The sequence below is a fragment of the Solanum stenotomum genome, chromosome 5, assembly GCF_019186545.1.
Source record: "Solanum stenotomum isolate F172 chromosome 5, ASM1918654v1, whole genome shotgun sequence".
Taxonomy (NCBI): domain Eukaryota; kingdom Viridiplantae; phylum Streptophyta; class Magnoliopsida; order Solanales; family Solanaceae; genus Solanum; species Solanum stenotomum.
Window position 1 is genome coordinate 23,576,338 of NC_064286.1, and position 72,089 is coordinate 23,648,426.

Here is a 72,089-nt window from a genome sequence, read left to right on the forward strand (position 1 = left end):
GATGGCCACATGCAACCCTTCCAAGAAAAGTCTAGAAAATTTGGTTAAGGGTAGACCCATGCCAGGACCTACGGACCGTAGGTCAAACCACAGTCTGTGGTCCAGGGTTGTAGGTCAGACCCTTGAATTCCTTCCCTTTGAAGCCAAACGATGGTTGACCAGAACGGACCGTGGGTCAGTCCACGGACCGTCGGTGGCTTCGGCAGATTCTTAAGTTAGGGGTCATTTGGTCTTTTCCCTATGTGTTGGACCTTAAACTACGTCGTTTAACCCCTAAACTACGTCATTTAGGAAAACTTCACTTTCTTGATAATCTTATCGTGCGTAAGGTATGATCCAATTTTCTCGTTCTAATCCTTCATTATGCGTTTTAGATCATGGCTTCTTATAGAGCCTATGGAAGGAATCTGAATGTGCACAATGCTAACACAACTCCTCCAGCCCCAGATTAGGAAGTTTTGAATGTTGAGTTTCGAAACGCCATTTAGCTTTTTGCTCAGAGTATGACCAACTAGAACTACCAGCAGGTTCCAGTTCCTGCAAATTCTAGTGGTGGATCAGTGGCAGCCAGGGTTCGTGATTTTGTTAGGATGAATTCGCCTAAGTTGTTAGGGTCACTGATTGGTAAGGATCCCCAAAACATCATAGATGAGGTCAAGAAGATCTTTAGAGTGATGCAAAAGACTAGTAATGATAGGGTAGAGTTGGCATCCTATCAGCTTAAGGATGTAGCTCACATCTGGTATACTCTATGGGAAGAAAGCAGGGGTACAGATGTAGCTTCTATCACTTGGGAATGCTTTAGTGAAACTTTTCTTGACATGTTCTTCCCAAGAGAGTTGAGGGAGGCAAAAACTCAAGAGTTCATGAATTTTAGGCAAGGTAGCATGACAGTCCAAGAGTATGGACTCAAGTTCACTCAACTATCCACTCAACTATCCAGGTATGCTCCTCACATGGTTGCCGATTCCAGAGCTCAAATGAACAAGTTTCTATATGGGGTATCCCACTTAGTGAAAACGGAGTGTAGGAATGCTATGTTGCTAGAAAATATGAACATCTCTAGGTGATGACTCATGCTCAGTAGGTTAAGGGAGATAAGCTTAGGAAACAGGCTAAGGATAATAAGAAGGCTAGAAAAGGAAACTATGAGTATTCTCAACAGAAATTGGGTGGTGAAAATCGCTCGCAGTTTCAGCAAAAGTCTTCAGCTCCAGACCTTCATCAACTAGTGTTCCATCCTCCAAGTTCCGACAGGATCAGAAAGGTAGGGCATCAGGCTTTAAGTCTCAGGGGAGTATTTCAGGTACCAGAACCTACCCAACTTGTCCAAAGTGTGGTAAGAACCATCCGGGCGAGTGTCTTGCAGGAAATGAAGGATGCTTTAGGTGTGGTCAGTATAGTCACAGGTTGAGAGACTGTCCTTCTGCTAAATAGGGTCAAGGGGGAAATAATGGTAGAGCTCAATCTACGACTTCAGCAGCACCAGCAGGTTGAGTGACTCAACAAGGTAACTCATCTGGTGCAGATGGCGGACAGCGCCAAAACAGGTTGTATGTTCTTCAGGCTCGCCAGGATCACAAAGATTCTCCTGATGTAGTCACTGTTACATTACGAGTTTTTAACTTAGATGTTTATGCTTTGTTAGATCCACAAGCTACTCTTTCCTTTGTAACTCTTTATATAGCAGTCAACTTCAATGTTAGTCGAGAAACTCTCTCAGAACCCTTCTCAGTCTCTACTCTAGACGGTAAACAGTTATAGCTAGATGGGTATACAAATATTTCCCCGCCATAGTCTCTAAGAAACTCACCTCAGCAGTCTTGTAGAGTTAGAAATGGTAGATTTTGATATCATTCTAGTCATGGATTGGCTACATTCCTATTATGCGTCAATTGATTATAGAACTAGGATCATTCGTTTTCAGTTTCCAGACGAACCAATCTTAGAATGGAAGGGTAGTAGCTTGACGCCTATGGGTCGATTCATTTCTTACCTTTAGGCCAGAAAGATAATATCTAAAGGTTATCTCTATCATCTAGTTCAGGTTAAATATTCAAGCTTCGAAACCCCAACTCTTGAGTCAGTTCCTGTGGTTAATGAGTTTCCAGAAGTGTTTCCAGAAAATCTTCCCAGAGTTACTCCCGAAAGGGAAATCGACTTTGGAATTGATCTCCTTCCAGATACCCAGCCTATTTCTATTCCTCCTTACAAAATGGCTCCAGCTGAGCTTAAGGAATTGAAAGAGCAGTTGAAAGACCTTCTAGATAAGGGTTTCATCAAACTTAGTATTTCCCCATGGGGTGCACCAGTGTTGTTCGTGAAAAAGAAAGATGGTTCTCTCAGTATTTGCATTAACTATAGGTAGTTGAACAAAGTCACAATCAAGAATAAGTATCATATCCCCAGGATTGATGACTTGTTTGACCAACTTCAAGGTGCTAGTCATTTCTCAAAGATAGACCTCAGATCTAGTTATCATCAACTTAGAGTCAGAGATAGTGACATCCCAAAAACAGCCTTCAGAACTCGATATGGTCATTATGAATTCGTAGTTATGTCATTTGGACTAACCAATGCTCCTGCAGGTTTCATGGATTTGATGACAGAGTGTTCAAGCAGTATTTGAACTTGTTTGTTATCGTCTTTATTGATGATATCCTCATTTACACTAGGAATGACGAAGAACATGCGAATCATTTGAGGGTTTTCCTGCAAACTCTCAAGGATCGCAAATTATTAGCTATGTTTAGCAAATGTGAGTTTTGGTTGAAATATGTTGCTTTCTTTAGGCATATTGTATCTAGTGAAGGGATCCGAGTGGATTCCCAGAAAATAGAAGTAGTGAAACAATGGCCCAGACCTACCTCTCCTACAGATATCAGAAGTTTCTTGGGTCTAGCGGGTTATTACAGAAGGTTCGTGGAAGAATTTTCATCCATAGCCTCTCCATTGACTAAGTTGACTCAGAAAAAGGTTAAGTTTCAGTGGTCAGATGATTGTGAGAAAAGCTTCGCTGAACTAAAAACTAGGTTGACTACAACTCCTGTTTTGACTCTACCAAAGGGTTCAGATGGATATGTTATCTATTGTGATGCATCTAGAGTCGGTCTAGGTTGTGTGTAGATGTAGCGAGGTAAAGTTATAGCATATGCTTCTAGATAGCTTAAGGTGCATGAGAAGAACTATTTAACTCATGACCTCGAGCTTGCAACAGTGGTGTTCACACTTAAGATTTGGAGACATTACTAGTATGGTGTTCATTTAGATGTGTGCACAGACCATAAGAGCCTTCAGTAGGTGTTCACTTAGAAAGAGTTGAATCTTCGCTAGAGGATATAGCTTGAGTTTCTCAAGGATTATGATATGAGTGTGCATTACCATCCTGGTAAGGACAACATAGTAGCAGATGCTCTTAGTAGACTATAAATGGGTAGTGTAACACATGTTGAGGAAGAAAGAAAGGAACTAGCAAAGGATGTTCATAGACTTGCTCGCTTAGGAGTTCGTCTTATGAACATATCAAATGGTGGTGTAACAGTTCAAAATGGGGTAGAATCTTCATTGGTAGTGGAGGTTAAGGAAAAGCAAGACAGTGATCCGATATTGCTTCAACTAAAGGGTGCAGTCCATCAACAGAGAGTTGAGGTTTTCTCCAAGGGGGAGATGGTGTGCTTCGCTATCAGGGTCGATTATGTCTTCCTAATGTGGGTGAGTTGAGACAGCAGATTCTTGTAGAAGCCCATAATTCCAGATATGTTATTCATCCAGGCGCCACTAAGATGTACAGTGACCTGTGGGAAGTCTTTTGGTGGAATGGTATGAAAGGGGATATAGTGGATTTTGTGGCTAAGTGCCCAAATTGCCAGAACGTGAAGGTAGAACATCAGAAACCAAGAGGTATGACTCAAGAGATCAACATTCATACTTGGAAGTAGGAAGTGATCAACATGGACTTCATTATAGGTTTACCTCGTACTCGCAGACAAAATGACTCCATTTGGTTGATAGTTGATAGAGTTATTAAGTCTGCGCGCTTTTTGGCTGTTAAGACTACAAATTCGGTGGAGGACTACGCCAAGCTTTAAATTAATGAGATAGTCAGGTTGCATAGAGTTCCTGTGTCTATCATCTCAGATAGAGGTCCTCAGTTTACCTCTCATTTCTGAAAGTCATTTCTGAAAGATTGTGGTACTCGGGTTAATCTTAGCACAACATTTCATCCACAGATGGACGGTCAGGCAGAGCATACCATTCAGACCTTAGAGGACATGTTGAGAGCTTGTGTGATCGCTTTCAAGGGTAGTTGGTATGATCACCTTCCTCTTATAGAGTTCGCCTACAATAATAGTTACCATTCCAACATTCAGATGGCCCCTTATGAGGCATTGTATAGGTGTAGATGTAGATCTCCAGTTGGTTGGTTTGAAGTAGGTGAAGTTGCCTTGATAGGGCCAGATTCGGTTCATGATGCTATGGAGAAAGTGCAACTCATTATAGATAGACTTAAGACAGCCAGAGTCGCTAGAAGTCCTATGCAGATGTAAGGAGAAGGGAATTAGAGTTCCAAGTTGATGATTGGGTTTTCCTGAAAGTGTCACCTATAAAGGGGGTGATGAGATTTGGCAAGAAAGGGAAACTCAGTCCTAGATATGTAGGCCCTTACAATATTTTGAAAAGAGTTGGTAAAGTAGCATATGAGTTAGAGTTGCCATCATAACTAGCAGCAGTGCATCCAGTTTTTCACATTTCGTTGTTGAAGAAGTGTGTGGGTGATCCAACATCCATCGTACCTTTAGAAAGTATGGCTGTGAAGGATAGTCTCACTTATGAGGACGTGCCAGTTGAGATTCTTTATCGTCAGGTTCGAAGGTTGAGAAACAAAGAAGTCGCTTCAGTTAAGGTTTTGTGGAGGAGTCAGTCCGTAGAGGGAGCTACTTGGGAAGTAGAAGCTGCCATGAAGGCCAAGTATCATCATTTATTTCCTTCCGATCCTATTCCATCTTGAGGTAATATTTCCTCTTAATTTTTTCAGTCATTCATGCATAGTTTCAGTCTTAGTATCATGTTCCTTTAGTTTGTACTTGTATTTTCATCGTATTTGCCTGTTCTTGGAATTTAGTTCAGTCAATAATCAGCTTCCAGTATTTTAGTGGTAGGGTTATTGCAGCTTTTCCCCTCCATATTCAACTAGTTTAGTCTTTATTCGAGGATGAATGTTCCCAAGGGGGAGATAATGTAACACCCCATATCCGAAAATAGACCAAACCAACAGATTTTCAGAAGTTGCAGGTGCAACCCACGGTCCGTCCTGGTGGTACGTGAATGGCCACATGCAACCCTTCCCAGAAAAGTCCAGAAAATTTGGCTAAGGGTACACCCACGCCAGGACCTACGGACCGTAGGTCAGACCACGGTCCGTGGTCCAGGGCCGTAGGTCAAACCCTCAAATTCCAGCCCTCTGAAGCCAAACGACGGTTGACCAGAACGGACTATGGGTCAGTCAACGGACCGTCGGTCAGTCAGTCAGTGGTTTCGGCAGACTTTTAAGTCAAGGGTCGTTTGGTCTTTTCCCTATGCGTTGGACCCCTAAACTACGTAGTTTTGGTCATTTTTAGCATAGTAAACTAATTAGAACCCAACATAATCAATTATTCACCAAAAATCAAGCGAAACTTAGAGAAAAATAGAGGAGAAAGTCAAGCAGCCCTAGTTTAAGAACGCAGCGAGTTCTCGTCAGTTCCAACCCAAAATCAAAAGATTTCTTCGTGAATTTTGTCACCAGGTATGTGAGATTTCACTAGTGGGTTTCTTTCACCCATTAGGTCCCTAGATTTCAGTCAAAATCTTGATTCCCTTAATATTATCTAGACCTAGGGTTTCTTGAATGTTAGAAATTGTTGGGTTTTAACTGTTAGAATGATCAAAATCAGATTGTCATATTATTGCTTAGTTTCTTGTATGATATTCAGAACCCTAACTGTGTAGATTCGTTTAGTTCATGAATTACACATGCTAGGTCAATCTAAACAGAAATACATGCTTCAGTTTACGAATGTCACATTATCAGTTATAATTGTTGCATTCTCAGAGTTTGCATGTCAGTAATTGAGCTATCCAGTACTTCAGTATTTCAGTCATAATATTGTTTATATACATTCTAATTGGGAGTAGGCTTAGACCGAGTGGACTAGGGTTCAGAGTACCCGAATAGTTCCAGAAATATGTGCCCCCATAGGTTTATAAGTCCCCTCTGTAGGCATTACATTTTAGTGATCACGCCAGTTATGCCTCTATACCTCTAGCAGGGTATATTGGGTCCTCTCGATGGGACGTATACATCGAACTCCACATTTAGTTCATATGATTTTATGTCTGTTATTAGTAGCTCCCATAGTCAGATTATATTGCATTGACTATGTTACTAGTTACAACCAGATTTCAGTTTTAGCATATTATAAACTTGGTCATTGCATTAAGTTATTTCATGTTCAGTATTCTCAGTATAGTATCATGATTATCTCATATCATTGTTCAATTATATGTTTTGTTCAGTTATGTATATTGTTTAGCTTTACTCTATCATGCATGTTCAATACCCTTCAAGTACTGACGCATACTCTGTGTTACATCTTCTTGTGATGTAGGTTCAGGTCCTCAGTTCTCAGATCACGCATAGATCGGTTCTCGATCTTCAGCTCAGTAGCATCAGTGGTGAGTCCTCATTCTCCAAGCACGACAAACATGTTTCTTTTTTATTTTTAGTCTTTAACTTTTGCTAGATTTGGCAGGGGCATGTCTCAGCACTTCTAGTCAGTTAGAGGCTTATTTTCAGACATAGTTAGAATCAGCTTTAATATTTGAGATTAACCTTTCAGTTGTTGTTAAACTCTCAGCTTTTATATATTCAGATAGTTTATGGGTATTCCCCCATCATTTCAGTTTATCTTATGATTTAACTATCGCACAATATTTCCTTACTTCAGTTTATTTAGTATGCTTATGATATGCCAGCAGGGTTAGCTTGGGGTCACTCGTGATCCTAGGTCCCGTGTCTACGTCCTTGGGATAGCTTCGAGGTGTGACAACCACCATTTTTATTAATATCGATAACAATCCGTCCATCACAACAAATAAAGATTTTTGAACCAAGAATATTTTGGAATTAGTCGTGAATGACAATAATCACAGAAAAAAATTTGAGGGAGAGAGAAACGTTTGAAAAAAAAATTGATTTTTGAATTAAATTTAACTGATTGAGTAAAAAAAGGAAAATAAATTGACATGAAAAAAAATTAGAGGGAGAGAGAAACGTTTGAAAATAAAAGAAAATCTGATTTTTTAATTAATTTTAACTGATTGAGTAAAAAAAGAAAAACAAATATTCCTATTTTGTTTTGAATCCCTTAAATTTATGGCAATATTAATTATCCTTAATGTATTCAAATTAATGACTATAACTATATCCATTTTTTTCTTTTTATGATTTTAAAAAAAACGTTTTTACTATTATTTTAAAAATCCTTTTTTAAAAAATAAAATGTTACAATCTAAAATTTTTTATTGTTACAACTTGAAAGTTTTATTATACTATCATAACTTGAAAATATTAGTCTTATATATGTCATTTATAAAATTTTCACATACAAAAAATGTTACTACTGTGAAAAATACGGAAATACAACACCAAAAGAATATTATTACTCCAACTAAAAAAAAGTGATACCAGGGGTACTTATTTTTCTTTTTTTATTAATAGAATTAAATAGGAACCAAATCTTGGAGGATAAGAGACTATGAGAATAAAATTACGTAGAAATAATAAATAAAATTACGTAGAAATAATGAAATGTATTAAAACTTGAAACATGATCTTTTACGAATATGAAAATTAAGAAACATATTTTTAAAATATTTATAACTTTGAATATTATATAAATAATAATTTATAAATTTAATAAGTTCGATCAGGACCGCGGCCAAGTTAACTAGTAATGCCTTTTCGGATATTAATGTTGATACTTAAGAAACACCCATAATTCAATTTTCTCGCAACTTTGAGGTGAGTATTGAAAAAATAGGGGCCGGAGTGTAGTAAAAAAACGTCATCGTGCCACAGTCGATTTTCGTACAAGCTGGAATCTGCTCTCCGGAGGTAAAGAAAAATCGTACCAGGTATGGCCGATGGAAGCAAAGAAGGTCCAACATCACCTCAGGCAGCTGTGGCAGCCAACGCCCAACTATTCGGAGTTCTCTCCAGTCTTCTCCAGCAGGTATGCAACTTACATATTCTTATTTCAAATTTGGGCCTAATTCCTGATCTGCACATCTGGATATAGTGTTTTTTGGGATATGGGAGTTTTGGTCTGAAGTGGGCATATTTAATTAGCTGAATCATCAATCTTGATCTGACCCATTAAAAATGAAACAAAGAACAATGTCAATCAGCTTTGCTGTGATTTGTTCATTATTCATTAGCTTATTAAAAATCCATTGATTACTGGTAGCTGTGCCTAAGAGAAATGTGTATGTTTGGTTTGAGTGTCTATAATCAGATGGATCTATATGTTTCCGGGTGGTGAGGGGTATTACAGTATGGCCAAGAGGGCTAGTTAGCGCCATGAAGTACACAAAATACCTTCTCAAACAAAGCAGGTGAGTCGAACCCACTAGTGGGGCAATTGATGGTTCAAGCAGTGAAAGGCCTTGGAAGTTAGTTGTAAGGGATTGAAAGAAGATGGTTCCTTGAGGTTGGTGGTGTTTACCCAAAAATTCGTACAGTTGAATTTATATGTGAGGTTTAAAGGATACGTGGACCGAAATGATGATATATGTAAGTAAATAAAGTTGTAAATGATGAGATAAAGACAAATTGACTGAATGAAATATAATAGTATATAAATACAACTTGTGTTGGTCTGGTTCCAATGATATCTTCGATGGAGATATCCTCGGTCAAACTTCACGGTTATTGAGAGCTGATGATCCAATAATGATATTGACAAATATAGCTAACGAGAAATTAAAGTACTTAGAGAATTCAGCGTCTTTACAAGATGGTGATTCTACTGTAACGTCCGATGTTGCTTCTTGGATGGTTTCATAATGGCTATTGTTGGCCGGGCAGCTGACATTTCCTCTGGGTGTTCCAAGCTTGGTCGGGTTATATTTTTGCAAAATGAGCTGACTTTTTGTTCCCGGTGTAATACTGCTGCCCTTGTTTCTTTTCACATGTCACCATCTAATACGCCAAGCGTCATGTCTATTTTTACCCTATACAGGTAGTATCTTTGTGCTTTTCTTTAGTTAAAGCCCCTTTTATGCTAGGGAACAGAGAAGGCTCTTTAAGATTTCTTCATGTGCTAGTTTCTTTTCCTAATGTTTCTATAAGATCAGGGTGTAAGATAGTACAATTATCGAAGTCATTTCAGAAAACTGAAGTCAAAAAAATGTAATTTGTTGTTCCTCCATCTGCCCCTTATGTTTTAGCGGAACAACTACCATAAGAAAGGTTATAATTCTTTATCTTTTGAACAATAATAGCCTTATGCGTAGTGGTAAAATGCTGAGTAACTCTTCTGAAAATTCTTTGACATAATTATTAAGGAATAGAGAGTCTAGTGAATATCTTAACATATCTGTGATTTACAGGAGAAAGGGAAGTAGTGTGCCAAATCAAGCAGTTAGAGGGCACCTGATCCATTGTGGTGAAATTCTAGAATTTGCCAAACTAATTTTTAAGCTCAAATCAAGGTGGACACTGATCCATTGTGGTGAAATATTTCCCATTTAGACTCAAAAGCATCTCAGAAATGCTAGCTAATGCTTGTAGATATCGTTAGAGGGCACCTGACAGTATTCCGGTGCACTTTTTGACTTTTCTCTCTTTAACAAGTTAATAGGGACAGAGTCACCTAATACACGTTGCTAGTGGGAGGTGGTGGGTACCCCGTGGAATTAGTCGAGGTGCGCGCAATCTGGCCCGGACACCACAATTATATAAAAAATGAAGAAGTTAAAAAGGATCATTGGAAGCATTGTGTATAAAGTTCGTAATGATTATGTCATTTTTGATACTTGAATGAGCGATTAAGTGTATTTTGTATAATAACAGTATGTTGTAATTAAAACTCATCAAATAATTAAATATTGTATTCTTAATGAGTATGCCTTCATAATTAAGAATCTAGAGAATATGAAAAATTTTCCAGTTCATCAGCTCAAATTCTTACCTGAAGATCCTCTTGTTTGTTATCAATCACTAATTCAACAAAAAGTGTTTCTCTTTTCTTTTACAGCACATTCATTATCTTAAGAAACCTTAAGAACTTTTGCCCACTGGAAGGATGCCTTACACATTCGCCCAGCAAAACTTTGTTTCCTTTTCTTAAATGATTTTACTACTCTTATCGGTTCTGGTTGCTATTTCAACAGCACTGCATCTCCCATCCCTATGCGTCTTATCAATTGTGTAGTGCTGATGTCATGAATCCTTGTCAGCTAACATGTCGAATCAGCTCTCTATATTTTTCTTGTCATTAATTTATGTTTGCTAACTTGTCAAAATTAGCTGTCTATGTCAGTTAACCTTTAGGCCAATTTTCCCCAGTCAACAACATGTTATCCACAATCGATGAGCAAACTGGAAAATATAGAACCATGTTTGTCTTTGTCACTAATCTAGTTAAGCTGACTATGCATATCCTCAATTTCTCTATATTTATCTAGTCATTAATTTACTGTCTAGGTCATTAACCTTTAGGCCACAGCCCACAGGCTGTTTGGAAATAGCTCCGCCAGACATAGAAGAAAGGAGTGTAGGATTGGAAAGCAGTTTTCCCCAGTCAACACCATGTTATCCACAATCGTTGAGCTAACAGGTAAATATAGAATCATGTTTGTCTTTGTCATAAATCTAGTTAAGCTGACTATATGCATATCCTCAAACTCAGTCAAATCTGACTGATTCATCCATTGTTGTCGAATCCCTCCTGTTGACGAGACAAACCATCATTCCTTTTGTACTGGTGAATTAGCTACTAGCATATGGAAACTTTTTGGTGATCGCTTTGACATTCCTTGGGATCCTGGATCTATTGTAGGTTTCTTTGCTCGATGATGGTCTATGAAACTTTTTAATTCATTGCATCAACAAATTCTTAAAATTGCTCCTATTGTTATTTGTTGGGAACTATGGAAAGCGAGATGTGCGGCTAAGTATGGCTCTAAGAGAATTTCCTATGCTAGGTCGAAGCATCAAATTATTTTCCATCTTAGATGGTCGATAAACAAACTGGCTGGTGGCAGAGATTGGCCTTGGCAGTGGCCAGATCTATGTTCTACTATTTTGTCTCTTAGGCCTAAAATTGATAGCATTGTTGTTCTACGGAAAAAACCACAATGATTGGGTAAAAGTCAATACAGATGGCAGTTGCAACTCTGAAGGATCAATTGGTGTAGACGTTCTTATAAGGGATTCAACGGGCAATTTAATAGTACCCTTTGCAAAACATATTGGCAGAGGTACAAGCAATATAGCAGAGGCCAAAGCAGCCTATTTTGGAGCCAGATGATGTGTGGAAAATTGCTATCCGAACTTTATTTTAGGATGTGATTCCCAAATTACAGTCAATATGATCAAAGATAAATCTAAAATGCTCTGGAAATTGTGGGATACTATTATGGAGACTAGAAGAATTACTTTACAGGCCAATGCGATAGTTCGACATTGCTTCAGAAAGTCAAATCAAGTGGTGGATGCACTACCTAAATACTGTTTATATAACAAGGACATCTTATTTTTTATCCTAAAGATTTGCCAAAGGATGCAGCTGGCCCATACACCCTTGATGAGATTGGGATGCCCTCCATAAGACAGGCAAAGAAAGAATATATTTTGAGTCACTAGCTATGATCTGTCTTTCTTTAGTTTTTGCTGTACATGACCTGTTTTCAAGGTTGTATATTAATGCTTATTTCCGGAGGTTTAGGCTATCGTCCCCCTATGCTTGTTCTCTGTATAGATCTTGGATGAAATAAAAGGTTTGCGCCACCGAAGGCATAAAATTTACATAAAAAGAAAAAAAAAAATCTGACTGATTCGCAGTGGTGTCATGGTCAAGTCAGTCTCCATTACAAGCCCAGTCAATCTTATTTTCTGCTACACTTTACAAATATGATTTGCAAACTTGAGTTGTTTCACCACCTTGTGTTTGTGGGGTTTGTTGAAGTGCAGAGGATCATTAAGTATATTGTAGATTATTCTTGATGATAATAACATTATCAAATGTCGAGAATCATGAAGAGTATGTGCTGAATTATTATGATTAGGTCATGATACTAGTGATCTTAAGAATTAGAAAACTTTCTTATAGGAGCTATCTAGATTCGTCACTAATTCAAAGAGTTTCTCTCTTTAATTTGTCCTTTTTGCTTACTCGTCAAATCTTGGTGAGGCTCTTTTATGCATTGATCAGAAAAGAGAAGTGTTAATTGTGTTGATTAATTAGCATGATTTTTGAAGTTTCTATTATTTTTTGGATTGAACAATTTATTTTGTTGTAGTTGATTGTTTTTCCGTAATTAGTTGAGATTCACGTGTACAAATACACCTTCTTATGGGATGTAAAGACATGGTATTAGAGTCATTGTTGCCTTCTGTGGTGAGTTTTTTCTCCCTCACAGCACTAGGATTCCTTCCTTTCAATAAAGAGGTCGAGTTTTCTCCTTCCTTGATGTTGTCAGCAACTAAAGCTCTGTTTATGTCCGTGTTTTTGAAAAATCTAATACCACCACAGGTTTGCCAATCAATTTCGAGTCTACCCTCTAAATTTCAGATATTTCCAATCGTTGGAGCTAGGGTTTCCAATGATTCCTTTTGGATATTAAAAATAGTCTTCTTTTGAGTAATTATGTGACAATGATCGATTTGAAGTACTAAATCCCTTCATTCAACTGCAAAATATCCTACAATCGATCAAAGTAGTGAAGAAATTGAAATATGTCTTACGATTAATTAATCAATAAATTCCTTAGGGAATCAAAAATCAAATAAACACATGAGAAAAGGTGAATAAATCACTAATTAAACCTTAAGGTTCATCAAAACTCAACTACAACAGAGTTACTCCATACATGGAGATAGTTAACTGTGACTATAATAAAGATCAGCAAGTTCATGATCCAAGAGAATAAAAGAGAAGATAAATTGAAGTCAAGAAGAAACTCCCAACAAATCTTCATTCTCTCATGAAACGTTGGAATCTTCCGCTTCCTTTCTGTATTTGTTCCTCCAATAGCTGCATCTGTCATGGTGTCTGCCCTTGCAAGTCTCCAAAAAATTCTCTATATATACGTCATTCAGCCGTAATAACCTAAATTCTAAGAACTATTGCATTCAGGTCGCATTGTCGCAGTGGTCAATACTCAAGCACTACGATGGTTGGGCTGTTTAATGTGTCCTACAAGTGCTGAAGGAGTGTTGCAGCGCCCAAAGTTCCAGTGCTGCGATGGCCGGGGCTGTTTAGTGCACAACAATTCTTCAACAAGTTTTTTCTTCATTTCTTGCATCTGTTTTGCTTGAATCTTGTTTGTTTCCTCCTTAACTCCATTGCATATTTATCATCAAAACAACACAAGTATGTGAGGAATAACATCATATAACAATTTAAACCTAATAATTCAAAACATGCGAAGAGACATAAATACACATATAATTGTGGTTCATCAACAAGGAACTCAAATGATTTTATTATTTCCCCCCTTCAGTTGAATGTTTAAATATCATACATTTTGAGTTTTTACGTTCCTCTCCTTGGTCAATTTTTTTCGTAAAAAATGGGTTAGTTGGAAATTTATCTTTGTTTATAGGTAGGATTATTCTTGTTCAGCTTTGGATTGAATATCTATCTGGGTGCTATCACCAACTTTTCTTTTCTTCTTATACCTTGTGGTGGTGGTAGGTGTCTGTGTTTGACATCAAGTCCTGCTGTGGTTTAATAAAGTACTTCAAAATGTCCTGACTAGAAAGATTGTAAACAAACATGTGCAGGTGGAATCATTGACTAATCAAGAAGAAGTGGAGTTGCGCAGTAAGATCCAAGCACTAGGACTGGAAGTTACAAAAGTTCCTTCAAAATCAACACAAAATCTTGACGAGGTAGGTTGGTATTTATTTTGGTTCGAAAGAACCGTATTTTCATTCTTTCCTCTTTTTTTTCCCTGGTAAACATAATTTATTCATTTTCAAATGTATATTAGATGGAGATTGCGAAGCAGATGGATAAATTATCAGAAAAGCTGGATGACGTGGATAGGATGATATCCTCCGCTGTTGCTGCGGATCCACAAGTTGGGTCTCTCTTAAGCAGTACTGCTGATCTTTGGATGCCAGTTATTACAGCTGGTTCTGAGGAAAGGTGTAACCTTAATGCGTCAGTTGAAGATGATGTTGAAGTGAAAGGCAAAAATTCTCAGTAGCTTTTAGTTAAAATCATCGTCATATGTTGATTTTGATTCTTTAATAAACGGTAAACAGATTCCTTCCATCATCAATTACAAAGCATAGCCAGAGGGTTTATGTAGGTATCCTCAAGTTGAAATCACATTTACATCTTCTGATGACAAAGATGATACTTCAATTTGTTAAGAGATGTTCTGTAAGTCATTTCTAGATCTTGAAAAGGCAAATAGGACTTGGTGATGCTTGAACATATTTCTGTCAGAATACTTGGAGACCTTCCTCTCTGGTGTAAAATAACTATACATGATATGTTTACTTTTTAGCTGTGAATGAACAGTGCGTTGAACATTTTGTGTATTGATGTTGTCTCACTATTATGTTTAATACTAGACCCAAGTGCACGGATCCAATATTTGTTAATTTTGTCTCAATTTATGTGATATAGAAAGAATTTAGAGTCACTTACATTTTAATATGAATTTTTTATATTTTAAATTGTTAATTATTGTGATTTATATATATTTAAAAAAAAAATAGATGTTAGTCTCTTATCTCAATTTATATTACACTGATAAAATTTTGAGAATCACCAAAAAAATTTGTCTTTTAATTTTCAATTTTTTAATTATTGTGATCTATATTACTTTTACATCATTTTAAAACAATATATGTGACTCATCTATCCCTATTTATGCGGCACCGAATTGAGGGTCAATCGAATTTTTTATGTCTTTTAAATATTTCAAGTTATTAATTATTATGATTTTTACTACTATTAATGTAATTTTAAAATATTATATGGTACTCCATTTGTTCCAATTTATGTAGCACAAATAAAGTTTCAAGAGTCAATCATTTTCTTTTAAATATTTGAAAAATTTTAAGTTGCTAATTATTGAGATTTACAATACATTTTATGTAGTTTCCAAATGACACATTTTACTTTTTTTGTCCAATTTTATGTGGCACTGATAGATTAATTTCAAATGTTAATTATTATTATTTTTTTTGTATAAAAAGGATTTTCATATATATAATAATATACTAGTCGTCCAGGAGTATTGAGCATCGACCGCGGTGGCATATGTACATTTAGTTATAGTTTGGCCACACCCTAGTCCTAGGAAATATTAAGATCTTTCTAACATAATTAGTTCCTAAAGTGCCGGCTTCCATCTCCTTTTTTACAAACACCGGAGGAACAGTTGGTTCATAAAAAACGGCCTTCTTCGCAATTACATCTGCCACTCTGTTTTGTTCTCTACACATATGAAATATTCTTTTTATTTCCAGCTTCTTTATTAAATATATGTACTCAACAAACAGATTATCATAGAGCAAATTGTTATGATTTATTATGCATACTACTACTTCAATTGAGTCGATATTGATTTCAAGAGGTTTAAGCTTATGTTTTATTATTGCTAATAAGAGCCCTCTTCTCAGTGTTTGGTGGGGTTGGTGAAGCCTAGAACCTAGCCCCATGTGGTTTCTAAAGTCCGTCTGATCCAGATTATCTGTTTGTCACAGAGCCATATATATTGAGCTTCGTATCAGGTGGTTCCCATTTGACATGAATGGTTGTTTTAGGGTCTTTAGCTTCTGTAATATTAGTTTTCAACAGTGGCCTGATCTGGGAGTATGTTGGGTGGTAATGGTCTATTTAAGGCATTTGTGCATTGGAAGAAGATGTGATCTATGTCTTCTTTGTAGAAGTCACAAAGGTGGCATTTCGGAGTAACATTCATACCCTTATTGTGGAAGGAATAGTTTGTTAGAATTCTACAATAGTATAGGAGCCGTATGAATGTTAATTAGGGGCCTTAATTGACCAAATCCAACTGAATCTTTTGTTGGTTTCTTATTGATTTTTTTGAAGGCTTTCATTGATGTTACTGTAGGATGAACCAATTGAGAATAGGCCATTACTAGTTACAAGAATGTTCTCTTTATTCTCACCAGGTGGGAAGGAGTAGTTGGTAATGATGTTTTTGAGGTTTTAAAGGAGGGAGAAGGAGAGTTTTCCAAAGTCCCATTCTTCATTTTCATGAATGTCTCTTATCTTAAGGTGTTCCTCCTCTCTCAAGATGGGTCCCTGGATACTCTGTCGAATAGCATTTGAGTGTGTATCCAATGAAGTTGACTTTATCTCTCTTATGAACTATCCATCTAGCTAGTAGCATCAACACATTCTGCCCATCCCTTTTAGATGTTGTTCCAGGTTCTGGACACAGTTTTACTAGATTTGTTGTTAGTATTGGGCATGTGGTACTTGTAAATCAGTACTTTTCTCCAGAGCTTATGGGATTTCGATAATTCTCCATGCAGTCTAGCTAGGATGGCTCTATTCTTGATTTCACTCTTTTGGAGCCCTAGGACAACATTCTCTTTCTTGCTAGTAATGGTATCCCAATTGATTAGATGAAGCTTTCTTTTATCTATTGTTGTCCCCATATAAAGTATGTTTAGATTTTATTTATGTTGTCAGTTATTTTCGTAGGGAGCCTGGTGTATTGCATCACATCTTAGGGGATACTGCTGAGTGTGGACTTTGGGAGCACATTCCTACCAGTCATGTTGAGGAATATGACTTTCCATCCGGCAAGTCTTTCTCATGTTATCAATCAAGAATTGGAAGTTGATAAGTTAGAGATTTTAGACTCAATTGAGGCTTTTAGTTCACCAAATAGTGTCCTCAATGCCTTTTATGTCCATTTCTGATATAAATTTGTTGAATTGCAGCTATGAAGGATAAAAGACAAGTCAAAGACAAAAGAATTAAAAGAGAACCCAAAAACTTAAAAAAAACAAAGAACAAAGGCAAAGTTAAAGCTCACCAAGTGCAAAGGGCGACTCGCCAAACAAGCTGGAGCTCGCTAAAAATGTCAAAGCAAATCGACAAGGAAATTATTCTAATGACGACTCACCAACAATGTCGGTGAGCCTTGGTGTCTTCGCCGAATTCATCTGAGAGTTCTGCTACAAATAAAAGTCAATTTAGCGAGTAGTTATTGAAGTGGCGACTCACTGAATAGTAATGTAGAACTCAATCGAGCTCACCAAAGGTGTTCAACACATGAAGCCTTGAAGCGAAGCTGAAAGGCGAGAAGATGTGATAGTTGACGACTCATCGAGTGAGTCAGTGAGCCCGACTAATGTCGCTGAAGTGACCTAGAAGTGCAATTTTTGTCAAACTTTGGGAAGGTATAAAAGGTTTTGAAGAGAAAGAAAATGTATCTTCCATTGCTCAAAACTCACAGTACTTAGAACATTCTTGGGACTTTGGGTTTTTGACTTTTTTACCCTTAGAATTTTGATGGTTTTGAATTGGGTGTCTTTGAATTGAAGCTTGAATCATCTTTCATTGAATGGACTACAACTTCTTTGGTATAATTCAATTAAGTTCTAGCATATGTAGTTAAACCCCCTCATTCTAAAGGTGTGCAATGTAGTTGAGTATTAGATTGTTTGTGGGTTTTTTGACTGCTCAAAACTATGTTAATTTACAATGGCTTTAATTATCTTAACATGTTTTAATGTATGATTAGGGGTTGCAAACTCAAATCTATTTATGTTAATTTACAATGGGTTTAATTGTCTTAACATATTTTAATGTATGATTAGGGGTTGCAAACTCAAATCTATTTTATATGTCTATGCTTTCTTGTGAAAGATGCTTAAAGTAGATGAGTTAATTGCTAATTGTTGATTGATTTCAATTGCTAGTTTTTCTTGAAAGAGGAAACTATATTAAGGTATTAGATCGATTTTGTGTATTACGCATGTTGAGATTTGAGAGAACTCTCATGAAAGATGATTTTTTTATTGAAAAATGCTTCTTGTATTACTCATCGATTTAGCCTACCCATTAAGAATTAACTATGTTGAACAACATAATTACACATATTCGAAATTGATACTCAATTACACACACTCCTGGAATTCATCTCTTACTTAATAAATTCCCTTGTCCTTTGCTTTTGTTAACAATTCGTTGACCAATCTCTCTATTGACAATTTAAAACTTCTCAAATTTGAATTTATGTTAACGTTGATTCTACAACCTTACAAGAGATTAGTACATAATTTTTATTTCATAATTGAAGTCTAGCCTATACTACTCCCTGTACATTCGACCCGAACCTCTTGTTGGGTTATTTATTGCTAACAATCGTGTGTACGTTGAATAATAAGGCATACACTTGAGCATTATCAAAATGGCGCCGTTGCCGGGGAATGGTGCATAGATTTCTTTAATTGAAGTGACTTTGTGAACTAATTTCTTGTAGTTGAATACTCTTACCATTGTTTGGTTGGTTGTTATCTTGATAGGTGATGACACGAGTGTCAATGGCAGTGATGCTTCTAGCAACCATGGCCGAATGGGTGATAGTGGTGATTTGGAAGATCTCAGTAGCGCTAGTGCTATTTGATACCCCTAACCTTGGGAAATGCAATATTTCATGTTACAAGTACAATGCTCTAATTGCTTCTAATGAAGGGGTTGTGTGGAGAGTTAGCTCATGAAGACCCTCATGATCATCTTCAGAATATTGTGGAAGTATTTGGCCGTTCACTTTCAATAACATCACCCAAAAATCTATCCGATTGAGGTTATTCCCATTCTCCTTGATGGGTGATGCTACGAAGTGGTTGGCAGAGTTACCAAGGGACTCAATTTCTTCATGGGAGGAGTTAAGCGAGGCATTTCTTGAGAGGTTCTTTCCTCCATCTAAAATGTTAAAGCTCCAAGATGGCATTCAAAACTTCCAATGTGATGATGGAGAGCCAATTTACGAAACATGGTTGAGGTTTCAAAGAAGCTCTTGCAATGTCCTACTCATGGGAAAGTCCTTTTGCATATTTTCAATCGCAATCTTGATACGGTAAATAAGGGGGATACCGCCCAACTCATTTTTGGTGGAATCACGAGACAACTATTTCTAGTGGCTTCTACTTTGCTTAATGAGATGACAAAGATAAACTGCGCTTGGCACACAAGGGAAAATCAAGTATCACCTCATGCTATGGGTATGACTAAATAACAATTGGAGAAGAACCAAGAGCGAGATGAGAACATGACAAAGATGATGACTCGGCACAATGTCTTATTAAAACATGTTATGGTTGGCGGTTTCAAGAAGGTGAATGAGGTTGGAACAAGTGATGGATTATGTACGGAAGATGAAAAATTTGAAGCTATGTACAATAAAGAAGTTCCGTTTTTGAGTAATCAAGCGGGGGGTTCTCGTTGGAGCTATCCAAGGCCGGGCGGGAATTAAGGTTGAAATAAGGAACGTGATAATGTTTGGAGAGATAGAGAAAGAGATTGGCATGTCAGGGTACCAATTGGAGAGAACATGAGGGTGATTAGGATCAGTATGTGCCACCACATGACCGACCAAAGCCCAAAGAGCAAAATGCCGATCCGAAAAGTTTTCGGACTGAAGATATGCTTGAAGAAACCTCAACAAGGTAGAAGGTTCCGACAAGGTACTTAAACTTATGAAGATAGACTTCTCATCCTTGAATCAAACTATTACCTCACCTCAGTCTTTATAAAGCAACTTGAAACTCAAATAAGTCATATTTTGGTTCATTTGAACCCTCGACTGAAGAGAGGTTTACCTAGTGACATGGTCGCAAACCCAAAGAATGATGCTCATATCATGGCAATTGTAACCCAAAGTGGTAAGGTATTGAAAAATGATTCTATGAATGAGAATGATGGCTCAAAAAAGTGATTGACGATGATGAGTCACCGATGGAAGTATATGTTGATGAAGCAAATGTTGTTGCTAATGATGCTAGTACTGATAATATCGGGGTTGATTATATTTCTAATTTGGGAAGGTGATATTGCTACTCTATCAAGCAAGGTGAATGTGCAAGTATCGATCAAGGTGACCCCTCCTTTTCCATAACGCTTTGAAGAAAAAATATTGTGATGCTAAATTTCAAAAGTTCTTGGCCATGCATAAGGGTTTGTCGGTAAATATCCCTTCAGTTGACGTGATGCTTGAAATGTCGGGGACACAAAATTTATGAAAGAGTTGGTAACCAAGAAGAAAAGGATGGAGTTTGAGACTTTGAAATCTCACATAGTTATAGTGCCATTATGTCAAATAATGTGATTATTAAGAAAGATAATCCAAGGGCCTTCTCCATTCCTTGTACCATTGGGGTATATCTGTTCTCTAAGGAACTTTGTGACCTAGGAGCAAGTATCAAGTTGATGCCCTTAGCTATCTTCAAAAGGCTTGGGTTAGATGCTCTGAATCCAATAACAATGCGGCTCTTGATGGCTGATTGGCCTATCAAACGATTGATAGGTGTGCTTTATGATATCTTGGTAAAGTTGGATAAGTTCATTTTCTTTGATGATTTTGTTGTGTTGGATTGTGAAATTGATGTCGAGATCCTAATTATCTTAGAGAGACCTTTCTTGGCTACCAAAAGGGCCTTAGTGGATGATGAAAGTGGAGAGTTGAAGTTTGGAGTGAACAACAAAGAGGTCAATTTTAATGTGTGCAAGTCTATGAAACACCCATGCGATATGCATGTCGTATCTTATGTTGATGTTATTGATGATGATGTGGCAAGTGTTAGTGAAATTACTTGTCATGGAGAGTTGTTGGCGGTTGTATTATTGAATTATGATGGGGAGGAGATCTGTGATTATGATGAGGTAGTCGTTGCACTTGTGGGGTCGGGTTCCTTTCCATCCAACCCCAAGAAACTTGTTATTGATTTTAAGAATAGGAAAAGTCCATCAATTGAAGAACCCCCAAGGTTAAAGTTGAAAGCCTTGCCTTCTCATCTTCGCTATGTGTTTTTAGGAGGTAAAAACACCTTGTTAGTTATTGTTGCAAATGATTTATCGGAGGAACGGGTTGATGCATTGATTGGGGTGCTAAAAAGGTTCATCAAAGCATAGGTTTGGTCGATTGCTAACATTGTCGGGATTCCACCCCACATTGCACATATAAAATCCAATTAGCTAATTATTGTAAAACGAGTATAGATAACCAAAGGAGGTTGAACCCTCATATGCAAGTAGTTATGAATAAAGAGATTATAAAGTGGCTTGATGCGGCGTGTCATGTATCCCATTGCGGATAGCAAGTGGGTTAGCCTGGCATAATGTATTCGAAAATCATAGGGGTATGATGGTTGTACCTAAAGGAATGAGCCTCTGGCTACGAGAGTTGTAGCAGGATAGCGAGTGTGCATGGGATATCATAAGCTTAACACATGGACTGAAAAAAACCATTTTCCAATGCCATTCATGGATAAAATGCTTGATCATCTTGCGGGTAGTGGATGGTATTGCTTCTTGGATGGGTACTCAGAGTATAATCAAATATCTATTGCCCCATATGACCAAGAGAAAACTACATTCACATGTTCCTATGGTACATTGACATTTAAAAGGATGCATTTTGGGTTGTGCAATCCCTCAACGACCTTACAAAGGGTCATTATTAAATACTGGTCTAACAGTTCCTAATCCAGGCAAAGTTCAACTTCCTAATGGTGATTCTGGTATAACCACTCAGTTTGGCAACTATCAATTGGAAGGAGGTGTGTAGTTCACAATGTTTTATGTATAATTGAGTTTCACTTCACTCTCTTGTCTATATCAAAATTGACAAGAGAATTGAACTGTTGTGCAGCATTTTTTCCTGATTTTATTGTCTTTTGGAGGGTGAAGGGGATTCGTAATGAGAAAAATGGCCTATACACAATGAGATCACAAATAAAAAATGAGGACTACAAGAATAAGGCTCTAGATGTGACAGATTAGAGAGAAGGGGGCACTATATGGCATCAAAGAATGGGGGATGTGCCCATGATTGTTATTAGAAAACTAGTTTTGTTAAAAATAGACATAATCTAGTTTTTAAGCGTTGTGATATATGTCCAATTGCCAAACAAGTCAGATTACCTTTTCAGTCTAGCAGTAGTAGATCATCTCAGTGTTTTCATTTGATTCACATGGATGTATCACTACAACAAAATTACTTTTTAGCGGCAATAAATATACACATTAACAAAGAGTGTTAAACCCTTTATCGACATTAGTTAATTGTCATTGGATTCAATGTCACTAAAGGCTTTAGGGACATATACAAAGAGTACTAATTGCCGTTAAAAATATATATTTAGTGGCAATCAAGCTATTGTCGTTAATTAATTGCCGTCAAAGATCATTTTTGATGTAGTGTATGGGGACCATATAGGTTGCTACTCATAATAACATGAAAATTTTCCTTACTTTGGTGGATGATCACTCTATATGGACTTGGGTGTTCCTATTGCATCTTAAATTTGATGTGTGTACTGTGCTTAAGAACTTTCTAATCATGATTGCAACTGAATTTTGTAAGAAAGTAAAACACTCAAATCTGATAATCGTGGTGAATTTTCCAATACACAGTGCAGAGTTCCGGAGAGAAGACACGTGCACATACTTAGAACTGTAAGGGCTGTTCAAGGCCACTTACCTATTAGGTTCTGGGGTGAATGTATTCTAGTTGTTGTCTTCATCATCAATAGAGTTCCTTTTACTGCTCTAGGGAACAAATCACCTTATTACATGTTGCACTTATTACATGTTGCACAATAAACAGGATGACCTCTCTTATCTCTTACATGAGAACTATTGGCTATTTATGTTATGCCACCAACTTAATCAAGGGAGACAAGTTTGTAACTAGAGTCATTAAGTAAGTCATGTTAGGTTATATTCTACTCAAAAAGTCTATAAACTTTATGAATTGAAATCTAAGTCCTTCTTTGTTAGTAGAGATGTACATTTTTAGAGCACATCTTTCCTTTTCAATCTTGTAATGGAGGTACTCTTGATGTTCTTGTCATTGATGATAAGTTCTTGGTTCCTATAAATCAGTCATCTGCTCCTCTCACATATGAAGTTCGACATGAGTCCCTCCAATCAGAAGCTCCTATCCTACCCACAACACCCTTGAGTGTTGCACGCTTGCCATCAGGATCAGAGGTTACTCTCCTTCCACAAAAAGTTCCTATAGATGTGCTTGAAACTATAGGAGTTGCCCCTGGTGAGGATCCAGAAATTTCTCCTATAATTCTAAAAGGACGTGATGAGATTTTATCTCCTACCCAAAGAACCTCAGGTAGATCAAATAGGCCTCCTATCTGGCAAAAGGACCTCATTACTGATCCAAAGTCCAAATCTGCACTTTTCTGTTTATATCCTATTGCTAATAGTGATGCTTATAGTAGTTTGTCCAATTCATACAAAAGTTATGTAGCTCAGATGTCTGCAGAAAAAGAACCAACTTCTTATAATCAGGCAATCCAGGATGTAAGATGGATAAAAGTATGCAAGATGAGACACAGGCCTTGGAGGACAATGGGACTTGGAAGATTGTTTCCTTACCAAGTGGGAAGAAATCCATTGGGTGTAAATTGGTGTTCAAAGTTAAATACAAACCTGATGGACAAATAGAAAGGTTTAAGGCCAGGTTAGTGGCCAAAGGGTACAGTCAGAGGGAAGGTCTTGATTATCAAGAAACATTTTCACCTGTTGTGAAAATGGTAACAGTGAGGACTGTGATTTCTTTGGCTGCTACTAATGGCTGATCCATTCAACAAATGGATTGTTACAATGCCTTCTTGCCAGGTGATTTACAAGAAGAGGTGTATATGTAATTAGCACAAGGTTTTAAAGAGAATGGGACAAAGGATGTCAAGTCAATGAAATGTAAAGCTTACATTTGCTCTTCTCACAGCAGGATTCCAATACAGTCACCTAAACTATTCCTTATTAACAATGAAATCATCAGATGGCATAGTCATTGTTCTGATTTATGGTGATGATGACTTATTGATTATAGAAAGTAGTAGGACATTGATAGATGATGCTAAGAAGAATCTAAAAGACAACTTCAAGATCAAGGATCTATGTGATCTTAGGTATTTCCTTGGTATTGAGTTTGCTAGGCAGACAAGTGGTATCCTCATGCACCAGAGGAAATATGTCATGGATCTTATATTAGATTTAGCTTTGAATGGATCTAAGCCTATTGCCACACCTATTGAACTGAACCAAAAGCTGACAACTTGTGAGTTTGACACTCATATTGGAGATAGTCAGGATCCTATTTTAGTAGATCCAAGATTGTATCAAAGACTTGTGAGCAGGTTGTTGTACCTCACCATTACTAGGCCAGTTATTACCTTTGATGTCCAAAGCTTCAGTCAATTTGTGCATGCTTCTAAACAGTCTCACTTAGAAGCTGCACTTAGGGTGGTCAAATACATCAAGCAATCTCCTAGCATTAGAGTTTTGATGTCCTCTTCTGGTTCCAACACTCTTCAAGGAATTTTTTATGTTGATTGGGGATCCTATTTTAACACAAGGAAATCCATTATTGGTTACATGGCTAAGTTTGGTGATTCCCCGATCTCATGGAAATCCAAAAAGCAACCTACCATTTTCAGAAGCTGAGTATAGACGCCTGACCTCAGTTGTTGCTGAAGTTGTTTAGTTGATTTGCCTATTCAAGGAACTGGATGTTAATTTACAATTGCCAATACCTCTATATTGTGACAACAAAGCTTCTCTACAGATTGTTGTTAATTCAGTCTTTTATATAAGGACTAAACACATAGATATAGACTGTCATTTCATCAGGGGGAAAATCCAATCTGATTTGGTGCATACAAGATACATATCTACCACAGAGATATCCTCACTAAGAGTCTGGGACGATTTCAACATTCTCATCTAATTTCTAAGCTAGGGATGAAGAATATCTTCATACCATCTAGCTTGAAGGGGGTATTGAGAATATAAGAATTGATACAGTCTAAGATGATTTATAAGTTGGTTAAAGTTAGTAAGAGTTGGTACAGGATATGTTCACATTTATAGTTAGCAGGCAGTTAGTTAGTTAGTTAGTTAGTTAGTTAGAGGTTTGGTTAACGTAACAAAGGTGATTAAATTAACTATGGTTAGCTGAGGTGGTTACTAGTTAGGACTACTATATAGTCATTTGTACATCATATCAAGATTGAAGAAGCTATTTGTAAATCATTTTCTTTCAATACAATCTGAAAATTCTCTTGACAATGTTTTCAATTCATCTTTATTCTGGTAGCTTAGAACTCGAATTGGAAATTTGTTCTTAGTTTTAACGAGGAGAGAGTAGTTTGCTGCTTGATTGGCATGTCAAAAATTATGGTGGATCACTCCATCCTCTTCAGAAGCAACCTGCAAGAGTCAATCACATGAGCATAAATAGGTTGAGCATAGCATTCCTTTTTCTTTCTTTTTTTCATTTTATGGGAGGAAAGGAGTTAAGATCCTTGTTGACAACATGAATTGGTACGCAAGATGATCTCTTTCATAGATGGAAATTGATGAATTAAGGAAGCAATAGCAATGAGATTCAAACTATGGGTAATGGCTACTTGCGGACCATGAAGAAGGGCCTCTGGTTCAGCCATTACATGATTCTGAGCATTGATATTTTTACAATAACATGATCGCCAGTTACCCTTGTGATCTCTAACACCCCCAATTACTCCTCATAGTTGTTCTTGGAGTATGAGTCATCCGTGTTTAGTTTAATTTTTTTGGCGGGAGGGGGAAACCATTTGATGTGAATCAGTTTTGTGGAGTTAGAGTTGGTCGAGTAGTTTGAATAGAGGACATATTCGCTGGGTTTGTTCGACATATACATATACTATAATTTTAATATATATTTTAAAACTTCATATATTTGTTTAATTCATTATCAGTTTTTATTGGAGGTCAATTTAGTTGTTCTTTTATATTCGGATTTCAAGATATAATAAAAAACGTTTATATTTCTTCGAATTGGAGATGCTATAATATTATCTGTAATTTTGAAATTTAACAAAATATTAATTTTTAGATTTTATACTGACTTTTATGTTTAATTACTAAAATTTGGTTAAGTTTGAACAAGTACATTGTTGAAAATTTATTGATAGACTAGCAAGATAACTATTACGTGTTTAATAGTAGATATGTTTGTCAATTTATCAATTACTACTAAAAATATAGTATTAATTAATCAACCAATATAGTTATTTTGATTTGGTTTGATAAGTAACAAATCAAACCACCCCGTGTAAACCCTATTAATGACCAACAATGGATTTTAAGTTTTTTCTAAAGAAAGTCAATAAATCAGTGTTTGACTAAAAAATTATGCATAAATAATCAACAGTACTCCAAAGATAAAGTAATAATCAATCCATATCCTACAGTCTTGTATCAACAGTCAATACATAGTTGGCTCTGAAATGTCTTTATATTTGAAGAAACATTCAGGCAGTTAAATGAAATTACATGATAAATAAATAACCAATAATGGTTGAGTCAATAATAGATTGGCAAAATCTCAAGGTTGGATCTGTCATGCCTTAAGAATAAAGTATAAACCTCTTATTCAGAAACTAAAACAAAAAAAAAACTTTGAAATTTAGATGAAACAGAATAAGTGATACTTCCTGGTATGCTCTAACTGAAGTATTATGCCATTTGAGCTAACCAGAAACTCCACAAATGTTTCAGCATTGTTAGAAATAATTAGCAACTCAGTATTTATCTCACACTTGGTAACATAAAGGAAAGCATCACTATTTAGGCTGCAATCAAAAGATGGCTTTGTCTAGCTAGTGATCAAAGCGCAAACAAACTACAATGCACACTCTGGTTTTATTTTGATGGCGGGACATTAGTTATGAGACTTATGAGCCAGATTACAATAGATCCTACGATCCAACAGACGGCACAAAAGACTAAGACACCAGCCAAAATGGTGGCTAATGGTGGGCTTGATGCATCCTTGCTTTTCTCTGGTCCTCCTGAAGGATTGGTGCTTGATTTTGATATAGGTAGTAGTCTCTGCCTTAGATGTACACTCAAAACATTGTTGAATCTGAAAAACAAAACAGAAAACAAAGTAGTTACAACTATCTCTGATAACATCCCATCAAAGTATAACGAAAAAGATATCATAAACCACCAAAGTTATACAAAGGAGACATAAGTAATCATCTGACTAACACAACACCTCGACCTTAAAAAGTCTGTATTTTATTATTTTAGAGGGCTCCTTATATACAACAAAGTCAGGCTACATTAATTGTGTCCAAATTTGGATAACATATACTGAAAAAGGGGTCTTCTATTTCCAAACATCTGATCCAATAATAAGAACTGGAGCTGACTGTTCTCCAAACTCTAGTCTTGGGTAGTGAAAACAACTATAGACCTTTTAAGGTGTGACAACGTAATGTAAGATTGCTAATGCCTGTAGGACATGAAAGACAAATTCATTAACAATAATATGAAGATTGAAAATTGAAAATACTTCACCCCATAAACTAAGCTTGTCTAGATGTCATACAATATTATTTTTTTGTTTTTGTTGCCCACCCGGTGTCTGGAGCCCACATTAGAGCTCCGACTAAATTTGAATCGCGCACTACAGGGCCCAATCGGGGTGACGCTCCCAACAGAATTTTCTCCATACTCAGGGCTCGAACTCCAGACCTCTGGTTAAGAGTGAAACACGTCCACCAAAGCACCATAACTCATGTTGGTGTCGTACAATATTATTAATTCAATTACCTTTAATAGTTTCTCTTTTGTTCTGTGCAAGTGTGGTTTTACATCAAATAATCAAACCGTGAAGGAGGGGAAACATCTTTCAGATCTATTTAGCAGATTTATGAAATCCTGGTACATTATTAAGCATAACAATAAACTGCAGGGTTCGACCAACAAGGATTGTGGTAGAGTGATAAGTACTCATTCATCCTTAATTAGAAGTCTTGGGTTTGGGTTTGAGTCCCCTGGTACGGAGTCACTTTGTATCGCCAATGTGGGCATGTTCAATCACATTCTCGTCCTCCCTCCCCCCTCTGAACTGATACCACACTCACTCAATTACTTGGTATCTAATTAGCTGAAGAAGCATTGTATGTCACAAATAAATTCTACGGAAACACGATTTATTCAGAATTCAAACCCCTGTTTTGTCAAAAATGAAGAAAGAGGAAAATGAGAGCAAAAAACTCAATTTTGGATGCAACGATTGCTACAGCCTTTAAGAAATTACAACAAATTATAGACTTAGACAAGTAAACAGGAAGAAGATAAAATTAAGTAGATGAGAGCTTAAAATTGAAGCTTTTGTACCTGAACTTGAACTGGGTAGGAAAGGCATCGCGTGTAGAAGTAATGAAGGAAGTTTGAGGTCTGTGAAGGGGACGATGAAACCCTACAATACTTTGGAACGGACAATGGAGAGACACCATTTTTGCGTAGCAGGACGTTTGTTTGTCTCTACTCTCAAAGTCCTAGTTGATATTGTGAACTATGAATCTGAAATTGTGAATGCAAATAAACGATTGTGACATGTTCAAATAGGGGTGTGCCCATAAATATAAAAAATCTACAAATTGAACTCAATCGAACTAATTTTATTATCCAATTTTGATTCTTTCATGTTTCAGTTCGATTTGGCTTCGGTTCTTTGGTATTTCGGTTTAGTTTAGATTTTTTTTTCTTCACAAATTCAATATTTTGGTTCGATATACGGGTCACGATTAGAAGTGTTCACGATTTTTATAACAACTTATCAAAATCAAACCAAACTGATTTTATTTGGGTTTGGTTTGATTTTGATTTTGTTGAAAAATGAAGAAATAACCGAATTATCTGTTATTGTGATTTATAGGTCTTGTGTTACGTCTAGGGATAGCCCCAGGGAGTGACATTTTTAATATGATTTTAGAAATTTCAAATTATTTGTTAATAGTACTTTTACATAATTTTTAAATAATATACGCTACTTCCTCTGTCTCAATTTATGTTGCACTGTTAAAATTTCGAGAGTTAAACAAAAAATTAGGAGTCAGTGAGCTAAGTTTTGTCTCTAAGGAAAGAGTTATAGAGCATCTAACAAGTACAAACACAATGAGGTAGTGTCAAGCCTTATTTATGGGGAATAATGTATTGTTGTTCGAAAGCCCCTGAGCGAAGTTTTGCCTCTAAGACAAGAGTTATACATATTCTCATAAATCAAGATACAATGAGGTAGTGTCAAGTCTTGTCTATGGGGAATATATATGTATATATTTATGTTCAATTTAAAATAATAAATATTAAAAAGTTTATTTTGAACCTTGATACTTGAATCTTGGAGTAAATATGATTTAAAAGAAGTACAAAATGAATGAAAGAATAATATTTAGCTTCTTATATTTAACAAGAACATAAATAATGATATAATATAAAGCGTCCTTCAATTTGTTATTATCCTGGATAACATTTGGAATGATGAGATTATTTATAAAATTTCGAGAGCTAATTCAAAATTACCTACTCGATTGACAAGCATAACTTTAATAGCTTCTTTATCTATTTGAAGTTTTGTAAAGTAACAAGTAATTTATGATAAGTATGGTATCTGGTATTAATTAATGTATCTACTAAGGGTTATTTATGTAATTGTATATGTATAAACTCTTGTATAAATACCTAAATATATGATCAATGAAGGTTATCTTGAACCTTGATACTTGAATCTTGGAGTAAATATGATTTAAAAGAAGTACAAAATGAAAGAAAGAATAATATTTAGCTTCATATATTTAACAAGAACTTAAATAATGATATAATATAAAACATCCTTCAATTTGTTATTGTCCAGGATAACATTTGGAATGATGAGATTATTTATAAAATTTCGAGAGCTAATTCAAAATCACCTACTCGATTGACAAGCATAACTTTAATAGCTTCTTTATCTATTTGAAGTTTTGTAAAGTAACGAGTAATTTATAGATCTCGATGACAATTTTGTTAAATTAAATATCATTAAATAAAGGAAAAAAGATCAAAATTATCTCTCAGTTTTTATTTATTAGTTGACTTTATCATTACCGCTAAAATGAAGTTATTCTTACCCCTACCGTCTACAAACTTAATAAATATACCCTTTAATTTGACGATTTTCCCAAATCGACCAAAATTATCCAATTGAAATTGAAATTACCCGATTCCTTCTTTAGCCCAAACCCAACCACTAAACTAAACAGAACCCAAACCAAATTAACTCATTTCCAATGTTCTTTATCTCAGTGTTCTCCCCCTTCTTTTCAGTGTTCTTGGTTAAGAACCGTGAGAACTCTCACATCCTTTATCATAGTCTACACATAAATTCTACACTATCTAACAAAATCAATCAAAAAGACCTGAAATTCATCTCCGAATTGTTGGTTTAAGGTTGCCTTAATGGCTTCAGTAAATGCCTTGTGGCCCCCACATCAGTAGCACTCATCAAAATTAGCACCTTTTTTGGACATTCTGATTCAACACCATTAATGGATACAACTCCTTCATTCTTGGGAACATCTCCATCTTCTCTCAACCCATTGCTATCCTCACAATTAACACCAACAAAGACAGACACAAGTGAAATTCTCTCACGATGTAGCATAATTTCTCTATAGAATTGAAGAATAACTCTTTTAATTGCTCGAAATATCACCATTTCTACTACTATTCAAACTAAATAAGGGTTGTAATGACTTTTTCTTATGATTCAAACACAAAAAAGCCCAACTTGAGTGTACATATACAATATATTACTCTAGTTTATTTGGGTTATCAAACGCAAAAGACCCCAACTTTGATACAAAATCAAAGGGGTTGGCAGATTCTTGAGTCATAGAGGAAGGCTGTATCATTTTTAAAATTTGGGAGATGATAATATGCTGAAAATCAGTGTGCAATCTGAAAATGTGATAAAATTGGGAATTATTTCTGTCTTCTTTGGTAATTATAGGTCAAGAATTTTGATTGGATAGGCATATTTCTTTGGGTTAATTTAGTTAGATGGGTCGGGTTTGGGTTATATTAGGGAGATTGGGTTTTTTTATATAAAAATTGGGTAATTTTAATTGATTTGGGGGGAGGGGTACAAATGATAAGTTTGCAGACGGTAGGGGTAAAAATAACTTCATTTTAACGGTTAGGGTAAAGTCAACTAATAAATGAAAGTTAATGGGTAATTTTGACCCTTTTCCCTTAAAGAGGATAAAAAAAATGTCCTTAAACTGTGTAAAATGGATAAAAATGTCATCGTTTTATAGTTTGGTCTAAAAATGCATATACCATCAATATTTTTGTCAAAAATTGTCCTTATTATTATTTAATGGGTCAAAAAAGCCCTTTTCAAATAAATGTATTGTTTGTTTTTTTTTTCTTATATATTTTTCTAATAATTTTTTTTATTAGCAAATGTTTATCCTACTACAATTCAAAAGGAATTTAAACTAAAAATTAATGATGGGTTTACTATGATCTTATATATATGACATATATTATCCGTTAAAAGGATACATATAGTTATTCTATTTTAATTGATAAAATGAGATTAAAAAAAAATAAAATTTCCTACGTTTCTCTTAGTTAAAGTAATCTTAAAAGACAGAAAACAAGTATATGGTTCTTTAAAAGTAATATTTTTTATCAAGAACCACGAGTGTTAAAAAATAAAATAAAAAAATTATTTGGGAAAAAAGCATTATTGACCCATTTAATAACAATATGGATATTTTTGAATCAAGCTATTAACGGCAAAAATATTTTTAGATAAAGTATTAATAATAAAGACATTTTTAGATCAAATTATAAATAAAATATATTTTTATTCATTTCACATCACTTAAGAGCACTTTTGACTATTTTTGTTAAATAAATAAAAAATATTTTGTAAAGTTTTTTATGGAGGGGACAAAATATAATTCGACTTCTCCAACGAACACCAATGTCCTCATAGACAAGGTTTTAATTTTTGGTTTATTATGTTGAACTTTTTATATGTTCATAAAATTAAAAAAGGGAAATAGACAAATATACCCTTGAACTATCGTAGATGATATGCAAATACTTTCGTTATATTTTTGGGACATTGATGTTCTTGCCGTCCAAAAACTAGAGCATATATACCATTTATGCTAACAAACATACACGTGTCATAATCTTATCTACCGATCCGATATTTATTGAATATCGAATCGATGAATAAGATTGTACCATATTTCCTGTTTAGTCTTCTATTAGAGTGAAGGGCATATATACTCTAATTTTTGGACAGAACAACACCAATGTCTTAAAAGAAGGAGGCTCTATAAGAGTTTAGTACTAGCCCAAGGATAAGGGTTTTTGTAGGATTGCTTTTTCTCAAAGGGTATGTTTGTGCTTCTTCTCTCTATACCTATTCTTTATCAATCCTCTATATTTTTGTGATGATTTTAGTTAACTCTACTGTAATGATGCATCTCCCTCATTTGTCGTATACCAATTTGCGTCTACAAATTACTGAAAAATTGTGTTTGCAGATGTTTACACTGCAGCACACTGCATTTCTTTTCCAGGTGCCACGGAACAGGGTTTCACCTCAATGGCTGACATATCTAAGCTCTCCCATTCGTTCCCCTTTTCATTTTCTACCTAATCAAAGCTCATCCCAAAGGGCAAAAACCACAGATTTCCTAACCTTATTTGAAGAAGAAGACAACAACGATGCTGATGGGGTTGGCGATTTTCAAGGTAGAGAAGATAATGAGAAGAATTATGACAAAGATCCTGAACTTGCTGATATTCTTGGGACCTGTCTTGATGATCCCGATAAGGCTAAGTCAAGGGTCAGTTTTTTGTTATGATCAATTGATTTAGAATTAGAACTGTTTTCTTATCATATTTACTTTGTTATTAGTTGGAGGAGAGATTGAGAAAGAAAAGGAATAAAATTGTACATACAAAGACAGGCTCACCAACACCCATGACAGTGGAATTCAACAAGTAAGAATATTACTGCACTCCATCTTTTTCATATATCAAATAGAATCCGCAATGTTTTTTTCATTCCAGCAAGTTGGTGAGACATGTATGCTGATGCATATTGTCTAGCATACATTCACTCTGAATGTTGATACAAATTTGTAATTTAAAATTTTAACTATACCATTAAACACACATGAATAATTGCTGAGAACATATTTCATCATTTTGTAGTTTGCAATATACATAACAAGAAATAGTTCACATTACAAAAAAGTGCCAAAATACACTAACCTTTGCCTTTTTGTGTTTGGTCGAGTTTAATTGTTCTATTTCTTATTATTACATGAAACAAATCACCTCTACCTTCTGAATGTATGAGATTGGTTCATAAATTATCGAATTGAGGAGCACTTGGTGCATCTTGTGTCCTATTATTAAATTGTAATATTTCCATTTGTAAGAGACACCATGTGATGGTGTTCTATTTGTGTCATATGTGTCGTTAAGAACTAGTAAGCAGCCATAGATTTGATATTAGCACTTCATAGGTTGTGCGTGACATTCTTTGGAACTGCAGTCAGTTCCATTCCAATTAAATTTCAGGGAAGGATTTCTAATTCAACAATAGATGGCTATAGGCTAGAAACACCCCTTTGCTGATATTTGAAATTTTGTTTGGCAAGTATAGGAAATGCCTGTTTGAGAGAGAAATCAAAAGTCTTATTTTCTTTTTATTCTACTCCTTTTCTTATCGATGTATATGCTTAATTATAATTATATTTAGAAGGGTAGAGTATTGAACCTTTTCTCGACTCAAAAGCTTGATCCTTTCTTTCGTGGTGAATATGCTGGTAATGACTTACCCCGCAACAAGGACATATTCTTCTTTTGGATCCCCCCCCCCCCCCCCCAAGCAACTGTGTCAGCAATTGAACAGAAAGTGTTAGTCCTAGCAATTTACTGTTCTAATACTATGTCTTTATTCCTAAATCTCATTAGAGTTACTTTTGCCCACAATCCAGACGGAAGGATAATTATCTGACAAGTATTCTGCACGGCATAGAAAGACTGAAGGAGTGTCTTGCTTATTTGACTTTTGCTGGCAGATCCTTTTAGGAGTGAAATTCATAACAAGTTCTGTTTACTTCTGATTCAGATTTGATTATTCGAACACTTACATATGGTTTGAGTTCTACAATGCCCCACTGGAGAAGGACATTTCCTTGATTTGTGACGTAAGTAATTTATTCTTCATAATTCTGGACACATTTGCGTATGGATTTTGACTTAGATTTCATCAACTTTGTTGCAGACAATTCGGTCTTGGCACATTGTTGGACGTCTTGGTGGATGTAATTCGATGAATATGCAAGTAGAGTTTCTCAAATTATCTACTACTTATGTTCTTTTAGATGGCGGTAACAAAAAGACATAACCAATCATTCTAACATGACAGTATGCTTAGTCGACAAATTTCAAAGAGTAGCTTTCAGGACACTTGAGTGTATTATATGTAGGCTCAACCAAGCTTCTTCCTTGCAGTTGTCCCAATCTCCTTTGGACAAAAGACCAAATTATGATACTGTTCAGGGGGCAAATGTAACACCTACTACATTCTATAACATTGGAGATGTTGAGATTCAAGATAACTTGGCTCGCATATGGTAAAGGCTGAATCTGTTATCCTTAGATCTGAAATGATGCTTGATACTTATAATCTGACCTTTTCTCACGATAGGGTTGACATTGGGACAAGTGAGCCTTTACTGTTGGATGTATTGATTAATGCTTTGTCACAGATAAGCTCCGAGTAAGCTTTAGTTCCTTCTTCATTTTGAAGTAGAATCTCTTTCTCCCAACATCAAGCTATTTTTAGACTCATGATGAATATGCCTGGAACGTTAATCCTAACCATTGCAGACCATTTTTGCCAATCACTACCTTCTTTTTTTTATTTCAATTTATCATATATACTAAGGTTGTTTATGTTGTATCCTTGCCATTTCTTTTTCGCATGTTTCTAATAGTTTGCGGCTACAAGACTCACCCTGAAAATATCTTCTGTACAGTTATGTAGGTATCAAACAAGTAGTATTTGGCGGATCTGAATTTGAGAACTGGAAGGAGAACTTGACATCGGAGGATGCCGTTTACAGTGTTCACAAGATATAGATGATTTATTGATTCTGAAAGCTTCTGGTTAGAAGATGAAACACAGTCATAGGAGGTAAAGGGCTTTAAGAAGTGGCATTTGGCAACACAAAAGCAACTAGAGAGCAGGTTTTACCACTCGGGCTTTCAAGCTGCTAATACTAGTGCATGCTAGTATCAGTGTATGGGACAAAAACAGTATTAATAGAAAGCTGCAAGTTGTCCATACCATAGAAATGTATGTTTGTTTGTTTGTTTACCATCTTTGCTTCCAGATGGAAAGAAAATTGTGTAGAGTGAGGAAGAAGAGCGTAATTCGGATTCCATACAAGGTAATGAGTTATTCTAAGTGGTATGAGACAACCACTTGGCAAAAGGGTTTCATTTCTAGGGTGAGTTGTGCCCTGCATCCATGAAATCTCCTGTCACCATTTTTTTTTTAAATCAGCTTTATCATATGAGGCAGCAATTAAGGATCTTAATTTCCCAGTAGCCATGTATTGGTCAACTCTGAGATTCAAGTCTAAACAAGTTGATGATTCAAGTTTCTTTCACCCCATCCAGGAGAATTATCTTCTCTTAACACATTCTACTTTGACAACATATTTGCACACTACGTATCTGTTTGTCAATCAAGGTCAACTCAAAAGAGTAGGATCAAATATATATATATATATATATATATATATGTATTTATTAATAAATCATGATTAAAAATTTACTTTGATCAATGCTCTTTTGGCATTTTCTATCCCATCAATAAAAGGGGGGGGGGGGGGGTGGTAAAATTTGCTCTCCTTCCCCCTTTTTGTATTGCTCCAAAGTCCAAACCTTCACCTAGGTAGGGGGCAGAAATGCATAAATTTGTTCCTTTGTTTTCAGACTTAAATACTCCATTAATTGTATGATTATGTTATTTAGTTTTAATTAAACACGTGATATTTATTTATTTATTATAAGTCTACATAAAACTTTTTCTCAACCCAAAAGGACCTAACCCTTTCATGACCCAACATAAAACCAAGGTAAATCACATAACTATGAGTTTTTAAAACCAAAATCAGTTAAACTATCTTCTCTAAAACAAAAAATATAAATGCCGGAAAATTGAACTGGGTAAATCTTTTTTACTATTTTTTTTTTATCTAATAATACAAATAAGATCAACCCTACCCTATCCAATTCAAACCTAAATTTGATGAGTAATATTTTTTTACTCTTTTATTTTTAATTAATTTTTAGTTGAATAAATACAACCGGATCAAACCAAAATTTATGTACAAAAAAAACTAAAGTACTCTTGTACTTGCTTTAAACGTTTTGCTATATAAGAAACATATCTTATGCTATAGCGACTAAATTTGTCAATAAAAATATAAAATCGTATGGTTCCCTTTCTTAAAAGGATAAAGGTATGTTTTTATTCTTTTCAACTAGAAACTCCAAAATATTATGTGATGGAGCTATTCCAGCCCAAATTCCCTTACTAGATTATTATCTACTTCAATGTAATCAGTTTGATGATTTACAATAAGAAATACAGATGTGGTCATATATAATAGAGGTCAAAATGAGATAAAAGTAGGTTGATTGGTGAATATGTTTGACATCAAGAAGTAGTACTAATAAATACAAAATAAGCAAATGTTGGTTAGAGAAGGAAATTTGAGTAGCTTGACTATTGAAACTTGGTGCTTTTGCAGAAACTCTACATGCACAAGATGAAGATGAAGATAGTTTCACTGTTAAACACCTAGATTGGCTACCAATAACTGGAAAGCTTAAATTACTCCAATCTAACTGTTATGATTCATCTAAAGGGCTAAAACTAAATGCGTATCAGTTTTCCAGTTTCGTACTACAGAAGAAACGACACAAACAGTAAAATATCTTGGAACATCTGAAGCATTTCAGATGTGGTATCTATTACTACTGATGTTGCTGCTAATACTGTAAGGTGTAAAGCATCCACAAAGATGGGCCTTTTTTTCCTTTTCACTATTTCTCTTCCCAATACGAATCAACTTCTTCAATGCAATACTTGTGTAAAATCTGCTTCTGACAATGCTTTTCTTTTCATCCCCCGGTTTCAGTAACATGCACTCAAGTTTTTGAACCTCCAATTGTACATGTCCAATCTTCTCGGACCCCTTTCTTGCCTCTTCTGAAACTCTCTTTCCCCTGATATTCAACAACTCTTTCGAATATGTTGAAGTGCTTCCTGTGAAATGTGTGCTTTCTTCTGTATTCTTCATCAAATGGCCATTCAAATTCACCAGCTGCACAATTGTTAATTCAACTTCTTGTAACTGTTCTTTTGCTGCTACAAAATCAACATTTTTGTCTTTCCTAGCCTTTCTTTTCTTATCCAATTTCCTTCTTATGTTATCAACAGTCATTTGAAGACTAATCAATTTCTCTGCATCAGAGGAAAGCCGGTCCAGAATCTGCTTATTTGTTTCAACACTTGCATCAAAGGAGTTCATTAACTTATCAACACCAAACTCCTTCTCCACCTCTGATTCTGTTGGTGGATGATTTGCCCGTTCCTTCATAATTTTACTGGGACTACCTTCCTCTATGGTTTCCCATAGCTCAAGCATCTGATCATCTGCTCCGTCAACATCAGAAGAACCTCTTGTTCTAATTCTTTGTAGTGAGCCATCAGAAACATGATCAAGTGGTATATCTTTCATCAGTATCCTCTTTTGGACGTCAAAGGATTTAGGCTTGGTTTTTCGCCTGTTATGACCTTCACCATACTCATTCCTTGGACTCCTCCTTTCTATATGCTCATCTTTTTCTAGATCAAAGCTATGCCGAGATTCTAATTCCTCAACTTCACTTTCAGCACTATCTCGACGTATCTTGTTGTATGAAGATACCTGTAAAATAGGCTTGCTCCTCTCTTTCACTACTTTGGCAACTGCTTTAATCCTATCTCTGAGCTCCTGCAGATCTTGAATGTCTTTTGTCATGACAGATTGATTTTCTATCAGATTTACAAATCCACTTTCATCTGGATGAACCTCAACATCAACACACTGCAAATATATGCAAGAAGAAGAAATTTCAACACAAAATTGCAGCTGATCCCAAGTTCTCCACTTTTATGTCTAGGTAAAAACACAGCTGGGAATGACCTTCATATTCTTTTGCTTTAATTTTAAACTCAAGTCCATACAATATTATACTTACAAGTAAATTAGGAAATATCAAACCAGTGTAAAATTAATACTTTTGAACTAGATATCCTTTCACAATCTAGATGCAGGTCATGAGACCAAAGCAAGAAACAAGTCAGTCTAGTCCTAAGAAATGCCAGACACTGGAAATTGTTCTGAGAGAATGAATCCTCAAGAGGAAGAACTTCAAAGAAAATCCTGAATAACAATAGTATTTAAAGTAATAGCAAACATATGCCATGTTAATTCCGATCAAAACACTGATTGACGTTCTAAAGCTAAGGTCATGTAAAAATGCAAAAGGCTTGAGTAACATTCAGGCCCAATTTTCAGTAAGCAGGAAAATACAGAGACATGTATATCACTTATTATAAGAAAGTACATTACCTTTCGTTCCTGAGAGCCAGCTACCTCAAGGCTCGTCTGGAGGAGCACATTATGCTCAAGCGATACCACATCATTCCTTAAAGAGGCTATTACAGGAGCATATGCATGTAACTGTGACTTCTGTTCTCCAATTTCACTCTCCATTAAATTGATTAACATTTTCATATGTTCAATCTCCAAACTTTTGGAAGCATTTTCATTCTCGAGTCTCCCGTAAATCTCGGTTAACTCATCCATCTTGTTTTCCATTAATGCTTCTCGTGTGGAGGAAATCTGCAAATCGAAATAAAATGTTGCTGCCTCTGCCTCCCATAGTCCAAATTCATAGTCTTTCTCTTGGAGCTCTGAACTTAGGCAGTATTCTCTGATTCGCTGCTCTGCAATTTCTTCATGCAATTTTCCTAATTCAGCCACCAAATTCGTGTTCGCTTCTTGAAGAGATTCAATTTCCTTGTTCTGAGTGGTATTATCTCTCAACATTTCAAATATCTTCTTTTCTAGATCTTCATTCAACTTCGAGGATTCTAGACAGTCAGTCTTTAGTACATCCAGAGCCCTATGCAATTCTGAGTTCAATTTTTCAGATACTTTAAAGCTCTGTTCTGCTTCAAAAAGCTGAATTTCCTGCTTACCCTGAAGTTCCTTTCCAGTTGACATTTCCAACTTGCAATGATCATTAGATTCCCTCACCCCATGGAGCTCTTCTTGTAACCTTTCAACTGATTTCTTCAGGAGTAAGTTTTCAGTTTCCTTCATCTCCAGCTTCCCATTCAATACATCCATCTCCTTCTCAAAGTCAAGCGTAACACCATGAAGTTTGCGCATATCTTCAAAAATTGACTTTAGCTCAGCAGTTCTTTCACTACCATAACTCTTCAAAATGGTAGAGAAATTACCCAGCGCCAGTGTCTCAAGTAGAAAAACATCATTTTGCTGCTCCACTATCCATTTCTCCTCCTTGATCTCTGAGATTTTTGTCAACAATGTCTCGTTCTGATGAAGTACTTGAGAGTATTTCTTTTGTAATTCAAAGTAAGCTTTCTGCAACTCACCATGCTTGAGGCAGACAGTCCGAACCTCCACCTCAAGTATGGCATTTAGCTGAGTACTGTTGCTCATTTCTGACTGTAATTTCTTGTTCATTTCTAGTAGGCAATGGTTGTGTTTCTGCACTGTAACCAGCTTCTCTGCCACGATATTAAGCTCCTCCTCTATAGATTTCTTCATTGACTCCAATTCCAGGCCCTCTGATTTCAGCTGAGCAAGCATAGTTAGAAAAGCTGAGTTTTCAATCAACAACTGTTGCTTATCATACTCGAACATTCTGAGTGCACGTTTCAGATCCTCAACACTGCGCAATATACAATGCAGGAAAGTTTGTTCATTTTCCACCTTTCCTTCAGACACAAAGTCAGAATCATTTTCAAGGGCCTTGAAAACTTGATATATCCCCATTCTCAACCTTTCAATCTCATGTACCAAAAGGTCTGCTTCAACCTGCTGTTTCAGGTTGTGATTTTCTAACTCTATAATCAGTTTGTCAGACAATTTTGATGTCTCAATATGTTTCTGACATTCAATCAACAGAGAAAAATTATTTTCTTCCATATCTTGCATAAATTTTTGCAGGATGAAAATTTCAAACTGGAATTTTAAAACTTTGTCGAGTTCTTCTTCAAATTCTTTCTTCCTCCACTTACTCTCTTCCTGTAGCTGATGGATATGGTTTTCCATATAAATTAATCGGGTTTCACTCTGACGCATAAAGTTGATCTTTTCTTGTTTCTCCATTTCAACAGAAACTCTAAGTTCTTCAAGTTGTAGCTGTTCTGCTTGTTTATCCTTCTCTAGGCAAGCATACTTCTCTTCCGATTCCTTAACTCTTGTCTTCAGCAATTGACATATCTCTTCAAAACTATTTGCTTTTTCAGTTAGACCTTCAAGTTCAACTTTTGCACCCAAAAGAGAGTTCTCGAGCATAGCATTTTTCTCCAGGAGTTTCTGCATTTTCTCAGTTATAATTTGCAACTGAGAGAGTAAAGCGGCTTTCTCAGCAACAAGAATGGATTTTTCTCCATTGAGAATTTGACAAGACTCTTGCAATGCTTTCACCTTTTCCTGCGATCCCTGAAACTCAGCAGTTACACCTGAGAGGGAACTCTCCAGAACAGCCTTCTTCTTCAAAAGTTCATGAACGTCCTCCAACTTCTTGTGGAGGACTTCTTTCTCGCATTTGGTGTTCTCACAGATTATCCTGAGGTTAGAGTTCTCTTCCTGCAAGCTCTTTATTGAAGAGTCCACACATTCAGGGCTTATACCTGCCGCCTTCACTTTCTCTAATAAAGCCTGGTAGCTCCTGTTCAGGTCCTTGATTTCCTCTTTCAAACATGCAATATCTTGTTGAAGGTTGCTACTTAGTCCAACTTGTTGTGCAACCTCCACTTCAAGTTTCTCCTCCATCTTCCTCAAGCTAAGGATTTCATTCTCCAGCTTCTCGATCGAATTGCTTGAGGAAAATTTCAGTTCATTCAGGCTATGGTTTTCATCCGTCACTCGCTGAAGTTCACCTTTCAAACTACTTTTGCATGCTTCCACTTCCTTCAACAGCTCAAGACTATTTCTGAGCTCCATGGCCAGAGCTCTCTGCTCTTCTTGCGATTGACAGTGCAAGTGTTGCAGAGCCTGAAGAGTTGCTTCAACTTGTGCATGGCTTAAGTGCTCATTTTGCAAATCAGTTTGAAGTTTCTCTAATTCCCTCTGCTTCTCATAGAGTTCTTGATCTTTCATTGCAATCTTCTTTGCCAAATTATCTATCTCTAGGTACAATGAATGCTTTGATATCTCCAGCACAACACACTTGTCTTCAGTGTCTTTAAGATTTGCAGCTCCTATTGAAATCTCACCATTCAGGCACTTTATATCCTCTTGGGAACAAGCTAGCTCATTCTCAAGGTTTGATATTCTGTCCAGACAATGTTTATAGTCACCAGCAGCAGCTTCTTTCTCTTCAATTAGTTCCATCAGAACAATTTTCAGTTTGTTGATCTCAGCTTCAGCTTTATCAGTTATCTCCATAAGCATTCTGGATTCTTCCTGAGCCACCAAGAGTTTTTCCTCAAGGTCAGATATGTTTACCATTCTTAGCTTATACTCATGAAGGACAACATACTTTTCAGACTCTAAATTAGAGATGTCATTCCTAAGATTCTGAGCTTCGGTTTCTGCCTTAATTGCTCTCTTTTTTAGTTCTTTTGTGTCTTCAAGTGATTGAGAAGCTGTAACTTCCAGATTAGATATCCTTTCCAGACACTTGTTGTGTTTTTTCAAATCAGCATCTCGTTCAGCCTCTAATTTGATAAGGGATTCCTTCATCTTCTGAATTTCATTTTCAGCTCTGCTAGTTTGTTCACAGAACTTCACGGAGTCCTTCTGTACGCTATTGAGTTCCCTCTCCGCAGCATATAACTGATCCATGCATTGCTGATACCGAATGACGGTAGTTTCTTTTTCTGCTTGCATGACAGCTAGGATTTCCTTTAGGTTTTGAACTTCAGCTTCAGCTTGATCAGCGTGCTCCGACTCAGCGAGAGTGAGGATCTTGGAATTGATATTCCCATTCTCATCTGACAATTCAGATACTTTATTATGCAAACATTTTTTCTTTTCTTCTGTGTTTCTGTTCAATCCTTTACTCAATTTTCCTTCAAGGAACTTTGTGTTCTTTAGCATTTCTTCTCCTGCCCCAAGCATCTCAAGCAACTGTTTTAAGCCCCAGTCACTTGTTCCCTTATTAGAATCACCATTATGAGATCCAATCTTCTGAGCAGCATGTATACTAGATGGTATTAAACCCGTTGTGGACTGATGAAATTCATGTGTATCAGACGATGCACTAAGGCACAATATTTCTGGAGTATGTGGTTCAGTAACTTGTGTGGAAGATCTCATGGGTGAATCTTCAGCCAGTAGAAAAGGTAGTTGGTCGGGAAATGCCTCTGACATGGTTTTTTGGGCCTGCCTGAGCTCCCCAATTACATGATCATATCTTTCTGCTAGTGCCCGGTATGCCCTGTAGAGCTCCTCAATTAGCTTCATTAGCTCAGGCCTTCTCTTGTAATACATTTCAGCCCTTCTTGTAAATGAATCTGCATCTTCTTCAATGATCTTGATCATTGCCTTTACTTTAGCATCCATTTCTGTTGAAATAAGATACAAGCAACATCAGTTAAGTTTCCTATGAGATTTTAGAAAAAGAGAAAAAAAGTGCATGAGAAGAAACTTATAGATTAAAAAAAAACTACTACAAATAGAAGACCATGTAATGAGATACTCAATGTTGTGTGAACTATCGTAGCTAGGGCTGTCAAATGGGCGGGTTGGGTTGAAATTGGAGATATTAAAATGGGTTGGAGATAGAAATCGGGTTGGGTCTTGACCCGCCCAAGTTTACTTTGGGCTCAAATGGGTTGGGTTCAAATGGACTAAAAACGGGTTGGGTCTTGACCCGCCCAATTTGACCAGATTAATCTCAATAATTTTAACATAGTGATATTTAACTTTTATAATCACAATTCGAATTTCTGCTCAAGATTTTTTTTTTAAAAAAAGTACCAAATGGATAGATAAATCCTAAAGATGTTAAATATATAATAGTTCATACATTTATTATAGGAACATATCTTAGTAAAGAGTTTTAAAACAGGTTGAAATTGGAGATTGAATTGGGCTCAATTGAGGATTCTCTTAAAATGGGTTAGGCTTGAATGGGTTGAGATTGAACCCAATCCAAAATCCAAATTATCTTGAGCCCAACCCTTAAAATTTTGGGCGGGTTGGGCGGGTTACCTATGTTTGGGTTCATTTTTGACACCCCTAATCGTAGCATTAAATATGAGTCCTACAATGAACTTTCGGGAAAGAGTAATAGAGAGTAAACTTAGCGACACTACAAAAGTGACAGAGATATAGTTTAAATTTATGGCTGGTAGGTTTCGGAAACAGAAGTGCTTCAAAACTGTGTGGTCAAACTCAAATTTATGCAGCTCCAAAGTACTTATACCAAGAAGGATTTTTCAGAAAAAGTAGATCCTGGAAGCTTAGCCAAAATTGCCCTAAGAGTTTAGGAGAAGTAGTAGTGGGAAGAATCATTGTGAATTCGGGCAGCATAAAGAAGAGTGAAGATGATGTGTGATTAGACAGGAATGTGGTGCTAATGCAAATAATTCAGATACTTAATATCGTTGTCTTAGGAGAATGACATATAGATGAAACTGTGACATATAGAATCAAAATAGCATTGTTAAAATAGAGAAGTCCTACTAGAGTGTTATTCCATGAGAGGATACAAGGCAAGTTCCATAGATGGTTGTAAGACTGATAATGTTGTATGGAATTAATCTTGGGCCACTAAGGTCCAACATATCCACAAAAACACGAGTACAGCAGAAATGTGGATAATAAGATAGCTGTATGGCCATAGAAGATTAGAGATGATCACATTTGATAGAAGGTGAAAGTAGCAATATAGAAGATAAATTAAGAGAAGTCACTTGAGATGTTTTCGTCATATCGTACATTGACTTCCAAAGGCACCCGTCCACAAGTATGAGATCATGTTGATTAAAGGTATCAAAAAGAGGAAGAGGTAGAGACCTAAAATCACATGTAACGAAGTTGTCTCAAATGACCAATAATTTCTTGAAATTTACAACAGCTCAGCGAAAAATAGGACACCACAGAAGAACTTTAGGTTGAATGTTTGTTTGCAAGGAGTCTTCTAGTCTTGTAGAGATCTGTATGTCAGTAGAAACTGCAGAGAACTCATAGTGCTAGAGAACCTAAATTTTTTGAAATATTAATTGGTCTGAAACATGTCTAAATTGTCTGACATAGATAGAGAAAATTCATATAGCTGGCTGCAACTTAACTTGGGATTGAGGCATAGTTGTTACAGATAGAAGACTAACGAGAATATGGGTAGAAGACAAAAATGTAAGCCTAAAGCTACCGGCTTCTCAACTACTGTTCACCTCTACATCGTCATTTTCTGCTCCTTCTCAACAGATTTGTGTGTAACATAACAGTGATGAACTTGAACAGATTTAGTTTATAGAATAAGTAGCTATTGCCAGAGGCAGAGACAGAATTGGGAGTTTGGGGTTCTAAAGTTTAGGATAGAAGAGAAAAATATTGCAAAACATGCTTCCTTGTGGGGTTTGAACCCATAATACTAGTGTGAAAGGCAGTTTCACCGCCGCTTCCTTATCACTAAGTTGTCAATCAATTTTGTTAGGGGTTCACAAGTGAATATACACATATATTTGTTTAATTTTCTAATACAAATACAGAATCTACGAAAAAGGTAGTGAGTTCGTCTAAGCCATGATCCCCCACCTAGCTTTGCCACTGGCTATTGTGCATATAATCTCTTACACCATTTATAAGATATCCACATAAAGGAAGATGTCTAAGTAGTTGGTAAGTAGATTTGGTTTTGAATGCACAAGGGAGCTTGTTGGGATAGCAAGGGTGGTTGTAATAATATGTATGGATGTGATGGATCTGCAAAAAGAGCGTCCATTAATAATGCAGTCTCTTATGGAGTCAGCATGGTAATTCCTTTACTAATAATGCATTGAATTGATTTCTCCTGTCTAGAGAATTTTCTATCTATGTTCCAGTTTTTACATTAACCCCCTAAAACCAGATATTTTGATGATTGGTATGTCGAACTGCCTCTCTATTCATTGGTAAGTGAAACTGCCTCTGAGGTCGCTCGAATCACTCAACCTAAGATGTGAAACACAGGACTTTCAGGAACCATTCCAATGGAATTCCCAATCTGCAGCGGATTTTTAAGAAATGATTATCACAATAGTTCATTGATCCTAAAGCATGAAGATGAAATCATCAAAATCAATATAATTATATGGTTTCTAGTTCGGAAAAGAGGACAACGGAAAATCTGAGATCCAAAGCAGATTATCTATCCTTGTATCACAATGTATGTAATGCAGAGAAGAGAGGAAAAGGAAAACAGGAAGAAGTGTAACCGCTCCAGATACGAGTATCAACTTATCCGATAGTCTAAAGTAAAGATGTAACTTTATAAGGTAATGGAAGAGCAGATGTATGCATATTCAATCATGTGACCTCTTGATTGGCAAACTAATCATACTCTAGTTCATACCACATGCTGGTAATAGACTCACAAGCACAAATTGCATACACACATTTTATGTCAGTGCAATGCAGAATTACTAAGTTTTTGTAAAACCAGAAGATATACCATCATCCATTAATCGGAGTAAAAGCTTAACATCAAAATGACAAGAATCATATAATATTGAAAGAAAGCGGTAAATAAGAGGGTTGAAGTCTAAGGAAGATCCAACAGGGAAAGCAAATCTATTCATGTATAGCCATTAGAAGAAGAAAGGTCATGATCCCTCAGCACTCACCAGTAAGATTATGTTGAAGCCATTTTGAGTTATTTGGAATATGGCCAGTATCCCACCACGAAGAGTATAAGCGTTTGGTTTCAGAATGTAGCAAGGTGGCCATGACTCCAGCAAAGAACAAAATGGCAACAGGTTTTGTCCGTGCAAAATCCTGGTCTTTGAACCAGTACAAGAAATTATCAATCCACGCCAGTGTTGCAGCTTTGGCTCTCTCACATAGGCAACTGAAAATAATAGAAAGAAACAATTTAGAAGTAATAACTATAACCCATAGATAACAACATAAACTTAGCTTTGCAGCATACCTGCTCTGTTTCTATAATTCTGTAGTTCTTCTGAAAATATATGCAAGTGTTATCAGTTTCGCTGAGTCAAGTGTAATTAATGCTCCCCTTGTCTCAATTTATAGATTTACTTTTTTTCTAGTCGGTTTAAAAAAAATAATGACACATTTCTATATTAAGTAACATTTGATTTATAATCACACAAATATCTATTACTTATTTTAGATCACAAGTTTCAAAAGTCTTTTTTTTCTTTCGTCAAATCAAACTAATTCATACAAAATGGGACAGATGTGAGATGGAGTAATGTATATACCAGCATTGACAACAAGCATCACAATCACAAATGAGGAAAAACACACTTTTTATCAAGTAGTAATACTCTACTCCTATCCAATGTCAAAGCCCAAAGCCAATGGAATTTGCAAATCCTTTGGATCAAACAAAGAAATCTATTTTAAAATTATCATTGACCTTCAAATGGACATCAAAACAAAATGAATAGAAGCTTACGAAAATACTGAATCTGATCAGCTCAGCAGCAATGGGGTTCACTGCTTCATTGCCTCCTCTGCATTCTTATTCTTCAATACTCCCAATGTGCTTAAAGTGGAAACAATGTCAAATGCACCATTAAATGTTGTTGACTAAATTGACAAAGAGAGGAGAGGGGTAGTTCCGGAATACGAAGATTTCAACATTAGCTATTTGCACGCCCAAATCAATTCAAACAAGAAAAAAAAAAAAAAAGCAAGTTTGTTTGAACCTGTCCTTAGCAAACTTTTGACTTGTACAAATTTTCAAATATTCTAAAACAAAACAACTAATATATAGCCCCTTTTAACTTATCAAATTTTGACCTCACGCATCTATTAAAAAATAAATAATTGGTGCACTGAGTTTACTATTTTAACTTTATTAATTAATAGGGTTCCAAATATATTTACTCACTATATTTTTCAAAGATATTAACTTAATTTTAATAAATTGAAGGTATAATAGGAAAAGAAAATTGTCCTTCCTTGATTTGTTAAAAAATGACTAGTAAAAACGAAAATCAAATTAGGAAATATTTGACAAGTAAATAAGGACGGAGGGAGTAATTTTTGGGTGACGCTCACTCTATTCCATATTAAATTATTTCAACTTTTTTATAGTTCAAAATAAGTAAATTATTTAATTTCAAGAAAATTGTTGGAATTTATTTTTATTTAACCGTTCATATAATGACAATCCTAACTTTGAATAACTTGGGAATAATAAAAAAGGTAATAGCGAAAGTAGCATTTTATCTCCTTAAATATTTTTCTTAAAAGATGTAACATGTCTAACAATTCACTTAATATGAATTAGAGTGAGTATTGTAATTAACTAGGGTGTGTTTGGTATGAAGGAAAATATTTTCCAATTTTCTCATATTTGATTGGGTTATATGTTGTGGAAAATGTTTTCCAAATCAACTTATTTTTCTCAAATTTAAGGAAAATGACTTCCTTTCAAAACTTAAGGAAAACACTTTCCAAAACTCTCTTCCAACTTCAAATTACAATTTTTTTTGTTGAAAAAATCAATTTATTTTGTCCCTACCCTCAAAAGTTAAACTAGCCCCCAACCACCACCCCCAAAAAAAATAATTTAAAGCTTGTTTTTAAAAAATATTTTTAACTTCAATATTTTTACCCCACCCTCACCCCTACCCCAGCCCCCTACCACCACCCCTCTCTCCCAAAAAAAAAAATATTAAAAGTTGTTTTTAAAAGATATTTCTAATTTCAATTTGTTATTTTTTTTACCCCCACCCCCTTCAAAAAAAATAATTTAAGTTTGTTTTTAAAAAATATTTTCTACTTCAAATTCTTATTTTTTCAACCCTACNCTCAAAAAAAAATTTAAGTTTGTTTTTAAAAAATATTTTCAACTTCAAAATTTCATTTTTTTCACCCCTATCCTCGACCCCTCCCCCCACCTCTCCAGCCCATCCAAAAAAAAAAATTAAGTTTGTTTTTAAAAAATATTTTCAATTTCAAAAATTATTTTCTACTCTAGTAAAAATAAAAGACATTTCTCAAAAACATTTTTCATTCATAAATCAAACACTAAAAATCTTTTCCGAAAACTATTTTCTACTCACCAACCAAACATGAGAAAATAAATCAAAAATCTACTTGTTTTCCAAGAAAACATTTTCCATGAAAAACATTTTCCTTCATACCAAACACACCCCTATAGTAAAATAATAAAATGTGTATAAACGACATTAATAAAGGCTAAGTAATCATTATTTTTTAATGTGTAGTTTTAAGAATGGGCATTGGGACAGAAGGAGTTAAACATAGGAAAAATAATAATTGAATTTCTGAAAAATGATTACACAGTGCGATGTTGTCCCTCCTCTATAGTAGTACCAAAATGGTTAAGACCACGTTTGAGATCTCAAAATATTCTTTTTTGGGGTTTTATTTCATCTTTTTCCCTTCTTTAATCATTCCTCTTCATTCATGTCTAGGTGTCTACTATGATTATGAATTAAATGTGAACAATCTACATAGATCCAATCTAGAAGTAAGATCCATAACTTTTTATTAAACTGGTCAACTTGGCCGGGTTGACCCAATTTCGATCCAATAAGCACGATCCAGGGTCTTCTTGACCATAAGGTCACTAAAACAATGACTTGGGGTCTCAATTTTTGGATCTCCAAGTCATTGATTTAGTGATGATTATAGTATTCTTTCTTATGTGACGATCTATTTTGTTCACTTATTTATATTTTGAAGAGTAATATGAACTCATACTATTATTCATATATTTCCATTTTCTTATTCTTTTCTTTTTTTCATTTTTACATTATACCGAATCTATTGTGGGTTGTTTATAAAAAAAATCAAAGAGAAAATACATCAAATCACCCTCTGAACTTGACGACAAAATTTATTTTAGCACTTTAACTACATGCACATTTAGATACCCCTCCCTTAACAACTTTCAAATGAACTTAATTCCATCCAAAAGCTGAGGTGACAAAAAATATAATTACAGACGTGTATTTAATTTTTTTTGGTCACGTCAGCATATTTTTAAACATGACAAAAATTAGTACTACTTATTTTGCCAAGATATAAAAATGAAGTAACAAACCATTTGTTTTTGGTAGGAAAGGATATATATAATAACTTAAGTAGCGGATACAGTTGGGATATTATAATTCCCTAATTTAGCTAGCTAGGTTAATACAAGCTACAAAGGACACTCGTTTATTACTAATGTGTCCTGCTACATCTGATGCCATGCTAGAAGTTACCCCAGCAGGGAGAGTAGAAAATATTACAAAGTTATTAGTAGTTCTTGCTTCATTATCCAAGTGATGGGCCACCTTAACCATCTCTGAAGTTATGGTTGATAGGGGGATTTTGCTTCAGTCAGTACCTACATATTTACCAGCTGAAGAGAGGAGAGAGTCATACATTAATTGGATTTGAGTTATCAGTTAGAAAAGTAATTACCTCTGTAGGATCAATTTCGATTGCCAGAGGAAATGAAAACAAGATTGTGGTGATGATAAGCTAACTCAATGCCTCTAAGCAGTGCCAATATTTCCATTGAAACCTTGATGTTGTTGGTGGAATCCCATCTTCCAATTTCCATGTTCTTCGCAGATGACCCCACCAACCAGTGCTGGTGAAGAGAAGGAGCCATCAAAATTAAGCTTGTAGTGACCGTGGGGAGGAGGTTTCCAGCGAACTATTAACATGAATAGTGATCTTTTCCGAAGGGGGGGGGGGGGGGGGGGGGNGGGGGGGGGGGGGGGGGGAAGAGATGGATTTGCCAGTAAATCCTTAACATGGTTTGTAGGGTTAGGAGGATCGATTATTTGGTAGACGGAGGCGATGGATGGAGAATTTGTCTGTATTAGTGAGAGACCAGATGGGAGTATCGAGTTGGAAAAGTCGAGATAGAGTGAATGGCATGAAGGATAGCCGGAGGGAATACGAAAGAACAAGTGTCGATCGAGATTCCACCGGCAAAATAGGGATTGGACCTTTAATGAGAGATCTAAGATTAGTTGAAGGATATATCCAGTTGAAATCCCACATGTTCATACTTTCTCCATTAGCAATGAACCATCTAACTCCTCTAGCACAATACTTCCAGCCTATCATGAGATTTTTCCATGTAAAAGAGGTGTGAGCAGGATTAATACACAAGTTGTTACGACATGACTTTGTCCACGGGGAAGTCGGAACATTCTCCAGGCAAGTTCCGAAAGAATGGATTTAATTTTGGAAGTGGCATCACGAAGACCTAAACCACCTAGATGTTTTGGAGTGGTAATGGTTTTCCAACTTAAATAGTGCATCTTTTTCTTACGATGAGAACTACCCCAAATGAAGTCTCGTTGGATCTTATTTATAAAGTATAGAATTTTCTGGGGGAGCTTAAAGTATTGCATAGGGTAGTTGGAAATGGAATTCACAGTGGATTGCACTAGAGTAGTTCTACCTGCCAAGGTGAGGAAATTAATTTTTCAATCGGCAAGTCTTTGTGTAACAACCTAGAAATTTTTTGAACTTAAGACTCGAACCATCTTTCGTTGTGAGTAGGATTTTACCGAGGAATTTATTTTTTTTCTTAAGTGTTAAGGTCACTAGATGTAGCACCTTGAGTTCCAAAAAGAACTAAAGAGAATTCATTCAAGTCATTCCTAGGTTCCTTTAAGTTTTGGGTCAACTTCAAATGACTATAACTTTCAGTACATGATGAGTTAGGTAGCCCATAAGATATCAAATGAAAGGTCTTTGAATTATCTTTCCAAAGCCACCAAGTTTTCTAAGTTTAGAGTTCGTGAGATATTCTCTTTTGAAGTCAGCTTGTCCATTTAAGGAAAGTTGTCCGAAAATATGAGGGGTATTTTGATCTTTTCCTTACCCAATCAGATTTAATTCATTTTTAGTAAGGTTTTAGGAGTCTAAATTGATTTGGTTCAATTTTATAATCCTAATGTACGCTTAGGGTTATAGAAGAAAGTTCAAAAAGAGAAAAGAGGAGAAAAGAGGAGAGGTCCAAGGCGTTCGTTAAGATTCTTTAGTTTTCTTGCGGAGTTTTGCCAAAGGGTTGATCCCTAAGAGGTATGTGAGTTCACATACCATTGGGTTCGTTCGCCCACGCGCCAATCATGTTATTTTCAGCGTAATTTCGTCCTAGAAAGTTGAAGGTTTGATGTTCTTGATTAGTGTTCTTGAGTTGCTTTCATTCTTGAATTAGGATGGGTTTGAAGAGTTCTTAAGATAAAAAGTTAGTGAATTGAGGGTGGTTTGGAGTATATTATCTTGTACATAAGTTGAGTATTCAAATCTAAGTGATTGGAAAAGAGCCATTCGATTCTAGACGAATTAGGGTCGAAAAACGAGTAAGAAAAAGTCAGACATAAACAAAGTAGACGCGGGCCTGCTCCTTCAGAGTGAAACTTTCCTCTCCACGTCGCAGAGAGAACATGGACTCCACTGTTTCAAAAATTATTTCGACCAAACATTATAATTCATCTCCACGTCGCGGACTTGCTCCCCAGATAGTGTTTTTCAACTGTTTCTCATTATTAACTATCTAAAACTCATTTAATCATCACGATATCTTTCCTACCACAAATAATAACCTTGAATTCAAGGTAGAGCTAAGAGTTAAGTCTTGAGAGTTCTTTCAAACATTTTGAGAAAGTTCCTTTGAGTTTTTTTGAGGAGTCTTCTACGATTTCTAATAATTTGTTTTAAGACTTGAGCAAGTGCGTATGAGAATGAGGAGAATGTATTCATGAGTCTACCTTATCATCACGAGATCCTTCATATCATGAATCATAACTCTTGAATTCATAATTCAAATTCAAGAAAAAGTTAAGAGTAGAGTTCAAGAAAGTCTTTGAGTTTGATTGTGAATCCTTTGAGATCAACTATCGATTTTGAGTTAAGTTTTGAAGAAGTAAGTATGAGAATGAGAAGAGTCGTATACATGAGTTCCATAACGTTCTTTAGACCCTTCAGTCGAGTCGTTCATGCTCATAAATTTTGCATGAACTCCATACATTGAGTATCTTCGAAAGGAGTAGCATCTTCGATAGTTCTAAGTCTTGAGTATTGAGTTCCTAATCATTTTGGGATCATATTCCTAATCATGGGGCTACTACATGTTACCCATGAAGGTCCTTGAGTTGAGTAGTTCATGCTCATAATTCCGCATGAACCCCATGAGTCGAGCAATCTTGAGATGAGAGGTATCATTGAGTCCTTGAGTTGAGTAGTTCATTCCCATAATTCCGCATGAACCCTCCGAGTCGAACATTCTTGAGATGAGTAGTATCATTGACTCCTTGAGTTCTGGAGTTGTTGAGTTCCAAGTATTGAGTTTTATGCATGGTTATTGAAAACCTTGAATTGAGTCATTCACGTCCATAATTCGGCATGAACCCTATTTTAAGAAGTCTTTTTACAAATTATTTTAAAACTTGTTTTAAAGACTTGAGCACTGAGTTGAGGAAGAGTAGAGCTGAGTTCATTTTCTTTAAAATGATATATGGAAACTAAGTACTCCCAAGAGTAAATGTTTTTACATTTAAGATGAGAGGAAACTAAGATTTCCAAAAGAGTTTTGAGCAGTTTGAGTACCATCTCTTTTAAGAGAAAGATTTTTGAGTAATAATCTCAAAACACAGAAAGAGTTATGTTTTTAAACATATGAGCTAGTTATATTTTGGGAGTAGTATTGAGCACCGTTATGGGGGAGAGTTCAGATAACTCACAACCCCCATAAACCATATAGCCAGCATGGGTAGAAATTGCCATACTTTTTAGATAATTCCTTAATGCTTTTAGCATAGACTAGTGGATCCACTTAGTAGTAGGTTTTATACCCCGGCAAAGTATAGGACGGCCCTGACAGCGTGAGGCAAGACGTTGTATCATTACATAGCTCATAGTGATGGTTGTCGGTTAGAGAAACTCCCACAGAGATATTTTGTATTCTTATATACACATAGTTACTTTGTATTTTCATATACAAGCAGAGTTTATCTTGTATCCTTGCATACAAACTGAGTTGCTTTCTACTGTTTTAAAAGCTTTCCATATATTACATATGTATTGTTGCTCTATATTGAGTTGAACATCTAGAGTTGAGTACCCAAAGTTGAGTATCTTATTATTGAGTTGAGCCTTATTTCACAAAGTTTCATTGAGTTGGACTATGTTCCTTTGTTTCGAGTTGAGTTGAGTGAGTTGAGAAGAGGTAAGCATGTTTTTATTCCACCAGTTCAAACTTATGTTTATGCTTTAGAATTTCCCTTACATGCTCGTACATTCCATGTCCTGAGCCATTTGGTATGCATCATTTCATGTTGCAGATACAGGTATTTAGGATCATCAACATGCATTTCATTGAGGTCATGGGATGTTCTAGTCAACTTTGGTGTGCCTTCTTATATTTCGGAGGACTTCACCTTTATCTTACAATTAGTAGTTTTTGAGATTTCGTGGGTCTTGTCCCGATATGCTTCTGTAATAGTAGATGCTTCATAGATAGACAAAGTTGAGTTATTTTCAGTATGTATCTTCCTTGAGTTGTTTTTACAAACCCTGAGTTATCTATCGAGTATTGTTCAAATTATTTTAAAGTTGAGTATATTGAATTTAATTTAGTTTTAAGCTTTTATATGCTTGAGTTAGTCTTTCGCTTATAGTCAGCCAGGATGAGGGTTTTCTTGGGGACCAGCAATGGTTCTCGAGTGCCAGCCACGTCCAGGGAGTAGGCTCGGGTCATGACACTTTGCTTCATCCTATCAACGATGTGAAGAAAATCTTGAGGGTTTGGGGAATTATTGAGAATAGGGAAACTGAGATATTTCCCGAAATTAGAGGTGTGGGTAATGCCAAAAGTGGAAGTGAGGTGGGAGATGGTAGTAGCATTACAATTTGACGAAGGAATAATTTTTTATTTAGTTTTGTTGATTGTTTGGCCAGAAAGTTGGCATAAAAGGTCTATGCTTTGAGCCATGGAGTGGATAGAGGAATTATTGACTTTGGCCATGAGAGTGAGATCGTCTGCGTAGAATAGATGCGAAAAATAGGGGCCTCGAGACGAGATTTTAATGGGATCCCAGAGACCTATATCTACTTGATAATTTATGTAGTCAGAAAGCATTTCCATACATAAAATAAAAAGATAAGGGGAAAGAGGGTCCCCTGTCGGATTCCTCTGGAAAGGTTAAAGAAGTCAGTTTTAGTGCCATTTATGAGGACAGCCATAGAGGAAGAAGAGATGCAATACATGATGAGTTTAGAGATTTTAGGGGGAAATTTAAAATAAACTAAAGCTCGGTAAATAAAGGACCATTCCAATTTGTCGAAAGCTTTTTCAAGATCAAGCTTTAGCATGAAGTTACCAGTAGAAGCTTTTGTAGTTTTAAACTTATTCATCAGTTCTTGGATAATAATAGTGTTGTCTGCATGCCTTCTGCCTTTTAAAAAAACTAAATTGATAAGGACCTATGATTTCTTGCAGGAAAGGTTTTATCCGAAAAACGATGATTTTTGAAATAATTTTGTAGATAGTATTACAAAGACTTAGGTCTAAAATTATGAAGATTATTAGCATTTTGGGTCTTGGAAATTAGACAAAGATAGGTTTGATTAATGGTAGGAGAAACTTCAAGATTGTTAAAGATATCATGAATGAACTTCATCACTATGGGGCTAATAGTATGCCAGAATTAGATCTTGAAAAAAGAAAGGATGTAAACCATCCGGTCCCGGAGATTTAAAAGGTTTGAAAGAGTTGACTGCATTAAAAATCTCCGCATCTTTGAGGGGGTTGTCAAGCTCGGCCGTCGTAAAGGATGTGGTAATTTTTGAGGTGCAGGGTATGGACACTGGAAACAAATATTAGAGGTGGTGTAGATATTTTGAAAGTAGTCTACAGTATGTTTTAGGAGACGTTCCTGGTTATCAATCCAGTTGCCTTGGTCATCAATAAAATGCGAAATTCTAAGAAGTAAAATCAGAAACGTGAAAATCACATACTCGGTATTATGAAATTTGTTTCCAATGCCCGTCTCTGTAGCAATTTAATCTCTTTTGTACAATGATTTTGCTTGCATTTTTTTTTTTTTATTATTATAATTTTATATTTACGTAAGAATTTATAAATACTATACTACATAAACTGCATAATTTTTTTATTTTTTTGTAATATAACTTTTTTTTTTATTATCTTTGTGATATAAAAGGATAAAATTTATTTTTATTTGAATGGGAGATGAGGAATATTTTTTATTTAATTAATAGAGATAAGTGCCAAAAACACACTAAATTATTTCTATTTTTTAGTTTCATACTTAAACTATTGAGAGTGTGAATTTCATACTTAAACTATCATTTATTAGTTTGAGAAACACACCTCAGTGGTGTGTGTAATGCAATTTCTCTTTTATTTGAAAAAACCTTGACACATAACATTTCACATGGATAAAATATTTCACCTTGACAAAAAATAAATAATAAATTATTAATATTAATTAAAAACTAAATATTAAAGTATTACTATCCCAAAAAAAATTTAAATTATTTTTCTTACCCACCTCCTCCCCCTCCCCCCCTCAAAAAAAAAAAACCCACCCATTCATTCCCTAAAAAAATGATATTATTATATTCTTAAAAAATAAAAATTCTACCCCACCCTACTTAAACATCCATTGCTATTTTTTTATTTTTTTTTACATTTTTCTCGTTTTGTGTTAGATATGTACATATATTTTTAGGAATTTTTTTTCTACTTGTGTAACAAATATAACATAAATAAAAAAATTTATTTTAAAAAAGTCTTGTGGCGGCAAGTGAAAAATATTTTTGACATGTATATATCTAACACAAAGCGAGAATTTTTTTGGAAGTGGGGGTTAGGTAGAATTTTTTTTTTAAAATAAAAAATATATTAATTAATATTTGATTGGGGGGGGGGAGGTGATATAGTAAAAAAAATTAAATATTTTATAAAAGAAATTTAAGCCAAAAAAAACTAAAAAAATGTGTGTGGGGGGATACATTGAGAGGAAGTGATGGAGTGGGGTAAGAAAATTATTTTGCATTTTTTTTTGTGATAATAATTTTTTAATCTTTAATTTTAACTAATATTAATAATTTATTTAATTTTTGTCAAGGTAAAATGTTTTATCCATGTGGAGTGTGATGTGACAATTTTCTTAAATAAAAGAGAGAGTGTATTACACACATGATGATGAGAGTGCATGTTATAAAAGATAGATGTGTGTTTCTCCAACTATTAAGTGATAGTTTAGGTATAAAACTCACACTCTCATAGTTTAGATATGAAACTCAAAAATAGAAGATAGAGTGTGTTTTTGACACTTATCTCTATTAAAATCACAAAAGTTATCAGTGGGCGGTTAGTTCTTTTTTTTAATGTGGGGCCTTTTTATACATGTATTGTTAATTATTTATTTTTAATATAAAATATGAATAAATTATAAGATATATATTAAAAATTTACAGTTTTGGAGATGGTTATATTTTTCCACTTTCTCCAATGTCAGTTTCCAGAAAATAGTTCTTGAATTTGAAGATTATACTTATTTACATTGTCATGAATTGAAAGATAATTTTTGAGCATGAATTGAAAAATTATTTTTTCTTTGAATTTTAAGTTAAAGATAATAAATTTTCACGCACAAAAAAATTGCTCTCTACTGCTTAACCTAAAAACTATGATATTTAACACTTCTATTTTTTTTCAGACAACGACAATTAGATATTGGATATTAGTTTGACTTCCAGAAAAAAAAAATTAAAATGAGACTTACATTTTTACTAGATAAAATTAAGTAATTCCTTTTTTACGAATACTTGAATGAACATATGACTGTGAAACAAAATTTGATATGCTCAAACAAATAATATATATGTTCAAATATAATGTATAATGTAATCACTTTTTCTAATATTATCCGCGCATCGCGCGATAATATATACTAATTCCTTTTAATAATGACATATTTAATTATACCCTCAAGCTCCACACCTTTCATCAACAAGGTGTGTGCCTACATTAGAACTAAAAATTTGATGCAACTTTCTTGAATTTTGGGTGATTCATTGTTTGACATTTTATAATTATGACGCAAAAAGATGTCTTTTAATAATAAACAAAAAAAAAATTTAAATATATAATTATTTACGTGGCTCTGATGTTCCGTTGATGTGGCACTAATGTGGCGCACGTGTAATGCACTTTTCAGTGTAAGAATGGTATTGTGATGTTAGAGTGATATTAAATTAACTTGAAAGTTGTTAAAGGGGAGGGGTACTTAAATGTCCGTGTAGTTAAAGTGCTAAAGTAAGTTTTGTTGCCAAGTTCAGGGGTGATTTGATGTATTTTATCAAGATCAAATATGTTTTTATGTCTTTCAAATTTCAAACATTGTAATAAGTTATCATTATATTGAAGCAACACAACACTATTACGATATCATTATATCAATTTATCAAATTCTTGAACAAGGTTTTATCATTCTAAACTTTATATTATATATATTTATCACTGAAAATTTGTTTTGTTTGCATTCTTACTTCATAAGGTATATATACATCACCCTTCACAAACCTCATTTGTAGGATTATGCTAGCCGCTAGGTATGTTGTTGTCATTCAAATTATATATGTCAACTAAAAAAATCAAGGTCTCTGTCATGACCCAAACTTGAGGGATGCAACTGACACCTAATACCAAAACATAGGCCTGAGCCGACCCTGCCGAATCATTTGCTAATGGCGCAGGACAACCACACTCAAGAAAACAAATAAGTATATCCCGTCTTAAAAATAAGCCCTCTACCAGCAATGACTTTGTCAACAACTTTAAAAAGAAAATAGCTACTCCCAATAGTTCATATAAAACAATAACTATATAGCACACAAGTCTGTTTGGGCTTTCGTGATCAACATTATATCTAGGAATGCATAAATTCTATGTGGGCTATCAAAGCCACCATGATCTCTATATAGAAGCCATAACCAAGTATAGTCTAAACAACACATTAAACAACTATGAAAATTCATCCGACCAGCAAACAAGGCTAACAACAAGGCTATACAAACCAATACACTAGTCTGTAAGCCTCTATGAATACAATACTTGGACGGATAGGGCCCCGATCTATCCAAAATATATAAAAAAAACACATTAATATATATAAATATATATATTACTCCACAACTACAACCTGCCCGAGCTGTAGGTACGGTCTACCCAATCCGTAGGCACGTTCTACCTGGCCCATAGGCACGATCTACCCAGTATAGCGATCAATTTGTAGGCCCAAGAACCCTGCAGTATCAAAGTATCAATGTATCCCGAGGCCAAAACAAGATCATAGGCGGCAACTAGACGAAAAAATATTACAACAATAGTAAGTAATCATCATCGATCCAAACACAATCATAATATACTTTTCTAGTCAAGGAGTAGAGTGCTGCTGATAGTCATTATATCAATTTGTATGCACTCTCTCTTTTTATTTTTTATTATTTATATGTGTTTGATGATAACAGAAAAGAAACACCTTTGAAAAGCCTATAATTTCAATTTGGGAAATCATTATAGGAGAATCGGTCAATGGCGATGGCAATGACGACATATACCATTTTTTGATGAACAAGGGAGGCTGGATTTACCTTTTTTACTCCTTCTGAATTCTGGTACAACACTTCCTTAGTGTTTTGATTTGATATCAATTATTCTTTTATCACTAATTGGAGTTCATAGATAATAAATCTAGTGATGGGGTAAAGCATAAAATGAGCATATAGTTTTCAGATCAAAAGAAGAAAAAAAACAAAGAGGGACAGTACAAAAGAGGGTGGTGCCGTATCACTGACCATCTCAGATTTATGATTAAAAAATAACTAAATATTAATTAATCACTAATTTCAATACCAACTAATGAAGGGTAAAATTGAAAATACACTTAGTCTTGAAAACTAAACAATTAAAGTTAATTTGAAAAATGGAAAATATCTCAAAAATTAACTTAATATGGAATGGAGGGAGTACTAATAATTTATTTAATTTTTGTTAAGGTTGAATGTTTTGTCCATGTGGAGTGTGATGTGACAATTTTTTAAAGTAAAAGAGAGAGTGTATTACACACACCATAATGAGAGTGAAATAAAAGAGAGAAGTGTGTTTCTCAAACTAAAAAATGATAGTTTAGGTATGAAACTCACACTCTCGATAGTTTAGGTATGAAACTAAAAAAAAAGTATAATTTAAATGTGTTTTTGACATTTATCTCTTTATATTTTGATGTTTTCATTTGTTCTGTTAAAATGTATGATGAGGTATAATAACTTTTGGTAGCCAAGCCAAAACTTTTCTAGCGGAGAAGACTCAAACTTGTTGAAATTTGTGCCATTCTTTAGAAAGTTTCAAATACTTTTAATATAGTGACCTCACATAAGCCAAAAAATCAAATTGGTTATTTAAATATATATGGTTTTTTTACATGAAAAATATTAGTGCAATTTTTTCTTGACTTTTTATTAATGTATTGTTGTGTTCGCACTCTTTTATTATTTTCACTATTAAAATAAAAATGATAGAAATGTTTCAGTTTGTTACTTCCTTCGTTTCTATTTATATGTCATTATTTTAGGTTTAAGAGTCTTTAAAAAACTACGTAAGTTTATCATTGTACTTTTATTTAGTGTTCTTTTGAAGTCAAGTTTTCAATAAATGAACGTGAATTAATTTATTTTGATTAACTAATTTAACCAATGAACATGAATAAATTACTTAGTTTTTCTATGTTGAACAAATGTATATTTTCAAGGCTAATAACTTTCAATGGGTAAAATAGGAAGAATATTATCATTTATGCATTGATTTTGTGAAATGACAAATATACTACTATCTATTTTTTATAAAGACGACATATAAATAGAAACAGAGGGGGTATTATATTTAATTTGATTTTTAATATTTAAATTTTCAAAATACATATAAATTGAATTTACAAATTTCTATGTTTAATTTATCTCATAAAAGAAAAAGTAAAGAAATTTCAGGCAAAGTATATATAGTAATTACTTTTAAAATATTGATATAAGAAAATTTAAATAAATGTAGGAGGAATCTAATAAGGTTCTGAAAAGGGTCAAAAATACCCCTCAACTTTGTTTTATTGGTTGACTATGCCCTTACCGTTAAAGTGAAGTTATATTTACCCATGCCGTTACTAATTTCACCATATATATCCCTTATTAGACGGAAAGCCCCAAATCAACTAAAATTAACCTGAATCTTAAATAAAATGACCCGTTGGCCATTACCCATTTTTAAACCCATGCCTGACCCTCTAACAATTAACCCAAGAGATGAACAAAGGGAAAATAGGGGAGGAAGAAACAATAACTTCAACCTTTGTTTTCCCATTTTTTCGACCAGCCTCTCATCTCCACGCTGATGTCCAGCCACCAAACAACCACCTCTAAATGATCCCATTTTTTCCGTTTTCACAGCCACCATCACCCACTTTTCGGCCGACGACCAAACCCACGTGAAACCAGCCCACTCCAGCGGAAAACAATCCTTAAACCACCTCACAACTAGACGCCAACTCCAGCGAACCAGACCACCCTTTACTGGCTCTTTTCTCCACCATTTACTGGCTCTTTTCTCCAGCCAAAATGTCACAAGAAAACACCCAAATCGACCCCACTGGTTGACTTTCCTCAACCCACCATCTTCCTTCTCTAACCAGAAACTCTGGTGAACCACATCGGAAACACCTCCAAACAACCACCACTTACCTCCAAATTGCCAGAAATCACCACCCCAAAACAACCTTTTCCGCCGCCGCCTCATCGACACGGAAAAACCACCGCGAACATCCTCAACTCCATGAGCTCGTGAAACCCAACAACAACAAGCAACCACCATCGTTGCTACCTCTCTTCCCCTCCCCTTTCACAATTTTGTTTGTTTTGCAGATTGGAGATTTGCATTTTCAGCAAACTAGAACTCATCAGCCCTCCAACTTCGACAACAACAATCAACTCCGTCAAAAAATACTTTCTTTTATTGTTTTGCTCTTTTTGTTGTTATATTTTACTGCATTTCAAGTGAATTATTTGACTCTCATTTCAAACTCCGACCATCTTATTGTTCTTTAATGATTTTTAGTTATTAATAATTTTTGGGTGACCATTGTTCTTTCTTTCAATTTGTGTTATTCCAAATGTGACAGTATTAAGCACTTTATATATTTGGTATGTTTTGCTTTATTAATTTCCATGTTAAAAATGAAATGATGAAATTGTTCCAAAAAAAATCGAGTAAAGTACCTCCGATGATTTCAGTAGTAAGTGTTTTAATGGTGGAAGGAGATGAAGAAGATTAAACAAATGGGTTTGAGGTTTTAATTGAGTATGAATTAATTTGGTTTAGTGGGTCGGGTCGGGTTTGGATTAAAAGAGAAATGGGTCATTTTAATTGAAATTGAGTAATTTTGATTGATTTGGGGCTTTCCGTCAAATGAGAGGTATATATGGTGAAATTAGTAGCGACAGGGGTAAACATAACTTCACGATAAGGGTATAGTCAACCAATAAAATAAAGTTAAGGGGTATTTTTGACCCTTTTCCCTTATTTTTATGACTGAGAAACTGAGGGATAAATTCACATTTTGAAGGCAAACACCGTGCCTTTTCTCTTCTTACCGAAAAGAATCTTTGGCTAATTCAATCGCTAATTCTGGGTATTCTTCTTTCTCCCTTACTTTTTTTGAAGATATATTTTATTTTTTAAAAGGGATGATTGTTCATAAAATATTTCCTTTGAATTGTTCTATGATTCTTCCTTTGACAATGATTTCAGGTCTAATTTGTAAAGGAATTTGGTTTAGAAATAGAGTTTGTGTTGTTGGAATTTTCTATTAAAAATATTGTGTCACTCCATCTTTGACCCTTTCAAGCATATTTTTTGGCATATTACTCTTTTTTTTTCCAGATACACCTTTTTTATTCTATTTGATCAATCTTTAGACACTACCAATAATTTTTTACTCATCAATTTCCCAAAAAGTTGAAGCTTTGTTAACTGGTGGATGGAGGTCTCTACAGTTGAAGATGGAGACATGTCCAAATTGAAGGATCTAGCAAATCTTGATGAAAAGAATATGGAGAAAAATATAAGTAGTAGTGATATGATTTTCCGAGCGGACAAAATTTATTTGAAAAGTTTGGATGCTCAATTAGAGAAGCACTTGAGTAGGGTTTGGTCAAGCAATGTGGAGAATCAAAACCAAAGGCCCAGGGAAGTGTGGGAGATTGATCCTTCAAAGTTGGAAATAAGGTATCTTGTAGCTCAGGGAACATATGGTACTGTTTACTGAGGTACCTATGACAATCAAGATGTTGCAGGTAACGCATCTTTCCCGCAAATAGATTGTTTCATGGTTGACAATTATAGGAATCATGACTCCAATATTGTTGAGAAATTGCAATCCGTTTTTTTACATGTTTATAGTCACAAGCTGTACTATTAGGGTGAAAATCATCAATTTTTTAACATCATATAATACCATGATGACCTTCTTGATGAGCTTATGATATTTGAGGTGAACTTAGATACCACTAACAACTTATTACTACCTCGTGGAGGTAGAAAGATTGCTTCCAAAAGATCCTCAGCTTAAATATTGGGCGGGTTGGGTCAAATTTGGATGGGTCATAATGGGTTAAGACAACAATTGGATCAAGACCCAACCCAACCCAACCCAAATTTTCTTGGGTCAAAACGGGTTGGGACAATATGGGTTAGGTAATGGGTTACATTACGGATCAAGACCCAACCCAATATTTACTAAGCTTTATTATTTTATTAGTTCTTTTAAACTATTTTAGTACCTAACAAAATTATTTTTTCCTTTATTATGGCTATACACAAAATATCAAATTGAAAAAAAAAATTAAAAAATATTTTGACAAGATTTTTCATGAGTCAATCCGGGTTACATATCAATCCAATTTTAAATGGATTGAAATGGGTTGAGCTAATGAATGGGCGGGTTAATTTTGCTAATCTTAAATGGGTTGGATTTGATTTTGCCACCCCTACTTAAATGCAGCAAATCCAAGTTCAAAGAAGAAGAAAATAGTGCAGAGATCATAGAAACCAAAAGTTAAAAAACATTTTTGAGATGAACTTTTGAGTAAAAGATGGATAGGACAATAGTTTCACTTCACAAGTAGAGTAAAATACATTGGGATAAGTTTGCCATTTGAGAGAAGTTTACTCTAAAGGAGATCAGTGATTGGACTAACTTGGATCTACTTATTTTGAGTCTGTTAATTTTTATGAAAAAGGATCCGACCCGTTAATGTAGATAGTTGAGCAAATTCTCCAATATCTTTTAGGGAATTTTCGCAACACAGTCGTAAGAATTTCTTATGTAATATTATTTGTGCAGTGAAGCTGTTGTATTGGGGAGAGGATGGCATGACCACTGCTGTAGAAACTGCTGCTCTACGGGCATCATTTCAGCAGGAGGTTACTGTTTGGCAAAAGCTTGACCATCCAAATGTTACAAAAGTACATATTTTCTTCTTTATTGCGTGCTTTTCAACATTTAATCATCAATCTACTGTAACAATTTTAGATTAACACATGCTCACAATTTTATATTTGGTATGATGTTTATCTCATTAAGCTACCCATGCTTCCAAATTTTATTTGATATCGTTTTCATTTTCAGTTTGTGGGTGCTTCTATGGGAACCTCAAATTTTAAGATTCCTTCGAAGAATCCTTCTGAGGGTTACACCACACTTCCTTCTCAGGCTTGTTGTGTACTTGTGGAATTCCTCCATGGAGGAACATTGAAAAAATATTTGTACAAAAACAGGAAAAAGAAACTTCCCTTTAAGATTGTCATTCAACTTGCTTTGGATCTATCTAGGGGGTAAGTGTCTTTGTATAACATTATTGAGTTGGTCATTATACTGGATGATGTTTGTTTTCCTCTTGAATTTGTAGATTGAGCTATTTGCATTCGAAAAAGATTGTACATCGTGATGTGAAAGCTGAAAATATGTTGTTGGATACGGATAGAACTCTAAAAATTGCTGATTTTGGGATTGTTCGTGTTGAGGCGCAAAATCCTCAGGACATGACTGGTGAAACTGTAACTCTTGGATATATTGTTCCAGAGGTATACATATTCTTTTACAAGACATGTAGGATTGCTATGAATGCCTGACATGATGCTTGTATCATATTATCATTCGTTTACCCCTAAGTTGCTCGGACTCTCCAAAAATATTGTCGCACTCATGTCGGATCCTTCAAAAATATACTTTTTTTGGAGGATCCAACACATACCTATCGATATTTTTTAAGAGTCTGAGCAACATTGGTTTACCCTTTCTTTTACGTGTAGTGTTTGATAGCTACAATCCTTTTACTTTTCTTTAGAAGTAATCTTTTCTATCCATAGAAAATCCAATTATTCTGATGTACTACTTATAGATACTATCTGGGTACATCGTTTAGGTACTTGATGGAAAGCCCTATAACAGAAAATGTGATGTATACAACTTTGGTATTTGCTTATGGGAGATTTATTGCTGTGATCTTCCTTATCCAGATCTTAGCTTTGCTGAAGTTTCTTCTGTTGTTGTCAGACAAGTTTGCCTCTTGTTCACACCATCATTTTCCTAGTATATTTTTGTTCTTTTTTGCATCTGTCGAGTTCGGCATAAGGCAGAGTGTTGTTGTCTGAAGCGATATTTGATGACGGGTCAAATGTCTATGTGCATGGCTCTAATAATCTTTCAAATACTTTTATATTAAATAAAATGAGGTCCTATATAGGTTCTTGTTTATGTATCATTCAGCTATCGAGTGAAAACCAAAGATAGAACTTTCCATGTCAAATCTGAAGAAGTCAAGAATATAGCTTCTCAAATTTCCTATTATACTTAGCAAGTCACAGTTATAAAACTGTGCAGTTACTGATATATTGTCTCTTTTTTTGGAACTTGACTCGATATTATGTATTCTTATTATGTATTTAATTTTTGAAATCCAAGTGTTTAAGTAATATGAATATCTAACCTTGTATTTCTTCCAATGCATATAGTCTTGGATGGATGGTCCCACGTGTAACTTAATTTGCCAACACTTTTTTCTAAGGAATGGTTGCTTCCTTATGCTATTATTAGCCATCAGGACCATGCCATGCTGGTTTAACTACACATAATTTCTTTGACACTATTTCTTCAAGTATTCAACCCTTTAAAACTAGAACAATTATTTGTTTTTTTCTCGAGGTTGCATTGTTATAGTGATCATTTTCGGCATGCTGCTAGTATGTTGATCATTTACATATTTCCACCTTTAACTATGTTTGGTCCAAAAGACACATATGAGTTGCTTTCTCCTAAATGATTCACTTTATTAAAAACCTAATTCTTGCAGAATTTGCGATCAGAAATTCCCCGATGTTGTCCAAATTCGCTATCCAATGAGATGAAGAAATGTTGGGATGGACATCCAGAAAAGCGACTTGAAATGGAGGAGGTAGTAAGATTATTAGAAGCAATTGATACGAGCAAAGGAGGAGGGATGATACCCAAAGATGTTGCTGGTAGCTGTATCTGCTTTCGTCCAATCAGGGGTCCATAATTTTTTGTAGTTTATATTTGTTCCCTTTTTCTAAATCAATGATATTGTACAATCAATTAGAAGGCAAGCAATACTTGTTGAACTTGTGCTTTTGGGTTATTGACTTGTCTAACAAATGAGAGTTATTCTTGGAAGAAAAGGCTGTGAATTGTTATCCTTGGATGTATCTTTTAATTAGTGTAAAATAACTTTTGATAGTTGATTCATGAATAACAGGGTGGCACTACCAATTTGCTCTATTGTCATGATGGTTCTTGTCTATTCTACAATCTATGTTTCTGGTTGTGTTGTTTTATTTGTGATTTACTGTTGATACTCTTTTATACATAAGTAGTTCACATATACCCTTTTATCATATTGTACATTATGTTATTCTAAATTCATTATTTCACGAAAAATCTTTTTGAACTCAAGACACTTTTGCAGGAGCGGGTTTAGTCTTAACCCATAATGTAACGACATGTTCGGTTGTTATTCAAAGGCACCTCATGTGGAACTTCGGGGAATTTTTGAAATACACCGCAAATTTCAAATTGGGGTGGCATGATGAAAATTTTGAAATTTGAAATTGATCCAGGTTGATGTCATCCCGCCATAGCAGAAATATTTTGCTATGGCAGCGAGCCAGCGACGCTATGGCGGCGTGCCAACCGCTATAGCAGGTTTAACAGGACAGAAACTCAAAAACACATATTCTTTTAATTATCCCCCTTTTCAGTGGTAAATAGACTAGGGCTATTTCAAAAACCCTCCGAAGCTGCTCTAAGCTTGGAGATAGCGGAGATGAGGAAATTCTGCACAAAGAAGGCCAAAACCTGGCAGCAACAGAGTAAAATATGTTAGACTCTTAGCTTTGAAGAGAGAGTTTTAGCTTTTGAAGATGAAAGACTCATATAGTGTGAAAGAATACTCTTCCAAGCTGAATGAGATTGTGAACCAAATAAGAATACTTGGTGAAAACTTTTCAAATTAGAAAGTTGCAGAGAAGATCTTGGTTAGCCTTTCATACAAGTTTAAATAAGAAACCTCAACTATTGAAGAGTCTTGTGACTTGAAAACTTTACAATAGCTGAACTAATATCCAAATTGTAAGTCTAAGAGCAGCGGGTAACAATGAGAAGTGAAGGGATAGTTCAAGCATCAAAAGAAAGGCCAAAAAGTCTGCTTAAATAAATCTGGAGAGGTAAAATGTCACGACCCAAAGTACACCCTAAACATGACATGGCCTATAAGACCCTAAAAGGCCGTACATAAGCCACTTGACCTACATATACACAACATAATATAGAAAAATAATAAATCTCATAAGAATGTAAAGTGTTTGACATAAGCGGAAGTACATCAAAGTCTAGACAAACCATCTATTACATCAATGAAAGTGATTGGGATGTAATCCGTACATCACATACAAAGTCTGAAATATAAAGACATAAGAAAGAAAATTGAAGCAACATGGTCCCTGGAGCATGAGGACTCACTAACTCTTGATCTTTGAATCATCAATGAGAGCAACTATCCACGAATAGAGGAAGAGGAATCGGAATGCCCTACATTAGTGAAACAATTTAGGCACAAATATGCATTAGTACATGAAATGTACTAAGTATGAGGGGAATGTAATAAAACATGATACATGATCATAAGGGGACATAATTGAAAACATGACATGCATGACCAAGCTAATCATACTAAAATCCTCTTAGAAGAAAAATCGTAAATCATAAATGTGGTCAATGCATCATAAAATCAGAAGGAAAACTTCATAAACATTTGTAAGTAACTTAGTTCATTTTGTGGATATTAGTTTTAACCGACTTATGAGTCAGAGATTTGGACTCATTTAGGGCTTTATTTGGATAGGTTTAGTGTCCTAAAATGCTTGTTTTGTGCCAATAATTGATGTAGAACCCTTGATTTCCAGGTATATGGATTGAGGAACAATGCAAGGACACTAATGTGCAAAAATAAACGAAGTAAGCTGAAAGAGTGAAGAAAAGGAAGCCTGGTGATTGACAAGTCTACTTGGCGAGTCACCGAAGGGCTTCTTGACTGCCTAACGTTCCAGTGTGCCAAGCTTTGAAGGAGAAAATCAAGTCGGCGAGAGAAAGGAGCAGTCGATGGATTGCCGAGTGGTTTCGCGATGCAGTGTTGGATCGCCTAAAGTTACAGACCTTGAGGATGTTGAAGGCCAAGACAAAAAGGCGATGAAATTGGCTAAAGGGCACATCGCCAAGTGGATCGGCGAGCCCGACTTATGGCGCCGAATGGCCCTTCGCAACATATTTTTTGCGACTATAAATACATTTTTGAACATTTAGTTTAGGATCATATTTTCATTACATAAAATTTTCAGTTGAGAATTGTAAGACTTTTGAGTATTGAGACAAGTTTTCCTTAGCTTTGAAGAATTGAAGTTTTTCACTTTTGAGAAATTGGAAGTGGGTCTTTGAGATTCTTCAATTTGGACCTTTGTAAAGACGAAATCAATTGTACCCAGTTGATGGAAACTCAATTTGGTAACGATTTTTATCTTTTTATAATGTCTAGCTAAAACCCCAATTCTTGGGGTGTGATTATGTGGTTATGGGCTAATTTAGTTTATGGGTATTGTTAATTGTTAGTGTAAATGCTCTTTAAAAGTGATTTCGATCAGTAATTGTGATTTAATTTAAAGAATTGTAGTTGCAAATGCAGTTCTAGCTTTGTGTTTTTGGCTTGCTCGAGAGAGAGGTTTTAAAACCAAGGTTATTGATTGATGGCCTGTGGGTATTGGGTTGTCATGGGTTCAGCTTAAGGGAGTGAATCCTAAACCCTTTTCCACACATTCAGCTTGAGAGAGTGAATGGACTAAGGCATAGGCTGTTCTTATTTTGCATGCTTGTCGATGTTCGAGAGAAATCAACTTGATTCAGGGTAAATTGTTCTAGAGAAAGTTTACCTCCTCTATAGTCTAACTTATTCACTAATATTCAGCTATTTCCCAAGGGTTGCAATTACCCATTTGTCTACATTAGCCTATAATCAAATCACATCCCAAGAACCCGTCTCATTATTGTCATTTTCGTATTGTTTTGCTGCTGCTGTAGTTGATAATTAAAACCAAAACCTCTTATTTGACATTCGTGTCACCCCCTGATTTGAATTATATTTTCATTCGTAAATGTCTATTCCTATGACTAACTTGATCATATTCACACTTTACTCTTGAATCTTAAACACATACCACTCCCTGTAGGATTCGACCCCAACTCATTTAGTTGGGTTATTATACTGACTAGCGATTATTGACACTTAGAATTGGATGAAGTGTCCTTGAAACGTTAATGCGAAATGGCGCCGCTGCCGGGGATTGGTGTTGGTTAAGATTCTTTGGTTAAGTTGAATTTTGTTCTTTTTAGTCATAGTTGAATCTACTTACTTTTAGTTTTGGTTTTTGTGTTGCTGATTTGAACATAAGAAATAAGTGAAAACGGAAGCAATGGTAGCCAAGTGGGCCACAAAGATGACATCGGCAACCTCAACGATGTCAATGAGCCTAATGTCAATGACACTCATCTAATGGGTGGAATTGGTGCCATTTGCTTGCCTCCGGCTGAAGGGAACACTGTGTTCCACATTACAAGTACCATATTATAGCTCTTGCAATTGAAAAGTTTGTTTGGTGGGTTGGCTCATGAGGATCCCCATGAGCACATAAGAAACTTTGTTGATCTTTGCAGGCCGTTCTCCTTTAAGAACATATCCCAAGAGTCGGTCCGGTTGAGGTTGTTCCCATTTTGTTTAATGGGAGAAGCATGTAAGTGGTTAGTTGAATTGCCAAGAGAATCAATCACTTTGTGGGAAGAGCTTGTCACCACATTTCAAGTGCGATTTTTCCCTCCTTCGAAGATGATGACACTTCGGGACAACATCCAAAGCTTCAAGCGTTTGGAGGGTGAGTTAATTCATAAAACTTGGCTATGATTCAAGAAGTTGGTACTGCAATGCCCAACTCATGGTTTGCCTGACAACATTTTGCTGCAGTATTTTTACCGAAGCCTTGATTCGGTGAACAAGGGTGTAATTGACCAACTTTCTCTGGGAGGTTTGATGCAACAACCTTACATTATAGCAGCCCAACTTTTGGATGGTATGACCACAATTAATCGGGCTTGGTACACCTGCGAAGATTAGGTCTTCCCTCTCACGTTTAAATTGACCAAGGAACAACTTGAGAAAGACCAAGAGAGGGACCACAACATGGGCAAGATCATGACCCAACTTGACATTTTGTCCAAAAATGCATGGGAGTTGGTGTAACAAATGTCAATACTGTGGGTGTTGGGTGTGTTAATCCTAATGAGACCAATTTTGAAGCATTGTACAATGAAGAGGTGAACTTCCTAGCCAAACAAGGAGGTGGTTATCGTTCAAACTACCCGAGGGAGGGTGGTAACCAAGGTTGGAACAGGGATGAAGGCTGGAAAGATCGTGATAGAGAATGGAGGGATCGTAACCCCAGTTGGAAGGAAAGGGATGGGGAGAAGGACATGTACATTCCTCCCCACGAGCGTCAAAAGCCAAAGGATTCCGAGGGTGGCTGGTTTGAGGATATACTGTTTTGTATTCCCAACAAGGTTGAGGGGTCTGATAAATTTTTGAAAGAGATGAAGGAAGATGTGTCAACCCTTAGCTAGACGGTTACCTCTCATTCCGTCTCTATCAAATAGTTGGAGACCCAGATGGGTCATATTTCGTCTCATTTAAACCCGAGACAACAAGGGGGGTTGCCTAGTGACACTATGGCTAACCCCAAGAATGAAGTTTGAGTGAGGACTTGTGTCGTTCCATGACATTAACTAAGGCGCTGCTTAGGAGGCAACCCAAGTTTTTATTTGCTTTCTTTTTGTTTTTGAAATAATCGTGTGTTGATTGTGCAGGTTAAAGTGTGGAATGTGTTTGAAATGTGTAGATTGGTGAGCTAAATGTCCAGTCACTGACTCGCCGAAGAGGTTGGCGAGCCCGACTTGGACCGCCGTTGGACTCAAGAAATTCTAGGGTTGGAGTCTGTGAAACTCGGTGAGCCCAAGAGCAAATTGGCGTGTCGCCGAACGGGTCGGTGATCACGACTTTGTCCATCGTTTGGACCCCCATATTAACTGGAGGTTCTGTAATACTCGGCGAGGTAAGTGCCCACTCGGCGTGTCGCCGAAAGGGTGAGAACTGGACAGTTTTAAAGGCCAAAAGTTCAAAATCTTTCACATTCCCTCGCTTTTTAACTTTCCAAAATCACACCCGCACTATATTTTTCTATAGTTTTGCATTAGTTCCACTTGTTAGTCATCGATTGTTTGTTCAGAGTTAGATATATTTGCCGCCTAGCATTTCAACTTATTTATTCAGAATTAAAGGTTGGTTTTTCTGAACCCCGAACTCATATTTAGCGGTTTTACTCATTTGCAATTGAACTTATCTTAGTGATGTGTGCTGGGCCTCTATGATATGTAATTGTGTGCTTGTGTGCCTGTTTTAATTTGAATATCTTGCCTAAAATGAGTAATTGTTG

General features: G+C 35.4%; 5 protein-coding genes and 1 pseudogene across 7 annotated transcripts; 4 read left to right on the forward strand and 2 right to left on the reverse strand.

Annotated features, from left to right (window-relative positions):
- The first annotated feature begins 8,044 nt into the window (after positions 1-8,044).
- Positions 8,045-14,818, forward strand: LOC125866044 (uncharacterized). Its single transcript, XM_049546328.1, has 3 exons — positions 8,045-8,273; positions 14,051-14,158; positions 14,260-14,818. Exons 1-3 carry the CDS (start codon positions 8,178-8,180, stop codon positions 14,476-14,478), a joined length of 423 nt encoding a protein of 140 aa, XP_049402285.1. The 5' UTR covers positions 8,045-8,177; the 3' UTR covers positions 14,479-14,818.
- A 5,761-nt stretch (positions 14,819-20,579) lies between these two features.
- Positions 20,580-21,398, forward strand: LOC125863801 (uncharacterized). The gene has a single exon (XM_049543798.1). The coding sequence runs from the start codon at positions 20,580-20,582 to the stop codon at positions 21,396-21,398; it is 819 nt and encodes a 272-aa protein (XP_049399755.1).
- A 5,633-nt stretch (positions 21,399-27,031) lies between these two features.
- On the reverse strand, positions 27,032-28,892 carry LOC125865319 (uncharacterized). The gene is made up of 2 exons (XM_049545521.1): positions 28,683-28,892; positions 27,032-27,417 (listed from the first exon to the last, which is right to left on the reverse strand). The coding sequence occupies exons 1-2, from the start codon at positions 28,799-28,801 to the stop codon at positions 27,195-27,197; spliced, it is 342 nt and encodes a 113-aa protein (XP_049401478.1). The 5' UTR covers positions 28,802-28,892; the 3' UTR covers positions 27,032-27,194.
- A 3,829-nt stretch (positions 28,893-32,721) lies between these two features.
- Positions 32,722-35,726, forward strand: LOC125866218 (uncharacterized). 3 transcript variants are annotated; one of them, XM_049546537.1, is made up of 8 exons: positions 32,722-32,742; positions 32,894-33,199; positions 33,271-33,356; positions 34,495-34,573; positions 34,651-34,710; positions 34,881-35,002; positions 35,077-35,148; positions 35,408-35,726. In XM_049546537.1, the coding sequence occupies exons 2-8, from the start codon at positions 32,894-32,896 to the stop codon at positions 35,508-35,510; spliced, it is 828 nt and encodes a 275-aa protein (XP_049402494.1). In that variant the 5' UTR covers positions 32,722-32,742; the 3' UTR covers positions 35,511-35,726. The 3 variants fall into 3 exon arrangements, 2 of the variants coding, with proteins under 2 accessions (XP_049402494.1, XP_049402493.1); XM_049546536.1 differs by having other exon boundaries at positions 32,726-33,199; XR_007446469.1 differs by lacking the exons at positions 32,722-32,742; positions 35,408-35,726 and having other exon boundaries at positions 32,749-33,199; positions 34,651-34,706; positions 35,077-35,154.
- A 1,552-nt stretch (positions 35,727-37,278) lies between these two features.
- On the reverse strand, positions 37,279-47,471 carry LOC125865258 (protein NETWORKED 1A-like). Its single transcript, XM_049545460.1, has 4 exons — positions 47,319-47,471; positions 46,522-46,745; positions 39,062-43,257; positions 37,279-38,533 (listed from the first exon to the last, which is right to left on the reverse strand). Exons 2-4 carry the CDS (start codon positions 46,622-46,624, stop codon positions 37,400-37,402), a joined length of 5,433 nt encoding a protein of 1,810 aa, XP_049401417.1. The 5' UTR covers positions 46,625-46,745; positions 47,319-47,471; the 3' UTR covers positions 37,279-37,399.
- Positions 47,472-62,967: 15,496 nt separating this feature from the next.
- On the forward strand, positions 62,968-66,762 carry LOC125865259 (serine/threonine-protein kinase STY13-like; annotated as a pseudogene).
- The last annotated feature ends 5,327 nt before the right edge of the window (positions 66,763-72,089 follow it).

Coding starts and splice junctions, on each gene's coding strand:
- LOC125866218 (XM_049546536.1), top strand. CDS start 32,801: ATGATTTTAGTTAACTCTACTGTAATGATGCATCTCCCTCATTTGTCG. Junction 33,357..34,494: donor ATGACAGTGGAATTCAACAA/GTAAGAATATTA, acceptor CTTCTGATTCAG/ATTTGATTATTCGAACACTT. Junction 35,003..35,076: donor GATAACTTGGCTCGCATATG/GTAAAGGCTGAA, acceptor TTCTCACGATAG/GGTTGACATTGGGACAAGTG.
- LOC125863801 (XM_049543798.1), top strand. CDS start 20,580: ATGTCAAATAATGTGATTATTAAGAAAGATAATCCAAGGGCCTTCTCC.
- LOC125865319 (XM_049545521.1), bottom strand. CDS start 28,801: ATGGTGTCTCTCCATTGTCCGTTCCAAAGTATTGTAGGGTTTCATCGT. Junction 27,418..28,682: donor CCTACCCAGTTCAAGTTCAG/GTACAAAAGCTT, acceptor TTTGTTTTTCAG/ATTCAACAATGTTTTGAGTG.
- LOC125866044 (XM_049546328.1), top strand. CDS start 8,178: ATGGCCGATGGAAGCAAAGAAGGTCCAACATCACCTCAGGCAGCTGTG. Junction 8,274..14,050: donor TCTCCAGTCTTCTCCAGCAG/GTATGCAACTTA, acceptor AAACATGTGCAG/GTGGAATCATTGACTAATCA. Junction 14,159..14,259: donor CAACACAAAATCTTGACGAG/GTAGGTTGGTAT, acceptor AATGTATATTAG/ATGGAGATTGCGAAGCAGAT.
- LOC125865258 (XM_049545460.1), bottom strand. CDS start 46,624: ATGGCCACCTTGCTACATTCTGAAACCAAACGCTTATACTCTTCGTGG. Junction 43,258..46,521: donor GCTTCAACATAATCTTACTG/GTGAGTGCTGAG, acceptor TTATTTCAACAG/AAATGGATGCTAAAGTAAAG. Junction 38,534..39,061: donor CTGGCTCTCAGGAACGAAAG/GTAATGTACTTT, acceptor ATATATTTGCAG/TGTGTTGATGTTGAGGTTCA.